At 41.9% G+C, this 60,948-nt stretch overlaps 2 protein-coding genes across 2 annotated transcripts; both read left to right on the top strand.

Annotated features, from left to right (window-relative positions):
• The first annotated feature begins 10,722 nt into the window (after nucleotides 1–10,722).
• On the top strand, nucleotides 10,723–18,026 carry LOC103699080 (glutamine synthetase leaf isozyme, chloroplastic-like). The gene is made up of 14 exons (XM_039132858.1): nucleotides 10,723–10,994; nucleotides 12,384–12,667; nucleotides 12,974–13,013; nucleotides 13,107–13,210; nucleotides 13,315–13,363; nucleotides 13,527–13,633; nucleotides 14,204–14,291; nucleotides 14,716–14,844; nucleotides 15,291–15,365; nucleotides 16,341–16,394; nucleotides 16,484–16,521; nucleotides 17,173–17,332; nucleotides 17,443–17,503; nucleotides 17,647–18,026. Exons 2-14 carry the CDS (start codon nucleotides 12,408–12,410, stop codon nucleotides 17,784–17,786), a joined length of 1,305 nt encoding a protein of 434 aa, XP_038988786.1. The 5' UTR covers nucleotides 10,723–10,994; nucleotides 12,384–12,407; the 3' UTR covers nucleotides 17,787–18,026.
• Nucleotides 18,027–18,162: 136 nt separating this feature from the next.
• On the top strand, nucleotides 18,163–20,762 carry LOC103723608 (membrane protein PM19L-like). Its single transcript, XM_008814569.4, has 4 exons — nucleotides 18,163–18,874; nucleotides 18,992–19,211; nucleotides 20,314–20,359; nucleotides 20,480–20,762. Exons 1-4 carry the CDS (start codon nucleotides 18,460–18,462, stop codon nucleotides 20,594–20,596), a joined length of 798 nt encoding a protein of 265 aa, XP_008812791.2. The 5' UTR covers nucleotides 18,163–18,459; the 3' UTR covers nucleotides 20,597–20,762.
• The last annotated feature ends 40,186 nt before the right edge of the window (nucleotides 20,763–60,948 follow it).

Raw genomic sequence — 60,948 nt, 5'->3', positions numbered from 1 at the left:
CTGCAAGTAGACCTAATATCATGTTTAGTGTTTGCATGTGTGCTAGATATCAGTCTAATCCTAAGGAATCACATCTAATTGCAGTTAAGAGAATCTTTAAATACCTAATAGGAACTAAGAATATAGGTTTATGGTATTCTAAAGAATCTAGCCTGAACTTAATAGGATATACAGATTCAGACTTTGCTGGATGTAAACTTGATAAAAAAGCACCAGCGGGTCATGTCAATTCCTAGGAGAAAACTTAATATCATGGTTTAGCAAGAAACAAAACTCGGTTGCATTATCTACTGCTGAAGCTGAATATGTTGCAGCCGGGAGTTGTTGTGCTCAAATCTTATGGATCAAACAACAATTAGAAGATTATGGCATTAAACAAGATAAAATACCCATTAATTGTGATAATACGAGTGCCATTAATCTAACTAAAAATCCAATTCAGCATTCAAGAACTAAACATATTGAGATAAGACATCACTTCATAAGAGATCATGTTCTGAATGGTGATGTGACACTACAATTTGTTTGCACTGATGATCAATTAGCTGACATTTTTACAAAACCCCTAAGTGAAGAGAGATTTAGTGTGCTTAGGAGGGGATTAGGAGTGATTGATCCATCCTAGTGGTATTTTCCACTAGTTCATTGATTTTGATGATTAGATCATGGTTAATTTAGAGTTTCTTTACAATGATCATCAAATCAGATCATAACTTAGTGATTTTCCCTCATTCGGCACGAACATAGCATGATTTTTAGGTGCGTGCCAGAGTTCGAGACGACTCGAGCAAGTTTCAGAGTCGGCTCGTAAGGGGGAGTCGACTCGCATACAGTCGGGAGTCGACTCGAGGTAAACAGGTGCATAAGGAGAGTCGACTCGCACATATTTTGGAGTCGACTCGAGGTCGAGTCGACTCGCGACTCAGTGGAGTCGACTCGCAGTCGGGATCCGACTTTTTAACTCTAACTCCATCGTTTACAAAACACTTCTATTCACCGCCGCCACTGTTCGCAAGCCCTAGAGCTGACTCCTAGATCGTCTCCAGCCGTCCCTAAGCTTTTTCCCGTCGACCTTTCACCGTCCATTAGCGTTTTACCCCATTCTAGGTCGACCATGCCTCGTAAAACCGTTGTCCCAAGCCGGAAGAGGCCCCAACCCGCAACCGGCACCGAGCGACGTTCCAAGGCTCGGAACGATCCCGCGAGGCCACAACCTCCGACTCGTTCCCCGCCGAGGGCGGTTCCCTCGAGGCCGTGCGCCGGGAAGGCGGTCTCCACCGGGAGATACGTCGATTTCGACTATCTCTCCCGGGAGGGCTTTACTATAGGAGAGAGACTGCGGGCCCAGGGCTTAGAGTATTTCCTCACCTTAGATCTCCCCACATACCCTGGACTAGTTAGGGAGTTCTACGGTACCGTCCATAGGGGCGATGGGGGTATAGAGGGCACGGTAGCCGGTGTCCCATTATTCATTTCGGAGGATATCATTGCTCAGGTCCTCCATCTTCCCCAAGTTGGGGTGGCACCCGCACACCCTGAGGATAGGACTGAGGCCCTTACGGCCATTCTAGGGCATCCACCCCAGTCCCCCTTGGATGAGGTATCCGCTAGCTCACTTCCAGTTGAGGTGCGGATCCTCCTGAGCATCCTGTCTAGGTCCCTCTTTCCGAAGACTGGCCGCTTCGATTTTGTTTCTGAGAGGGACCTCGCCCTTATGTTCTATATTCTCCAGGACACCCCAGTCAACTTCCCAAAACTTATTTATAGATATCTATGTGAGCCACTAGATAGACCTAGGCTCACCCTCCCCTACGGCATGATGTTCACCCTTTTGTTTAGGGAGGCCGAGATTCCCATTCCTGAGGGGGAACCCTCTCGCGCATTGCGATGGACAGATCGCATGCATCCGGGAACCCTACACAGGATGGGGTTTCGGAAGGTCGAGGAAACCTGGGTTAGGAAATCATCCACCTCCACACATACCACCAGACATTCCCCCAGTCCTAACCCAGACTCAGACTATCCTACCTTTTCCTCCACTTCTGCTCCCACCACCTCAGCCGGACCCTCCTCCTCAGCTCCACCTACTCAGCCCATGGAGGTCCGGATCGCTCCTGAGCAGCTCCGGGAGTTGCGGTAGGAGATAGTTAGAGATCTCCGGGACGACCTACTTAGGGAGCTCCGGGGTTCAGTGCCTGCTCCTTCTCCTGCACCTTCTTCAGCGTTGGTCCCTTCCCTGTCCGCCGTGGCTGAGATGACGGCCCTTGTGCGGGAAGAGATCGACAATATAAGGTTCCTGATCCAAGCCCAGTTCCACAGCATGAGCGAAGTCACGAGCACCACTCGGAAGATGCGCGATAACGTCCGACAGGATATGGGCACCACTACCCAGGGGGCCGAGCGCTTGGCGAATGCACTGATCGCCATGTTGAACACACTGCAGGAGACCCTGACCGAGCTCTCCACCACACACAGCAGGGCCACTTCGGCCATTATCTCCCAGCTTGGGAATGTCACAGATGGGGTCACTCTCCTCATGGAACAGAACAGATTGAGAGGAGGAGCCACATCCTCGAGAGGAGGAGCCACCTCCTCGAGGAAGCCTTAGATCATTTTGTGTTATTTTGACATGTACTTTTTTTTTGCTTTACTTATTGTATTCTAAAATGTATTTACATACACATCAATACAATGAGTAGACATATTCTCTTCAATTGTGTGCAATTTGATCTCTAATTGATTGTTTGTTCTGCTTACCTCCTTTTTGATACGATGACAAAAAGGGGGAGAAATACTTAATAGATATGTAAATAGATATGTAAATGGAATCAACATAAAAGAAATCAAAATGAGAATCAAAAATTAAAACATAATTTGTTCTTAGTGGATTTGGTACCTCGAGGCTCATTATCTCTCTGTTGGGGCTCCTAATGGAGTAATCTCCAGAATCTATTTAAGGGTTATTCGGAGATTAGTTGAATCCTACTCAAGAACAAATTGACAGATTTTCCCTCTAAAAAACCAAAAATTTCAGTTCAAAAACTACAATGCATTAAAAGAAAATTCAGAGAATCAAAACAAAGTAGAATGCATATGTTGAGGGGGAGAATCTGAATTTTTAAGAAAGCTAAATCATTAAATATATATAAGCCAAACAATTGATTGCATGATATGAAGGCTTATATAATTCCAAATGAAAGGGGGAGCTTTAACTCCAAAATTTATTATTTCACACCTTTCAAGCTTGGATAAATTAAATAACCAGACACTTGAATTCATTTATGGATTTTATTTCCTTGTTTATTGAGCAATTCACTTTACATATACTCAATATTTTGTCATCATCAAAAAGGAGGAGATTGTGGAGTGATTGATTAAAACCCTATTTGATTTTGATGAGCTCAAAACATTTGAGCATATCTTTTGTTTACTAATGAATTCAATTGAGTGTTTCAGTGAAAATCTTGTCTAAGTGTCTCTAGATTTGGTTCAAGACAGTTTGGATAAGTTAAGAAGTCAGTTTGAACCAAAGTCTGAGACTCGAGTCGACACCAGAATATTACGAGTCGACTCCAAGCGTATCAGAATCACTGGCACGGGCTCGAGTCGACTCCGGATCATTACGAGTCGACTCCGACTGAGAACAGACAGACGAACAGAAAGCATCAACTCAAAACCTGTCAGCGAGTCGACTCCTGAAGTGCGCGAGTCGACTCCGATGCTTACTGATAGTCAACTTTAAAGACCACGCAATAGCACGTATCTGGTAGGATAGTGATTACGGGTATCGATCCACAGGAATTGGGGTATAGTTATTTTTCTCAAAAATAAAAATATTTAAAATGATGAATCTGTGAAGACTATTAAACTAAACAATTCAATAAAAGAAAATGCAATTAAAGGGATATCAGTTTGGGAGAACCTAGGGCAAGGAATTCACCACTAACATCGGAACAAGGGTTATTTATATTTTATTTTATTCTTGGATAAACATGCAAATTGGCTACAAGCCTAATAAGCATTTAAATAAAAATTCACAAAAGTAATTTGGGCATAATCCATCTTCGGTTGGCATGAAATGTCTACCCTAATCTAAGGTGGCAGCACATCGCATCTTTCCTAAGCATGGACTATCTTATATTTACTTAGTGATCATGAAGAACAGTTGTACGAACATCATACTTAAAATCACAGAAATTAAATATGATTCAGAAGAAGATTTCCATTAAAAACAATAAGTTCATACAACCCCAAGAATATAAAATCAAATATAAAACCCTTATCCCTTTGTTAGGGCTGCATCCAGCCCTAGAGAGGAGCTCAAGCTTCCATGCAGTGGTGGACAGCGGCAGCAGCACAGCAGCAGGCTTCCATCTCTTCCTTCCACCGGCTTCCTCTCCCTCTTGAACTTCTATGGAAATTCATTCCCGAAATACCCAAAAGTTCTCTCTCTCCCCTTTTATTCTTGTGGGAACTCCACCCGAGAAGAGAGCTCGGTGGGAGAAGAAGGAAAAAGGGAGCAGCCCCCTCCCCTGGTGGGGAAGAGGAGGAATGCCCCCCCCCGGTGGGGAAGGAGGAATCTGAGGAGAGATCCCTCATGGGGTACGTCTCCTCCCCTTTTATGGTTGCAAGCTCCCCCTCTCTCCTCCTCTGTTAGCATCCGGGGATATGCTTGTAATCCGAGGTTGCAGGGGATTTAGATGATGTGGCTTCAATGCAGAGGCGACAGAGCTGAATATCTTGGACGCGGTTGGGACGTTGGAACGGTGGATACGGGAGGATGAACTTGATTTAGTTGGGAACAGGGGAGATGAAGATGTTGGGAACGAAAGATAGCTGGGACGTTGAGGATGCTGTTCACGGTTGGAAAATCGCGTGGACGAGCAGCTGGGAGGATGAAAACGGACGTGATTGAAGCGGACGGCTGGAATGCGGAGATGCTCGCGCGGAAGCTTGGTCGCCGATGCTGAAATCACGGGATGGTTGGGCTTTGGAGATCAACACGCGGACGGCTGGAGGCTCTGGGATGCGAACGGATGAGCTCGGACGGGAGCTGGGACGCGTGGCTTTGAGATCGCGGGTGATGAACCTGAGACGCTGGCGCTGAGATCACGTAAGCTGGGAGAAGGGCTCGCGGATGCAATATGGCTTCACAAGCGGAGAAGACGGAAGAGATCTGAGGGGGTTGAGGCACGGACGCTTGCGGGATCTTCGAACGCGGACGGCTGCAGGATGTTGGGAGGTTGGGAGGCGAACGGATCCTGAGTTTGGTTGGCGATGAAGACGGGATGGAACGGGATGAATGCGAACAGGGGATTTGAGCTCATCCGTGGATGAAACGGTTGAAGCTGGGATTTGAGTTCATCCCATAGATATGCAGACGCTGGGAGGAAAACGGAATGAAGATGCTTAGATATGGCTCGGTTCGATATTTGATTTCCTTCGGCTGGGAAGAATCCCTCGCTGGTGGACGTGGAAGAAGCCTGGTCGCAGAGAAACAGGGGATGTTGGGATGATTCGGATGAAGATAAAATGAGCTGGGAGATCGTCCTTGAATCGCGGACGGGAGAGAAGCTGGATATGGGAGAATCAACGTGGAGGAGATGAGCTGGACTTTGCTCTGTTCCGTGGATAATGGAAGGTTAGATTCGGGAGCTGGGAGTTTAGATCATGGATGAGTGCTGGTTTGGTTCTAAAGAGGAGAACGTGGCTGGGGGTTTGGATTCGGTTGAGAGGAAAATATGGGAAGGCGTTGGTCGAACGGCTGGAAGTGTGAACAGAGGAGTTTCTTCGTGGACGTGGGGATCTCGTGTGGTTGCTTCGGCTGGGAAGGAGTGAAGAGAAGACTCGGATTGGCACTCACGGCTGAGAGGATCTCGAAACAGGGGAATCGGTTTGGGAATAGAGAACAATGCAGTTGGGTCTTGGTTCCGAACGGGAGAAAGAAGAGGATCCAGCTTGGGAACTAGCGGTTGCTGGTAACAAACGCTGGGAGATGATCTAGAATGGGGAGTTCTAATCCGTGAATGCTAGAGATCAAGCTCCCTTGCTCTGTTTGTTTCCATGAAATCTAGGAATATGGATCGGAAGCTATGACACGGGAAGATGGAATGAATGGAGGAGGTAGGTTAAGCTTTGGGATTCGTGCGACGATAGATGGTGTGCTTTGAGATCTATGAGACAAATGATCGAAGGAATTTTATTAAAATAGGATCATGTGGGAAAAGAGTTGGGTGACTGAATCAGAGGGTCTTGATTTGCGGGGTGCATGTCTTTTAGGTCCAGGAATAATCCCTAATGAACTTGACTCAACCTGCATATATTAGACTCAATCAATAAATAATCAAATCAAACTTGAATTACCTTTAATAATTTATTAAAATGCAATGACGAAGGTAACACAATTTTTTAATAGAATTTACAAAATATGTGGATTAAAATAATGATAAGTGCTATGAATAAGATATTAATTTATGCATTATTTAGCACTTATCACTTACCGAGTCAACTCCGAAGTAGTATGAGTCGACTCCAAGGAGTTACAGATAGAAAAGTCAGAGAGCGATTTTCGACCCTGAGATTCGAGTCGACTCCTGTGGAACGCGAGTCGACTCCGATGGTTGGCAGGTCGACTCCAAAGAAAGCGAGAGTCGACTCTCAGTGGTACACAAAGGAAAAGTCAGAGAGCAGTTTTCGGACTCTGAGATCCGAGTCGACTCCCGCAATGCGCGAGTCGACTCCGAGACAGCGCGACCCCAAAAAGACAGAAGACCGAATTATTGTCTCTGAGAGCCGAGTCGACTCCCAGACAGCTCGAGTCGACTCCAAGGCAGCGCTACATCAAAAAGGCAGAAGGCTGTGTTTCGGAAACTGATCAGAGCCGAGTCGACTCCGGAACAGTTCGAGTCGACTCCAAGACTGGACGAGGCAAATGACAGAAGATCGGGAGTTCGGGCTCTGAGCGCCGAGTCGACTCCCAGGACTGTCGAGTCGACTCGAGTGGGCCAAGTTGAAAATTAGCTCCAAGGACTTCATGGGATGAGCCGACTCCGAGAATGCCAAGTCAGCTCCAGAAGTTGGCGAGTCGACTCCGGGTTAAGTCGAGTCGACTCCCAGTCGAGGAGGTCACTTTAATTCAAATTCGGAACAGTTGCCGAGCCGACTCCAGAAAAGCATGAGTCGACTCCCGCTACAGCCAAGTCGACTCCAGATCGCGCGAGTCGACTCCGACCCCCAACGGACATATTGTCAGGTTGTGCAGAGTGTGCAGAACGGGCAGAAAAAGGTGTCTAACGGCTAGTTTCCGTGGGGGATGGGTTAAATAGCCACAGAGGACTGTAGCAAGGCAGAGAACTACCATTCCATTCAAAAAGATCAAGCATTCATTCTCTGCAAGTGGTTTTTCAACGAAAAGAGGGAAGAGCGCCATTAACTCCTTCCAACCACATCTTCCCAACATTGAAAGAGATCTCCTCCTGCCTTCAAGTCGTCCAGAATTTCAAGAGGAGACCCGAAGTTCAAGAAGCCCTTTTCTCTTCTCCAACTTAAACGCGTTTGAGGGCTCTTAACTTTGCTTTTATTAATATTGCTGTATATTTGCTTTTGAGAAGCTCTGTTTTTCTGTTTGTCCTCATTATTAGCATATTGTCTTAGCTTGGTTCAATCGGGGGATTGAATCAAGGGTGTAGAGGTTGGTTGGTGAGCCTAGGTTAAAACCAACGTGTAAGGGTTCGATTGTGATCCCGGAAAAACAATCGGGGTGGTTCTAGTCAGTGAGCCAGGGAAAACCGACCGAGTTCGTTGTGAGCTCGTAAAACAACAAGTTTGGTTGTGAGCTTGTAAAACAACCGACTGTAATCCAGGGGGTTATAGTGAATTCCCAAGTGAGACTTGGGGAGTGGACGTAGGAGCAAGGGTTAGCTCCGAACCACTATAAAAACCTTGTGTTTGTGTTTGTTTGTCTCTTTCTCTTACTCTCATCTCACTCACAGCACATAGCAACTAACTAATCATCTTGCTAAAGTCTTAATTAGTCATCCACAAATATTTTAGTTGCAAATTATTTTAAAAACCCAATTCACCCCCCCTCTTGGGTTGTCTATCTGGGCAACAACTGTTATAATAATAATAATTTGATAGGCATAACATGCACTCAAATTCTATTGAAATGAAAAGGAACATTCCAAGAATCTATACTTTCTAGCCTATGACCCTCGTCACTCAAAACAGCTGACTCGTGTCTCCCCACACCTTGTTCTCCTTCCTAGTCGGGAGGCAAGGTAGCCCTAAGCCTATATAGGTAAGGAGCATGCATCCGGGTGGCTTCTTCCCTTCCCCGGAATCACAAGTGCCTGCATTGACGTGTCTGCCTGCCTGCTGTCTTTGTTTCAAACAGAATCGACGTACTTCCTTATTTATTTATTTTCATTTTTGTTTTTTTATTTATTTATGGTCACACCGAGGATGGAATCTTTGCAATACCAAACTGAGGAGACTATTGTGTTTGGAAAAGCTTGATTGCCTAGTCCTCGTGTAGCCCTCCGGATTGCTCCTCGTAAAAAAAGGGGAAATGGCGCGTGCCCAAAAAGGGAGACCGGAGACCGCGTCTGAAGCCTTTGCCAACTTTCCGTCTCAGGCAAGAGCTACGGAACTAAAGCACCAACGGCTCCTCTTCCGGCATTGGCTACTGGGTCTGAACTCCTAAATAGATCCTTCTTGGCTTGCCCACTCTATTGCTATTGTCGCCTTCCAGCCCGCCTTTGGGTGGCTTCCTGCCTTCTATTCCAATAGCCCCTCCCGTTTCAGTCTAGTGACACTGTAACTACTACCCCCGTAATGATAATTCATTCTGATATTTGAGGTCAGGCTCCTATTTTGGCAAACAAAAGGGTTTGTGTTGGTTCTGATCTGAATTGTCTGCGGAAAGAAATTGTCCCTCCAAGATACTGGGACAAATGTTCAGAAAAAGCCTATGCAGTGAATGGAGCACCTTTACAGATCCCTCATATGGTCTGGAATGTCCATGTTTGCCGGAATCGTGTTTGCCAGAATTTTGACTAAGTATTACTAAGGGATCTAGAGCACAACTGTCTCCTCGGAACCACATTCCTCTCTGCTTTGGAGAAGTTCCGACCTTCTAATACTTTTTTTTTTATTTTGATTCCCTCGTGTTTTTGTGTGTTTGTGTGAGAGCTCCTTCGTGTATTGATTTGTAATGTGCCTACCATTTTCGCCAACCCTTATTGTGCCTTGCCTGGCTTGAACTCCCGAACCATGACATTTCTGGGTTGTCACGGAAGAAATTTCAAACTCTAATTCGCAAAGAATTCTATCCCATTGGGTTTGAGGAGGACTAGTAGATTCGATGGCAGTGCGCCAGGGAAAGGGCCAAGCTGTACAAGAATACCCCCATTAAAGTACCAAACAAAGGGTTCTACAAGCAAGCTATTATTCTGGGGATCTCCATTGAGGAGCATCAAACCCTAATGAAAGATCTCTCCCCATTAGCAACAGGGAATCATTTTCAAGCCACAAGAAGGGATCTCCTACTGAACGATAGGAAAGTGAGTTCTTCCAGTTGGCATTCATTAGTCCGGTTCAACCTCTAAATTTAGAGTTTCTAAGTAAGTTGGCATTTGAAATTCCAGATTTACTTGAAGGCTTTGCAAACATTAAAAATGATTAAAATGTTGGTATGATTTGTAACTATTTGCCCTTTGTAGCATTGTCACAACAATGAGGGTATTAAAATATTAGATCTACTAAACTATTGTCTAAAATAATTAAGTATTTTTTTCCCTTTTGTTCATTGTATTTTTTTTTTTTTTTGAGAATACTTTTGATTATAAATTTCATGGTATTAAACATTCATCCATGAAGCATCCATGCAAACAGGTTGGTTAATCTCAAGTTACTTTTATGGGATTGATAAAGAAGTTGAAATGTCACTCTAGGCCAAAAAATGAATATCCAGAAATAGGTTTTAACTTGATCAGATGTAGTCGAGCTTGCTCATATCGTACAGAAATTAATTCAAATATTGGGTCAACATATTAAACTTAGGTGTCTATAAAAAGAACGAGTTTGATTTTGAATTTTTGACTCATTTAATAAATGATAGAATTTGAATTGACAGATGTTTGACCTAATTTGTATCCGATCTAACCCAATTGCCACCCTACCTGTAGCACTAGCTTATGCATTGTATAAACCACAAAGTCATAGAACACAGTTAAACATTTTTGCATATTTTCCATGGTCCCGAAAGTTCATCATTTGTCATCCCTGCATCATTTGTCATCATAAGTTCTCGTGGTCCCAAAAGTTCATCATTTGTCAAAAATGATGCCCCAAATATCCAACACCATTCATCAGTGAACATCAAGTGTTATCCTTCCAAACTTAATATCTGGAATACTATTTTTCGTGTTCCATGTGACACAAGTTTCTCCACAACTTTGATCCAAAATCATGTTGTGATTGAGTCAAAAATAATGGTTGTCTGCAACCGCCACCATGCATCATTATGTTATTAGGCCAATGTATGCATTGTAGCTCAAAATGCATTATTTTAAGTTAAGAAGTATAATACATATATAACATAATCTATCCTGCCAAGTATATTTAGAAATATCCAACTAATCTATGCTGTCAGCATGTTATTCTATTTGAAATAACTTTTGGTCAACCACATTTTATATTTGAAAAGGAGATGCAAAGGAGGGAGGGAGTGAGAACCTTATGGCTCTTATCTTAGTCCAACGTCTCTGCGAGTCCCCAAGGGCAATTGTGCTCCACCCAAGGCCAACCCTATCTGCTAAGAAAAAGCCACCACCTTTTCTTTTTAAGGCTTGCACACGTCATTTGGCTCTTTATAAACTGTTAGCCTCAAAGCCAGAACTTGGCCTCTTTCATAACAGAAAGACTTTCTCTTCCTCTCATCTTCTTTCCTTTTAAGAGCCCCTTGCCACTTCTCCATACTTCCCTGTCCTCTGGTAAGCATTTCGCCTCTCTCATTTTCATGTAACGTAGAATGAGTTGCTTAGAGTTTGGTCATGATGGGTTCATGGCCTCATTGTTGCCATGCTTCCTGTGATGCTTTTATTTCTAGTCTTGGTATTCATTTTTCAGCCATTTGATGCATATTTGGTGAATGTTAAATGGATGATCTCTCTTGTTCTCTATCTGAAAATAAGAACCAACTCCACCTTGCTACAAACTTTAAGGGGTAGGTTGGGTCCCATTTCAATAGGGCTACGCTGGGATTGTTAGCTACAAACTAGTGTGCTTGGTAAAAGTTCGGTTATCTAAAACACTGTAGCACATGAATCCAAAAAAACAAAACAAAACAAAAAAACCCAAAGCTTCAGTGATTCTAGATTGGGTGGACATTACTTATTTAGTTGTTTGTGTTTTAATTGGGCTTCTGATTTGGTAGACATTAAAAGTGGGTGTTGTATATATGGGTTACATTTAGTCGTGGAATTAATGGAGAAGATATGGCTTGTTAAGAAGATTAATAATTCTTTGAGTGTTTTTCTCCTTCTAAAAAAAAGAAAAAAACAGAGAAAAGGAGGGAGAATCTCACCCTCTTTTGTGTGCTTGTTAAGTTGCAGTAATCCCTGTAGAAAGAGCAATCTCCTCTTTATTTTCATCTCTTTTTCCTCTTTTTTTTAAATTTTAGTTAGAGTTAAGATATGGGGGGGGGACTTGCTACCTTTAAGAAGAATCTACAAGAATAGCATGAACTCATTGTTTAGCAGGTCAGATGAAGGAAAGTGTATCAATCAGAATGCTTGGAAGGAACCTGAAAGAGCAAAATTTCAGGATACCAAATGTTACCTTGTACATAGATTGTGGGAAATCTATAGTTGAAGACTAGTACCTATTTGCTAGTGAATTTTTGATGCTTTCAGAAAAAAAGGATTTTAGTGTATATCCGATGCTCTGAAGCATATAAAGGAATTTATATGTCTCCAGTTATTTTTAGCTCCATTCTAAAAGAGTAGAAGATGCTGAGCATTAATGTTTCATCGGTGACCTGGGCATAGCTTTAAAACCTTAAGCATCAAACCTCATCCAATGAATACAGGTTCAATTTCTGTGTTCAATTTCTCTTCCTCTTCCTCTCTCAATTTTGTGCATTGTTCTATTCGTCGTTTGGATCCTGTGTTTTGCGCAACATACAGGTTCGAGAATATTTCATGATGAGTATGGCAAATCTGAAAAAAGTAGGCCCTGTCATGAACCTAGTTAGGAAAAACAAAACTGGTATATGTATGCAAGGAATTTCATACTCATTCTTACACTTTGAGATAATAAAAAATGCCAAGCTTTCATACTCAGGTCTTATCTTTTACTTAAATCTATCTTTTACAACATAGAGTTGGAGGAGGTAGTAGGAGAAGATGGCCCATATGCTGGTTCCTTCAATGCAATGTCGAATGGGAATTACAAGCAACTCTATTCAAGCTCGGCCCATCATGACCGCAAAGACGTGGAATTCTCTTCTGTCAAATGCTCGAAGGCCTAAGACTAAGAAGAGCACCTCTACCTTCAAAGTGCTTGCTCTGAAGTCTGACAATAATGGTGCTGTGTCAAGGTTGGAGAACCTGCTTAACTTGGACATCACCCCATTTACTGACAAAATTATCGCTGAGTACATCTGGTATGTAACAACAGCATCATTTTTCCTTTTCTCCTTTCAGTAGATTCAATAATAATCAGAAAAGAAAGTTATGACCAGATTAAAAATGATGTTAATGCAGTAGGAGAAGACATCATTTAGAAAAAAAGAATTTAGTGAACAAATTGATGTTCTTCTTTTCCATATGTGTATCATGCTGTAACCCAATGCAAATAAAGCAAGAGACATGATACCTTAGAGTAAAGATAAACTATTGGCCTTGTATTTATTTTTGTTTGAAATATAAATATAGTTTTTTTATTTCATTTATTTCTATGTTTAAAATAGGATTGGAGGAACAGGCATTGACATCCGAAGCAAAGCACGGGTATGCTCGTTGAGTGGTATCCAGAAAATATAAGGAATGTGCTAGATCTCTCTTTGTTGCTAATGACTAATATTCATCATATATAAATTTCAGACTGTTCCCAGGCCTGTGGAACACCCATCAGAGTTACCAAAGTGGAATTATGATGGATCAAGCACTGGACAAGCTCCTGGAGAAGATAGTGAAGTCATTTTATAGTGAGACATACTACTCTACAGATGTGTTATAGCTCTTTATTAAGTTCTTCAAGATGACCCTCTCTACTCTTCCCCCTGTCCTAAGCTACTATTTGTGCTTGCAGTCCCCAAGCTTTTTTTAGAGATCCATTTCGAGGAGGGAACAACATCTTGGTTAGTTACTGAAAGTTATATATGATATCTATTCATAATGGAGGTCAAAATAAAAGGCGTTCATAATTTCAAGCAAGAAAATCTCTTTTTTTTTGGTAAAGAAACTCTTTCAAACATCAAGTTTCTACAGTAGCTTATGAATTATGTCATAATTCTTGTGAAGGTAATATGTGATTGTTATACACCGAGTGGAGAACCCATTCCTACCAACAAACGTTACAGAGCTGCTCAAATCTTCAGTGAGAAAAAGGTCATTAATGAAACCCCTTGGTAAGTTTCATACATAGAAAATGTATACATATGGATATGTATGAGGTTTCACATATATACATTTCGACCATGGTCCGTCAAACCAGTACTGGTAGGCGTACTGGTGGCCTACCAGACCGGTTCGGTACCGGTTCGGACTGTTTCGTACCGGTGCCGAACCGGTCTGCATAGTACTGCACACCACACGTGCTACCCGCGCGCGCCTGCGCTGTTTCCAGCGGGCGTGAGCGCACTGCCTAGTGCGCACGTACCGGTTAGCACTGATACGCCTTTATACCGCACGGTTCCGGTACGCACCGTACGTCTCTGTACAGCTCGGTTCCGACCCCAGACCGATTCCATTTTCCACTGCCGTATCGGATTGGTCAAGGACCGGACCGGTCCATTACGGGCTGAACCGGCTGGCACGGGTTGGTTCAACATACCATGATTTTCAACAATTATATGTTTTACATTTCATGTGCTTGTGCACCTTCTCAATTTCTTTCTTTCTTTTTCAAAAGAAAGTTCAAGGCCTATAAAACTGAATTAATTTAATGTGATTTTCTCTACTTACTAAAATCCTTCCAGGTATGGGATAGAGCAAGAGTATACCTTACTCCAACCAAATGTGAAGTGGCCCCTGGGCTGGCCTGTAGGAGGATATCCAGGTCCCCAGGTAATACTGTTTTTCTTCTTCTTCAGAGACATTTGCTAGTTATCACAGATCAAAATCTGAGAGGTTCAAACAAAAGGGTGATGACCAAAGAGAACTAGATTAGAAGCTGTGAAAAGAAATATAGAAATGGTTGCCTCAATAGAGGATAAAAGAAGTGGTAGGATATGTCTTGTTGGTTATATTATAGTTATTGCTACAGTTTTCTAATCTAATTTGTGGCCTTCCTTAAGAATTATGATTGGTTCTGTATATGTTGCATATGTTGCACAATATATATCTCATAATGTGCATTTCATAGCACAGTAGATATTGGGCTATTTACTTTGAGAAATAGCACATGGAAGCTCTAATGTCACAACCTCACCACAAAGAATCAGAAATAAGTTTCATGATTCATAATCATATCATCTTTCAATTATTTCAGGGCCCCTACTACTGTGCAGCTGGGGCAGACAAGTCATTCGGGCGTGACATATCGGATGCTCATTATAAGGCTTGCTTATATGCCGGAATCAACATTAGTGGCACTAATGGGGAGGTTATGCCAGGCCAGGTACTGTATGCTCTTCTTTTCTTGCATTCATGGATGCATTCTCCTGTACTTTTTTCTTCTTCTTTTCACACTGTTTATTTCCACTCTGTTTTTTCTCTCTTTTTTTTTTCTTTCTTGTAACAGCTTTTATAGGTTTTAACTATTTTCTTTATAAAAAATGTGCCCATAAACTCTGTCTAAACATTACTTGACACATGATTTGTGCATATGTGATATAATTTTCTATTTGCGTAAATGAATTTAGTATGCAGATTCAAACATATCACATATGGTTGATTGCACTTGAATAGATATAGATTGTTAGAGAGGATAAGGATCTGAAGTTTAATGCTAGTCTGCGTTCTCTCTCTCTCTCTCTCTCTCTCTTTCTCTCTCTCTCTCTCTCATAGACATTTTCAATATGCAAACAATCTTGCCATCCTGACCACTTTAAATCATTTATCCAGTGGGAGTATCAAGTTGGACCAAGTGTGGGGATTGAAGCAAGTGACCATGTTTGGTGTTCAAGATACATTCTAGAGGTAATTTCTATTCTGCATTTGTTTTACAAAGGCAAGTGAGGAAAAGAATAAGCATGAATCATTTCTGATGGTTAACTCTTCAATAACTAATCCATTCACAGTCAACAAAGGGAGGAAAAGAGCAGTAGTGAAGCAGAGTTAGATGTTTGTTCCTTCTAAACACTAAAAAATTCATAGAATTGAATGTATTTCTCATTGTTTTATCCCTATGAAATCTCATGTCCAGCAACCAGAAAAAATAATTAAAATAATGGTAGTTATTTGCGAATATATTCATGATAAAACTTGGAAGCCTCAAAGTCACCCCTTCGATCCTATCATCAACTTGTGGTCCTTCTCAACCAGAAGTAGGAAGCTAATGGCAGATGGTTATCTGTCTCAAAATTCACTCAAGATCAAACTTCCTCATATCAGTTACATTCTTTCGTACCTCAAAGAAAGAATATTTCAAACTTAAGCAAGCTTCTTAGTATATTTAAATGTGTCTACTCATGTATAGAATAACTTCAAAAAAAAAAAATCTAGAGCATATCTGACATATTGTTAGTAATCAAGACCCAATGGAGCAACTAACCAGAGTCTTTCACAAGAAAGATAAGCTTTTCCAAAATGGTGGTTTTCAGCCATCCTTTTTCTTAAAAAAATGGTTTTTCTGGTAATTCCTCTTACCAGATAAACTTGTTCACTCACATCCTTGCAGGCCTAGCAACCAAACTTGGGAAATATGTAAATGTTGGCATCAGGGGAGGGATTAAAGAATGTTGGTTGTATTGACAGGCGCAGAATCCCTCTCTTGGTTAATGCTCTTATTATTTAGCTCCACTATCATCTAGAAAGACATACCATTGTTAATAATTTCGTTTTCTAGAAGTCGGGGACATAATTTTGTTCAAATATTCTAATATATGAATGAGAGCATAAAGTGCTATATACAATTTATTATATGTCGATAATTGTATTTTGTTCATCTTTCAGAGAATCACTGAACAAGCAGGCGTTGTACTCTCCCTTAATCCAAAACCAATAGAGGTATTTGCACTGGCTTGTGGTTAAGGCATTTATAGAACTATGAAATTAAATAATAATAATAATAATAATTTGTGACTTTATCTGGCTAGGGTGACTGGAATGGTGCAGGATGCCATACCAATTTCAGGTACCATTGTTAGGATGTCAGTTATTTTCATTCATGCGATATGTTTGAAGTCATGGAATGCAACCCTGATATTAATGTGTTTCAAATAAAGGGAGTTGAGCTCAATTATGCTTTGGAAAATGGGCATGTTTTATCTAATTTACAATAAATATAATCATGCTTGTTTGTATATGTGTGCTATTGATAAGAGCAAAAGGAAAAAGATAATACAATAATATGTGTTATCTAAATAACACTAACAAAGTTCAAATGAAATAAAAGAGAAATACTAGTTGATAAAGTACTATACTATTCTCTTATTTAATAATTTTGAATGTGAAAAGCTTAGAAGGCTTTGGATTTCCTAAACTTCAAAATTTCTAAATAATGTCTCAAACAATAAAAATCTTTCTTCGCTTCAATTTATTAATGATACAGTCCTAATCAAGAAAATGCTTACCGGTGTGTATTAGCAGTACAGCAGAGTCCAATTATGTTTTAGTCTTCACAGAAAAAAGGATTTTTACATATTTTATGATCAATTTATGAGAGAATATATAATGACAGACAGACAAAGCTGCATATGTTAGTCCTTGTCAGATTTATATGAGTTGTTAAAATTGTTTGCATGAAATTTACAAACAACATCAAATTTATGCACTGTCTGTGTAGTACAAAGAGCATGCGAGAAGAGGGTGGTTATGAAGTAATAAAGAAGGCAATTCTCAACCTCTCTCTCCGGCACAAGGAACACATTAGTGCATATGGAGAAGGAAATGAGCGGAGGTTGACAGGGAAGCATGAGACAGCCAACATAAACACCTTCTCTTGGGTAAGCATTGGAGACTCGCTTCTCGCATTACTACTCTATCATATACTTCTTCTAAATTACCTATGTTTCAGTGAATTTACTATATTTACGCATGTCCCTCTTACTAACAGGGTGTGGCCAATCGTGGCTGCTCTATTCGTGTCGGACGTGAAACTGAGAGACGAGGCAAAGGTGTGCTTCTGTCTGAAATATTTGCACAATTACTAAAAAAGCAGCTGCTGTTGTTGCAAAATCTAGCTGTTGCTGCGACGTAGAAATCGCGAATGCAATTGCATTAGTGACATCTTAGACCACCTTTTCTGTATTTTGTTTAGGCTACTTGGAAGATCGCCGCCCAGCTTCAAACATGGATCCATATGTGGTGACTTCTATGCTAGCAGAAACAACAATTCTGTGGGAACCAACTCTTGAATCTGAGGCTCTAGCTGCCAAGAAGTTGCAGTTGCAGGTTTGAAGCTCAAAAGTGATTTGGAGGGGGGCACGAAGAGAAAATTATCTGTCCCTCCACACTTGATACCAACTCTATTGGTGTTCTCCAACATCTTTCTAGTCTCATTTTTCTTTTCCTTCTCTTCTCTTGGTTTGTTCAGTATTTTTTTTAATAATTTGACCTGCTCTTTTCCTTTTGAATTTAAAGACAGAATATTCCATGAATGGTAGGAATAAATGGTCAGCAAGTTCCATTTAAGTGCCAGTTGGAGAATTTCTTCTGGTGTTCCTTTTGTTCCTGTGGTGGTTACAAGAATCCAGATATTACTGAGATCTAGGATTAGATTGCTATTTTATTCAATATATTGTGCCACAATGGACCAAGGCGCCAAGCCTTGTTGGTTTTGGTGCAGCCAGTAATAATTTTGATGGTACCTAACTTTCAATGGCTCACTATAGTAGAATATCTCATTGCCACAGATTACTTAGATCATAACATGGCTAAATACAGTAACATCAGATGACATCCTTTCAGTAAGATCTGGGACCTGCAAGTTGGTGAGAACGTTTCGGTCCAAAGACAATAAGATCTGAAAAAATTTTGATTCATGGAGGAATATAGAATGTGAAATCTGGCATTCAAGTGGTATCTAGTTTCTGCATTGAATGCATGGATATATATATCGAAATATCTCATCATGATTCTTCTAAACAAACTTTGCTGTCTGTGGATGAGCTTGCAGGCATGGGATCCTAATAAGAAATACTTTCCTTCATTTACGAGAAAGGAAGGAGATACCTCCTATAAAGAGCAAGGGATGCTATCCTTTCCTTTGCACCAAAGGCAGACCAATTCATTAAGCTGCAGCCATATCTTATGCCTCTCTCTTTATGGCTTGCCTATATATATGCATTTAGGCTTTGCCAAGCTAGTCATTTGTTGTTGGTTCTCTATAAAATTCAGGTTACCCTTAGCACTTTCTATCATGGCCTCCCGAGTGCCAAGGCCTCTTGCATCCTTCCTCCTCTTCCTCAACCTCATAATGTACATCATAGTCGCGATGATTGCTGGTTGGGCCATTAACTATGGTATCGATGAGACTCCTCATGCAGGTAATTTGGGTAGCCTGAAGGATATGCTAGCTTGAATCTAATTGAAGGAATGTCGGTCCTGCGCAATTTAATGGCCATGCTATTAACAGTGTTCAATGTTTCATGTGCATTTGGCAGTGTTAAGCTTGTCGATACCGACTCGACTTTTTCCAATATACTATCCAATTGGTAACCTAGCCACCGGATTCTTCGTCATCTTCTCGCTTATCACCGGAGTTGTAGGCATTGCCACTTCAGTCACTGGCTTACAGGATGTCCTCATGTGGACTTCGGCCAGCTTATTGTCAGCTTCAGCTTCTTCTTTCATTACATGGGCCCTCACACTTCTGGCCATGGGGTAATAACTTTTTCCTTTCATTTCTAACACTTAAGAATAGCTAAGCATACAAAGTCAAAAGTTCTGTATCAATGTTGTCAAATGAGAGAGCCATTCTTGAGCAACTCATGTTTGGTTTGACTCCTGGTTCAATTGGGGCTTGCTGAATTAATTAAGTGACCCAAGCCGAGACTGAACATAGCTCAAGATAGTTTTAAACCAAGCTTGAGAACTGCTTGTCTTTCATGTTTCTATTTGGGAAAACTCATTAACAAAATTCATCTATAGAAAGTGATATTCTTGAGTGTTTGTTTCGGATTTTCTTGTACCATTTAAAGAGCCCATAATTTGAATTTGTTTTTCAATATCAATATTGATTTAAGAGATGAATTTCGTTAACCGAAATGCATTCCAATTCTGGCCATCAAGTTGATTCTTACTGATTGAGGTTAGCTTCCAATGTAAACAAAGAGTTCTCAGCAGGGACGCATCCTCTTGCTTCCTTAACAAGTGGTTCTTAACAGCTCAAGTTTGAACCCAAAGTCAATCAAGCCACGCCAGAGACTGGAAGTTTGGCTTGCATCAGAATCAAACTTCAAGACTGGGCATGGATTGGCATTACATTCAAAGAATTATTGAATTAAATCTTCATAATTTAAACCACCAAAGCTAGAATATCCACCAAAAGAACCAATTGAGATGACATGTGCAATCAGGTGCTTAGTCCTACATTGGCTATTGGATAGATTTGGGTACTTAATTATATAGGGCCAAGGAACCCTAATAACTCCTTTTGGCCAGCCTTTTTGGATGCAGTCCTGGATTATAACAAATGGTATCAGAACAAACTCAATTCATAGTCCATATGGACTCGGGGATATTGCAGCACCGGCCCATTAGGGCCAACTACAAACCAATCATAGTATTTGTGCTTCTTGGACTCTTAGCCTAGTTAGGATGCATATGACTGTGTTAATTCTACATCGGCTATGCACTGGGTAGATCTTGAATACTTACAAAGGATTAAAAAATATACATAATACCTTCCAGCTAGCTTTTTTAGATGAGATTCTAGGTCATTACACTAATCATTATGTCATTCACCAAAACTTCTTTCCTTCAGGCTGGCCTGCAAAGAGATTAGCATAAGCCGGAGCCCCCCAAAGTTGGTAAGATCCTGTGAACTCGACTAAAAGAAGCATCGATTTAATTAGCCCCATGATCAACTTAGCTTCCGGACAAGAAGCCATTATTTCCAATATTTAAAATCTACATTACCATTTGTGCAGAGAACGCTGGAGACACTGACCATCATCTTGAGCGGCACTCAACTGCTGTGCACAGGGGCCATCAATGCTGGTGCAACAAGCACCATGAGGCCAGACCACCTCACCGGACGAGTCTGAGACCATGGAAATCACTCCTGCTATGTTATCTAATTCTCCGTATGCCCTATGTTTAAATTTTTTGCAACTATCATCTTCCATCAGTTTTATGTTCCTCATTTTTCTGTAATTATTGGACGTAAAACACTTATGGAATTTACAAAGACAGGTCTCCTACATAAACCATGGAACTCCATAGAACACAAATTAAAGTTCAATCGATAGCATGCAGATAAAATAAGTTGAGAAAAAACTATTGATTCTCTCGGGTCCATCAGTTATCAGAAATTCAATGCATCAACACTGTTTCTCAGGCTACAAGTTCCGACTTGAGGAATCTCAAACTCGCCTTCTCATAAAACTGGAACCTTTACTAGGCTTCAAGGATTATAAATAGGCTATTCCACATGATACAAATTCATAATATAGATGTACAAAGAATGAGCAATATCGAAACAAATTTGTAATTATCCTTCGACATCTTATCAAATTTTGTCACGAGAAAATGGATCGAGGGAACTGATTAGCCTCAATCAGCTTATGCAAATGGCACATAAAATTGCTTTCACATTTCTCTCTCCAAACATCATAATTGATGAAGGCACTTGGATATTACTGATACAACAGTAAAAAGGACAGTGGGGAGAAGTAAACAACTGTAACAATGCAAAACCTTGCCCAAAATGGCTAGTCAGATGGTATTATTTGGATTCCTTGATCCTATATAAGTACTCAAGATCTACCAAGCGAATAACCGATGTGAGACTAAACATGTGCCCGCACGGGTCCTCACAACAACAGTGTGTTTGCACAGACAAAAGCTAACAAGAGTTGAATATAATCAGAAGGTCGGAAAGTCGGACAGTTGGTAGGCCGACAAAATCCAGAAAATCCAAAAGAAATGATTTTTGATGCTGTCAGACAGACTTTCTGAACTCTCATTCAGATTTGAGCTTGGGCAATTCCAGCATCGAGAATGGAACCTTGCATCCTGAAACTACCATCACATTGGCTACTGTTGGGGGAAAAATCATCCCACAAATACAATTAAGGCACCCAGATCCGAGCACAGAAGCTGCCGAGCTCATCCAGGCCGAGCTTATCCAAGCCGCCGAGCACAGAAGGCTGCCGAGCTCATCCAGGCTGCCGAGCTCAAAAGACTGAGGCCAGAAAGCTGAGCACAGAAGCTGCCGAGCTCATCCAGGCCGCCGAGCACAGAAGGCTGCCGAGCTCATCCAGGCCGCCGAGCTCAGAAGGCTAAGCTCAAAAGGCCGAGCACAGAAGGCCGAGCTCAGAAGGCCGAGCTCAGAAGGCCGAGCTCAGAAGGCTGCCGAGCTCATCCAGGCTGCCGAGCTCAGAAGGCCGAGCACAGAATGCTGCCGAGCTCAGAAGGCCGAGCACAGAAGGCCGAGACCAGAAGGCCGAGCTCAAAAGGCTGTCGAGCTCAGAAGGCCGAGCACAGAAGGCCGAGACCAGAAGGCCGAGCACAGAAGGCCGAGACCAGAAGACCGAGCACAGCAGGCCGAGACCAGAAGGCCGAGCTCAGAAGGCCGAGCATAGCAGGCCGAGCACAGAAGGCCGAGCACAGAAAGCCGAGCACAGCAGGCCGAGCACAGCAGGCCGAGCACAGCAGGCCGAGACCAGAAGGTTGAGCTGACCTCAGAAGGCCGACCTCGTCGTCTATATGCTGCGGCCATGCCCTGCAGCAGCCTCACTGCACCATGCTTTACTTGCCGGCCACGCCACGACATATTAATCAGGAACCATACTCTGCTACGACTGTCAACGCCTCACCATTCCCAAGAATGTACTGCACTGCGCGCCACAAGCAAGCTCTGGCTACGCGCCATCTCCTCCCATTATGGGAACGGGCCATCCACGGCAACTCATTACTTCACACGCCCACGTCCAATCGTGACGGTAACCCATTAATTCGCCCAGTCACATCATAGGTAACCCTGCCACTCTCCCTATAAAAAGGGAGGCTTCTTCCTCCCAAAGGAATTTTTTCGGACTTCTACATACAGTCCCTCTCCTTCTCCAAAATTAAGCCCCCCTCTGACTTAAGCATCGGAGGGCCGGCGCCGGAAAAGCCCGGCCGCCGGCTTCTTGCAGGTTCCCCCGGAAGGAGCCGCACGCCGACGATCCACCGCCCACCGTTCTCGCTCACAGGCCCCCCCGGAGGACGCCGCCAGCCGACGAACCGCCGTCTGCCGATTCTCCCACCGGAGCTCCTCCTCCTCCTCGGTTCGCGGCCGCCCCCGGGTCCAATTTCCAGCAACACTCCACGGCAACTCATTACTTCACACGCCCACGTCCAATCGTGACGGTAACCCATTAATTTGCCCAATCACATCACAGGTAACCCTGCCACTCTCCCTATAAAAAAGAAGGCTTCTTCCTCCCAAAGGGCCAATTTCGGACTTCTACATACAATCCCTCTCCTTCTCCAAAATTAAGCCCCCCTCTGACTTAAGCATCGGAGGGCTGGCGCCGGAAAAGCCCGGCCACCGGCTTCTTGCAGGTCCCCCGGAGGACGCCGCTCGCCGACGGATCGCCGTCCGCCAGTGTTCGCTGGAGCTCCTCCTCCTCGGTTCGCGACCGCCCCCGGGTCCAATTTCCAGCAACAGTTGGCGCTAGAGGAAGGGCCCGAGTTGCGGCCATGAAACTAAGGAGCAGAGGAGTCTTTAACGCCTCTTAGCATCATGCTCCAAGTCCCAAACGCTCAGTCCAGAATTCACCACCAAGATCTCCGGTAGATCAAGTTTGTGGAGTGATTGATTATAACCCTATTTGATTTTGATGAGCTCAAAGCATTTGAGTATATCTTATACTAATAAATTCAATCTAGTGTTTCAGCCAAATATTTGTGAATTTATGTTTGTCTCTAGCTTTGGTTCAATACATTTTGGCTAAGTATGGAACTCAGTTTGAACCAAAGTCTGAAGCTCGAGTCGACTCTGGAAGATTACGAGTCAACTCCAAGTGTTTCAGAAGCTCTGGCACATGCTCGAGTCAACTCCGGTACACTACGAGTCGACTCCGACTGAGAACTGACAGAAAGACAGAAAGTTGATTTTCAGACCCTGTCAGCGAGTCGACTCCAGAAGGGTTCGAGTCGACTCCGATGGTTGCCGAGTCGACTCCCGACGTTTTCGAGTCGACTCCAAAGGGTAAAAAAAAGAAAGACAGAACAATGTATTTCAGACCCTGCAACCGAGTCGACTCCAGAAGGTTACGAGTCGACTCCGAAGTTTGTCGAGTCGACTCCAACAAAGTGCGAGTCGACTCCGAGGCAGTTCAACTCAAAACACAGAGAAACAGTTTTCGGATCCTGAGAGCCGAGTCGACTCCAACAAAGTGCGAGTCGACTCCGAGGCAGTTCAACTCAAAACACAGAGAAACAGTTTTTGGATCCTGAGAGCCGAGCCGACTCCAAGTGCTCCCGAGTCGACTCCCAAGTCAGCCGAATCGACCCCAACAAAATCCGAGTCGACTCCGAGGCAGTTCAACTCCAAACACAGAAGATCAGTTTTCGAGCTCTGAGAGCCGAGTCGACTCGAGAAAGAAATGCAGAAAAACAGATCTCTGGAACTCTGAGAACGAGTCGTCTCCAGAGGGCCGAGTCATCTCCGGACATTGGCGAGTCGACTCCAAGTTTGGCCGAGTCGACTCCAAAACGGGACAGCACTTTATTTCAAATTTTGAACAGTGGGCGAGTCGTCTCCCGTAAAGCATGAGTCGACTCTAGCAACAGCCGAGTCGACTCCAGATCGAGCGAGTCGATTCCGATCCCAACGGACACTATGTCAGAAATTGCAGACTGTACAGAACGGCTCTAAAAGTGTGTCTAACGGCTATTTTTCGATGGGGATTGCTTAAATAGCCAGAGTAAACAGTAATAGACATCAAGAGAGAGACTCCATTCAAAGCAAAAGGGATTTCCACCTACCAAAGCCTCTCAAGAGTTAATACAAGAGAAAGAAGGAAGAAGTGCATTGAAGTCCATCCTCCAAACGTCTTCCTCGCATTCAAGGCTCTCCTCTGACATCAGATCATCAGTGCATTCAAAGAGGAGACTCAGAGTTCGAGAAGCCCCTTCTTCCTCTTCCAAAATCTGTTTGAGGGCTTCTAACTCTACATTATTTATATTGTTCATATTTGCTTTTTAAGAAGCTTTTCCTGTACTCTTTACAAACTGTTTTCTTGTTACTTGATTCAATCAGGGGATTGAATCAAGGTTGTTGAGGTTTGTTGGTGAGCCGAAGTTAAAACCAACGGTGTAAGGGTTCGATTGTGATCCCGGAAAAACAATCGGATGGTTCTAGTCGGTGAGCCTGTGAAAACCGACCGAGTTCGTTGTGATCTCGTGAAAACAACAAGTTGGGTTGTGAACTTGTAAAACAACCGGCTGTAATCCTAGGGATTATAGTGAACTCCCAAGTGAAGCTTGGGGAGTGGACGTAGGAGCAAGGGTTAGCTTCGAACCACTATAAAACCTCTTGTGTTTGTAATTGGTTCATTGTCTCTTCCATCCTCTCCACTCACTACAACTAGTAATCTAATTAATCAGCCTGCAATAATATTAATTAGTTACTCATTAAGTTTTTAATTTGCAATTATTACTTAAAACCCAATTCACCCCCCCCCCTCTTGGGTTGTCTTCTTGGGCAACAAAGTTCCACAAGTCCAACTCGAGCACTTCGATGCGCTAGTGCAGCAAGTCCAAGCGCTAGCCATTGCAGCCCAAAGCCTGCTGTTGCCCAAGGTGACAAGCCAAGAGGGGGGGGTGAATTGGTTTCTTTTTAAATTTAAACTATCTTACTCAAGTCAAATGGATGGTTAGTAAGCTAAAGCAAATCACAACACAAACAACACAAAGTATAGTGGTTCGGTGCTCTCCTTAGCACCTACGTCCACTCCCCAAGCGACCCCTTGGGAATTCACTATAATCTCGCAGATTACAGTTGGATTGTTTTCCGGGCTCACAATCCAAAAACCTTTGTTGGTTTTACGGGCTCACCAACGAACCTTTACACTTTGGTTTTCCGGGTTCACCAAAAACCTTTGTTGGTTTTACGGGCTCACCAACGAACCTTTACAATTGGTTTTTCGGGTTCACCAATCAACCTACTCCATTGGTTTTCCGGGCTCACCAACCAACCTTTACAAGTTGTTTAACAAATAAAGAAGGAAGATTTAAACTCCTAAATGAGCAAATGAAACAATATAAACTACAAAGAAGAGTATAGAAAATATTTATCGCTTTGAAGTGGCTTCTCTCTTCTTTGTCAAGAATGCTTCACTCTACAAGGGAGGATGGAGCTCTTGATGACTCTTTGAATCTGTTCAACCCCTTTCTTTGATTCTTGAATGAAGCACTTGGATGAAGAAGATTAGGGCACTTTTGTTTTCTTGTGTACTCTTTGATATTGCTTTCAAAAGGTTGTTCTATCTGATGAATAGTGCCACTTTAAATAGTCTCCTATATCCATTGAACAAGCCCCAATGGTTAGAATTCAAAAACTAGCCGTTACTGACTTTAGGAAGGACAAAAAGTACATCTGCAGAACTAGCCGTTATGCTTCAGCCCGTGTTTGGGTCGGCTCAACCTGTCCTTGGGTCGACCCAACTTTCACTTGGGTCGACTCAAACATTCCTTGGGTCGACTCTCTCAGAAAACACAGAAACTTGAAATTCAGCCTTCCTTCCCTTGGGTCGACCCAACCATTCTTTGGGTCGACTCAGAGTTCACTTGGGTCGACTCAACTTCTTCTTGGGTCGACCCTCTCAGTAATTCCAGAGAACCATTTTCTGTCTTCTTTTCTGTCTTGCCTTTGGGTCGACCCTCTCAGGGTTTGGGTCGACTCAAGCTTGGGTCGACTCAACTACTTCTTGAGTCGACCCTCTCAGTGAATCCAGAGAACCATTGTTCTGTCTTGTTTTGAGGATCTTGATGTTTGGGTCGACTCATGCTTTCCTTGGGTCGACCCAACTCACTGTTCATCTGTGCCATTTTTGCAGAAGTGTGCCAAATAATTTTTTGATGTGCCGGGGTCGACCCAATCATCCTTTGGGTCGACTCAATCCACACTTTGCTGCATCTCAAGGTTAGATTCATTCAAATAAACAATGAAATGTATCTATATCAATTTATACAAATATCCTGAGAGTAATAGTCTTATAAATGAAGTATCAATTTAACTTATAACATACTCTAGATAATTGCTTGTTAATCATCAAAATAACACTATCATCCTCAATCTCCCCCTTTTTGATGATTACAAAATAAAGAGTATGAGCCCATTGATACTTGTCTTTAAAATCAGTTTTTTTGAAAGGGCTTAACTTGCTGAATTTCAGCTTTTCATATATAAGAGTGAAATCTCCCCCTATTTCATTTAAATGTTGCCAATTTGACTTTTTGAATTGCTCCCCCTTTCATTTATAATTCATTAACGATGAAACTTCAAAAATTTGAGATAAAATATGAGTTTCAGGTTATGTATCGGGGTGCGAGAGGTGCGTGCCAAATTCTGAAATTATATGTGCCAAATTCTGAAATTTGATAGAAATTTTTGATTTGATGATTTTCATTGTTACAAATTGCTCCCCCTTAGATGTATAAGCTTTCTTATATGATTTTCAATTTGTTTGCCCAATTATTTCTCTTTTCTTGCATAAGTTCTTATTTCTCTTTCTTTACATAACTTCTTATTTCTTTTTCTTTACTTCTCCTTTCTTTAACTTTCTTTACTTTTGCTCTTATTATTCTTTCTTTACTTACTCTAAAGATATCTTTAGTTCTCCCCTTTTTGTTACTTTATTTACTCTAAACAATATCTTTACTTCTCCTAAAATAAATACTCTTTCTTTACTTTTCTCCCTTTTTGTTATCATCAAAAAGATACATGGGAAAGATGCAATAAATACCAAACTTCAAACTTCATTGATCAAAATGGAAACATTTTCATACATTCATGCCAAAAACAAAAACAGATACAATGTTTCTGAATCAAAGTTTAAAAATACATGATAAAAGCAAAATACATATGAGAACTAGATATCTAGCCTAGGCTCTAAACATAGATGCTAAGATCAGCCTAAGGAGACTCTAACGGCCGGGATCTAGTCCTCATCCTCCTAGTGTACGTGGCGAGGGGAGGTCGAGCCTGGTGAGACTGTGTCTGGCGTGGAGCACGACGAGCTGGATGACTCTGTGCCGAAATCTCTGACTCAGCAGCCTGTGGCACAGATGGTTCATGGGTCTCTCTCTTTCTCCGGAGTGCTCCTATCTGCTGCCTCAGATCACTGATCTCAGCAGACATGACGTCCAATCGGGCGTCCAATCGGCTCGTCAGCCCGTCAGTGATAGTCCTCGCCTGAGCTGACATGAGCTCAGTCATCCTGCTCCAGAACTCATCCGTATCTCTCGGAGGAACGGATGATGATGGTCCAGCCTCTGAAGGTGCAGTAGGATGATCCATATGCTCCTCATCCTCATCCTCTGGTGCATCTCCCTCTGGTGCCTCACCCTGAATGCCTGCTCCAGTGTGAATCCACTGCCCGTTCACTTTCTCATATCCCATGCGTATTAGTGTCCGTGCAGTGTATGTGTCAGTATGATGCAGACTCTTGGATGCCTCCTCCTCGAGAGCTAAACCGTGCTGTCGAAAAATCAAGGTGAGTATCATACCATAAGGTAGTGATACCCTGGAGTTGCACATCACCTTCCTCATCTGTCTCAGTATCATGGCCGGAAGATTTAGGGGAATCCCCTGAATCATACACTCCATCACTGCTAGATCTCGCTCTGTGATGAGATCGAATCTCCCGGTCTTTGGAAATAAGATTCTATTTATTATACTGAGCAGTAATCTCATTTCAGCAGTAAGAGAACTAGCTATTACCTTCGTGGAAAAGTCGAAGTTCTCATTTTCCATGATCAACTGTAGAGCTCTCATTTTGTTTTCAGGCTTTTCCGGAGTGGCTCCCACGCAGGGTAGATGAAGTAGCTCACTCAAGCTCTCCTCGGAAACTCGAACTCGAACCCCTCGAACTTCCGAAACAAGCCCTCCCATACCAGTTTTGAGGAAGGCATAGAACTCCTGAACCAATCCGGGGTAAATCATCACGTCTAGGGAGCAAAGATACTCCCAACCTTGCCTTTGGATCCATTCTCTCAACCGAAACCCTTCTTGATCAAAGAACTCGGAATGGATCCTTCTTCCCGTTGTAACCGGTCTCCCTGCAAATCTTGCAAGTATCACTGAGGGAGAAGGAGGAGGAGGGGCCTCCGCACGTGCCTCACGTCGTGGAGACACGGTAGATGGCTCCGTAGGTTGCCTTTCCTCCCGTTGGATCCGTGTGACTCTTCCGGATCTCTTGGCTACAGCTCTTTTGGGTCCCATTTCTCTAAGATCTCAAGGTAATCTACTGTTTGGAGGAGTTTGGAGAGTGGGGATTAGAATATTCAGAAGAGGACAAGGGCAAACAGTGCCCTAACAATGCTCTCGGGTCCCCTTTTAACAGTGGGGTCCCGACGTTGGGTCGACTCAAGATTTTTCTTGGGTCGACTCAACGTTGGGTCGACCCTATTCTGGGTTGGGTCGACCCAAGTGCAGAATTTTTTTTCTTTTCTCTTCCTTTTTGCTTCTAAGAATTTTCCTTGCTTCCAATCCTTATAAACTCTTTATGGGACAATGATACATGAGTAAGAAATCTCTAGATAACAAATTTGACTCATGTTTCATGGGATTTTAGAAATTGGAAGAATGTATCATGAGACTACTAGCTCCCTTTTATATTTCTTCAATAAAAAGGATCACATATGCCTAATTCCCTCCTTAGCATGCAGAATTTATCTTCACTCAATGGTTTCGTAAATATGTCGGCTAATTATTTTTCAGTGCATATATGCTCAATACATATATTTCCATTTTGCACATGATCCCTAATAAAATGGTACCTTATTTCTATGTGTTTGGTTTTAGAGTGCTGAACTGAATTTTTAGTAAGATTGATGGCACTAGTATTATCACACTTAATAGGAATATTATCTAGTTTAACTCCATAGTCCTCTAGTTGTTGCTTAAGCCATAATACTTGAGCACAACAACTACCAGCAGCTATATATTCAGCTTCAGCTGTGGACAGTGCCACTGAATTCTGCTTTTTGCTAAACCATGATACTAAGTTATTTCCTAAGAATTGACATGTGCCACTTGTGCTCTTCCTATCTAATTTGCATCCGGCAAAATCAGCATCTGAATACGCAAGTAAATCTAGACAGGAGTCCCTTGAGTATCATAGCCCTATATTGGTAGTTCCTCTTAAATATCTAAGGATTCTCTTAACAGCACTTAAATGTGACTCCTTAGGATCCGATTGGTATCTAGCACATATTCCTACACTAAATACGATGTCGGGTCTACTAGCAGTAAGATAGAGCAAGGATCCAATTAGTCCTCTATAGAGCTTGATATCAATACTTTTCCCTTTTTCATCCTTGTCTAGCTTGCTAGTGGGATTCATTGGAGTGCCTACTCCCTTATGATTTTCATTCCCAAACTTCTTTAGTATTTCCTTTGTATACTTAGTTTGATGAATGAAAATGCCTTCTTTAGTTTGTTTGATTTGTAATCCTAGAAAGAAGCTTAGTTCTCCCATCAAACTCATTTCAAATTCTCCATGCATTAAATCAGCAAATTCTTTGCAAAGAGTATCATTTGTGGCACCAAAGATTATGTCATCTACATATATTTGTACCACTAATAGATTTTTGTCCTTTCTTTTGAGAAATAGAGTTTTATCTACATTTCCTCTACTAAAGTCATTATTAAGCAGAAATTTGCTTAGTCGATCATACCAAGCCCTAGGTGCTTGCTTTAATCCATATAATGCCTTATGTAGTTTAAAGACATGATTTGGCAATTCATGATTCTCAAAACCTGGAGGTTGTTCTACATATACTTCCTCCTCAATAAAACCATTTAAGAATGCACTCTTCACATCCATTTGATATAATTTGAAATCCATGAAACATGCAAATGCTAGAAGTAATCTAATAGCCTCTAATCTAGCTACCGGAGCAAATGTCTCATCAAAATCTATTCCTTCTTCTTGATTGTATCCCTTAGCTACAAGTCTAGCCTTATTTCTATAACTAATCCATTTTCATCTAATTTATTTCTAAATATTCATTTTGTTCCAATTACTGAATTATGCTTTGGTCTTTCAGTTAATGTCCATACATTACTTCTTTTGAATTGATTTAATTCTTCTTGCATAGCATTTATCCAGTTAGTATCTTTTTCAGCTTCTTCATAAGTCTTAGGTTCTAATTGTGAAACGAAAGCAAGATAATCATTCAAATTCCTAAGAGATGATCGAGTTCTTACCCCTTGAGATAGATCACCAATGATTAAGTCTTTAGGATGTCCATATGCATACCTCCATTCCTTTGGCAAGTTTTGGGATTGTGGTGGCACGCTATCATCTCCCTTATCTTGATTTGGCACGTCATCAATATTCAACTTTTCAAAGTCGATAATTTCTGTATCATCATCAATAATATTTTCTTTCCTAGCAGACTCACTATCAGACTCATCAAATATAATATTGACTGACTCTTCCACTACTAAGGTTCTTTTATTGAATACTCTGTATGCCCTGCTAGATGTGGAGTATCCTAAGAAGAAACCTTTATCTGACTTGGCATCAAATTTACTCAGATCCTCCTTGCCATTGTTTAAGATGAAACATCTACATCCAAAAACTTTAAGATATTTAGCAGTTGGTTTCTTATTCTTCCAGAGTTCATAAGGAGTTTTCTTGGTTATAGGTCGTATTAAAACTCGATTTAGAATATGGCAAGCAGTGTTTATAGCTTCAGCCCAAAAGTACTTTGGAAGATTTGACTCACACAAAATTGTGCGTGCTATTTCTGCCAATGTCCTATTTTTCCTTTCAACAACCCCATTTTGTTGAGGCGTTCTAGGTGCTGAAAATTGATGTGATATTCCATTTTTAGTGCAAAATTCTTCAAAGTATTGATTTTCAAATTTCGTACCATGATCACTTCGAATTGCTACTAAGGTGAGTTTCTTTTCATTTACGATATTATTATATAGTTTCAAAAATTCTGAAAATGCTTCATTCTTATGTGCCAAAAATGAAACCCATGTATACCTTGAAAAATCATCAACAATAACTAGTCCATATTTCTTCCCTCCTAGACTTGTAGTTCTAGTAGGTCCAAATAAATCCATGTGTATGAGTTCAAATGGTCTAGTTGTTGATACTACATTCTTCGATTTGAAAAATGATTTAGTTTGTTTTTCCAATGAACATGGTCCACATATTTTGTCCTTTTCAAAGATCAATTTTGGCACATCTTTTATTAATTCCTTCTTAACTAGTTTTGATATTAATTCCATACTAGCATGTCCTAATCTTCGATGCCAAAGCCAACTCGTTTCATTTTTCTTTTCTTCATTAGTAATTAAGCATAAACCATTTTTCTTGCCTAACTCATGAAGATCTACTAAGTAAATATTTCTTTGCCTTTGTCCTACAAGTACAATGCTATTATCTTTAGGATTAGTGATTATGCATACAGATGCTTCAAATGTAACTTTAAACTCTTTATCACAAAATTGACTTATACTAAGAAGGTTATGTTTCAAACCCTTAACTAATAAGACATTTTCTATAAAAATAGATGGAGCAATGAAAATTTTATCCTTTCCAATGATATGCCCTTTACCATTGTCTCCATAGGTTACTACTCCACCTTTCTTTGATTCTAAGGTGACAAATTGATCTACGTCACCGGTCATGTGTCTTGAACAGCCGCTATCTAGATACCATCGTTTTTCCACTTTATCAGCTGTAAGACACACCTGCAATCAAGATCAAGAAGAAACTTTAGGTACCCAAACTAAGTTGGGTCCTTTAGGGTTAGTACTCCATGTTCCTTTTGGAACCCAAACTTTCTTGAATTTAATCTTTTGATTATAACTTGATTTGTTTTGACTGGACTTTCTAAAATTACATTCATATGCTCTATGTCCTAACTTATTGCAGCAATAACAAGTAATATTTTCACTTTTAGCTTTTACAAAAATGTTCTTTAAGAATTTTTGTTTTCTATTTGTTCTATATCCTAAACCAGCCTTATCATATACAGCTTTTTGGCTATCAAGAATCATATTTAATTTGGTAGAACTAAGTGTAAATTTATCTACCAAGGATTTATATTTTTCAGCATCTTCTTTTAGCTTGATATTTTCAGCAATTAGATCCTTGGTTTCATTTGTAAGTTTCCTACTCAAAGTTTCACAGGTATGAGACAGTTTTAACTTGTCCTTAATAAGAGATTGATTTTCTTCTTTTAGAACTTTATTTCTATTAATTAGTTTCTTATGTTCTTCCATGAGTTCTAAGAATGCATCATGTAATTCATCAACAGTAAAATCACAGTCAAGTTCAGAATCTACCTCATCGTCATTGGCCATATGACACATTTGGGCCGTCTCTTGATGATCTTCCTCCTCCGAACTTGATTCCTCACTTTCACTCCATTGAGCCATGAAATTCTTCTTTTTCAACTTTCTTGCCATCCACTTCAAATCTGGGCAATCTATCTTATAATGCCCGGGTTTGTTACACTCATAGCAAATGGGAGTTTCTTTTTCCTTTTCTTTGTCCTTACCCTTTTCTTTGCTTGAGTTACCTTTAAGGAAGGGTTTCTTTTTATGGAACCTATTCTTACCTCTCATAAATTTTCTGAATTTTCTCCCAAGCACAGCCATCCCTTCTTCATCGATTTCTTCATCATCATCTGAATCTTCTGATTCAGTTAGTTGTTTAGGGGTGGTAGTCTTTAGGGCAATGGGCTTTCTTCTCTTGACCTCATCTTCTGAATTTTGCCTCATTGTCAACTCATGGGTCATGAGTGATCCTAGAAGCTCCTCTAACTGCAGTGTGTTGAGGTCCTTTGCTTCTTGAATAGCGGTTACCTTGGCCTCCCAATTCCTTGGTAGAGACCTGAGAATTTTTTGCACCAAATCAGAGTTAGAGTAAGACTTTCCTAAACTCTTAAGCCCATTTATAATATCAGTAAAACGAGTAAACATATCAGTTATGGACTCAGTAGATTCCATTTTAAACAATTCATACTTGTGTACTAATATATTTATCTTTGACTCCTTAACTTGATTGGTCCCTTCATGTGTGACCTCAAGTCTGTCCCAAATTTCTTTGGCAGTAGTGCAAGTAGATATTCTATTAAATTCATTTACATCTAATGAGCAGTAAAGTATATTTATAGCTTTTGCATTTAACTGTGCTAATCTTCTATCACTTTCATTCCAATCCATTTCTGGTTTGGGTATGATAGTGCCCTCTATGTTAAGTGTGGGTGTGTGAGGTCCTCTAGTGATGATTTGCCATAGTTCATAGTCTGAAGCTTGAATGAATATCCTCATTCTAGCTTTCCAATATGTGTAGTTTGTGCCATTAAATAGAGGTGGTCTATTTGTGGATTGCCCCTCACTCATAGAACATCCCACTTGGGTTGTCATGATCTTTAACTCTTGATTGTGAGATCAATGAGTACTATTAGAGCACCTTGCTCTGATACCACTTGTTGCCCAAGGAAACAAGCCAAGAGGGGGGGCGGTGAATTGGTTTCTTTTTAAATTTAAACTATCTTACTCAAGTCAAATGGATGGTTAGTAAGCTAAAGCAAATCACAACACAAACAACACAAAGTATAGTGGTTCGGTGCTCTCCTTAGCACCTACGTCCACTCTCCAAGCGACCCCTTGGGAATTCACTATAATCTCGCAGATTACAGTTGGATTGTTTTCCGGGCTCATAATCCAAAAACCTTTATTGGTTTTACGGGCTCACCAACGAACCTTTACACTTTGGTTTTCCGGGTTCACCAAAAACCTTTGTTGGTTTTACGGGCTCACCAACGAACCTTTACAATTGGTTTTCCGGGTTCACCAATCAACTTACTCCGTTGGTTTTCCGGGCTCACCAACCAACCTTTACAAGTTGTTTAACAAATAAAGAAGGAAGATTTAAACTCCTAAATGAGCAAATGAAACAATATAAACTACAAAGAAGAGTATAGAAAATATTTATCGCTTTGAAGTGGCTTCTCTCTTCTTTGTCAAGAATGCTTCACTCTACAAGGGAGGATGGAGCTCTTGATGACTCTTTGAATCTGCTCAACCCCTTTCTTTGATTCTTGAATGAAGCACTTGGATGAAGAAGATTAGGGCACTTTTGTTTTCTTGTGTACTCTTTGATATTGCTTTCAAAAGGTTGTTCTATCTGATGAATAGTGCCACTTTAAATAGTCTCCTACATCCATTGAACAAGCCCCAATGGTTAGAATTCAAAAACTAGCCGTTACTGACTTTGGAAAGGACAAAAAGTACATCTGCAGAACTAGCCGTTATGCTTCAGCCCGTGTTTGGGTCGGCTCAACCTGTCCTTGGGTCGACCCAACTTTCACTTGGGTCGACTCAAACATTCCTTGGGTCGACTCTCTCAGAAAACACAGAAACTTAAAATTCAGCCTTCCTTCCCTTGGGTCGACCCAACCATTCTTTGGGTCGACTCAGAGTTCACTTGGGTCGACTCAACTTCTTCTTGGGTCGACCCTCTCAGTAATTCCAGAGAACCATTTTCTGTCTTCTTTTCTGTCTTGCCTTTGGGTCGACCCTCTTAGGGTTTGGGTCGACTCAAGCTTGGGTCGACTCAACTACTTCTTGAGTTGACCCTCTCAGTGAATCCAGAGAACCATTGTTCTGTCTTGTTTTGAGGATCTTGATGTTTGGGTCGACTCATGCTTTCCTTGGGTCGACCCAACTCACTGTTCATCTGTGCCATTTTTGCAGAAGTGTGCCAAATGATTTCTTGATGTGCCGGGGTCGACCCAATCATCCTTTGGGTCGACTCAATCCACACTTTGCTGCATCTCAAGGTTAGATTCATTCAAATAAACAATGAAATGTATCTATATCAATTTATACAAATATCCTGAGAGTAATAGTCTTATAAATGAAGTATCAATTTAACTTATAACATACTCTAGATAATTGCTTGTTAATCATCAAAATAACACTATCATCCTCACCTGCAACAAGTGGAGGCCCCTCCTGTGCCGCCTCCACGGGATCATGTTAAGCAGAGGAAGAAACTTTCTCCCAAGCCATCTCGAATCAGGCATGGCTCCCGCTGCAACGACGTATGTGGGGGCAACCAGTGAGAAGTAGTAGTCCAAGTCTCACGTCAACGAGTTGGGGGGAAAGAGAAATAAAAGCTGAGGTCTGGAGAAGGAGAGTTATGGAGCTTTAAAATGGGATTGTAAGCCTCTATGATAAAGGGTACAGCCCCATTAAATCCCATTATCCTTTCAAGTCTTCTGTCTTCTGGCAGCAAGCAAGAAACCATCATGTACTTCCTCCTCACGGGCGTAAGTCCTTAGGACGGCGCCCGCGACGTTGCTCCCCTTCAGAACGTCGCCATCACGGAAGCCCCCGCTGAGCTCATGCAGGCCGCCGAGGTCAGAATGGCAAGCTCAAAAGGCTGCCGAGCTCAGAAGGCCGCCGAGCTCAGAAGCCCGAGCGCAGAACACCTCCCAGAAAATCGAGCCAAAGAAGGCCGGTGCTGAACCAAGTCCTGAGGGACTTCGAAGCTCGAGAGCCATCAAAATATCTCCAAAAGGTACAGGACACCACTTTGGCTTCAAATAATTTCAATATTTTATCTATTTTCAGGTCGGAGAATCCAAAAAACGACCTACGGGTATCTCTATCTCCAACGTCGCCCCGCTCCAAATAAGGGCGCATGATCGCCAACGAATGAAGTCCATCTCCTGTATGTCTCCAAGATCGGATGCCCGACCAAGCTCGGATCTCCTAGTTAAAGGATTAACGTCATTGTAATAACCCCAAAATATTTTTTTTATATATAAAAAAGGATAGAATAGTCATTTAAAATTGATATGAGGGGTAAAATTGGAAGGAATCAAAAGTTAATGGCATAACGGTAGATATGTTGAAGTGTTAGGGGCAAAATGAGAATTTAATAATATTAAACAAAGGGTGAATAGTATTTTGATGTGATTTAATTAGGGAGTTTGCTGTGGCTTTTGGATGGAAACCGAGAGAGAGTCACAGAGCGAGTCTCAGACGGACAGAGAGGAAGAAAAAGAAGGAGAGGAAAGGAAAGGAAGAAAGGAAGAGGAAAGGAAAGGAAGAAAGGAAGAGGAAGGAGATCCCGGTTGCGCTGCCAGCTGAAGGGAAAAGTGTAGATCTCCTTCCCCTCTACGCAAGGACCTCGATTTCCAAAAAGAAAAAGGTAAATATCCGTCCCTATCTAGTCTTTTGATGACATTAGGCTATACAAAGGGTGGATATAGTCTAGAGGGGTCGGATAAGGGTTGTAGAGGCGGTTAAAAGAGGAAGAATCGGATTTTGACAAATTTTTCCGGCATTACGGAAAAACTGTGTCGAAGTCCCAACTTCGGCGAATTATTTAGGGAGTCAAACGACCTCCGATAGCAATGTATGTTATCTCTTTAGAATCCTCTATGAGTGTAGAATGTTAGGTAAAAATTTCATCAAATTTGGAGTCCTGAAAGTGGATCAAACCCGAGATGAAGTAACCGGCTGTCCGTCCGGATTACTGTTCATCCGGGTGGAAAATGGGGGATTTCATGCTATAATAGGGTATTAAGCCTAGATCAAGCTAAAAGGGACCTTGTACTCGTGCAAGGGAGTCCCTAATACACATAAATGATGAGTTAATTAATAGAAAAAGAAAAAAAGAAAGAAAAGAAAAGATTTAGGGAACGGGGGAGTTGAATCAATTAAAGTTTCCTATATTATAATTGGCACGTAGATTATAGCCCTTGATACAAAACTAAATGTATTGTAAATGCATGTCACAGTTGGGCAAGAAGCTAGGGAACAAGAGGAAGAAGTTCCCCACTGCCAGCTGTAGATTTTTGAAGGCATATCAGGGCTATGCCAGATTGAACCAAAATATTTATTTTGGACTCTTTCACTTGATTCGTGCCCTCATGGGTCACTTCAAGTCTGTCCCAAATCTCTTTTGCCGAATTGCAAGTAGAGACCCTATTGAATTCATTACGGTCTAAGGCACAATAAAACACATTCATAGCTTTAGAGTTTAATTGTGCCTTCCTCATGTCATGTTCATCCCAGTCCATTTCTAGTTTAGGTACCTTAACACCATCTACGTATATGGATGGGATGTATGGCCCATTTACTACAATGGACCACATCTCATAGTCTTGGGCTTGGATGAATATTCTCATCCTAGCCTTCCAGTATGAGTAGTCAGATCCATTGAAGAAAGGGGGTCTTTGGGTGGACTGACCCTCAATGTGAGAAGATCCAAATGGGGTTGTCATTTTGATCTTTTAACTCTTGAGTGGAAGAGTTTTTGGCTCTGATACCACTTGTTGCCCAGATAGACAACCCAAGAGGGGGGGGGTGAATTGGGTTTTTAATATAATTTGGCTAATTAAAACTTTGTGGATGATTAATTAAAAACTATAGCAAGTTATTTAATTAACGCCTAGTGCTGTGAGTAATGTGCGGGGAAGAAGATGAGAGACAATGCACTACAAACACAAAGTTTTATAGTGGTTCGGAGCTAACCCTTGCTCCTACGTCCACTCCCAAGTCTCACTTGGGAATTTCACTATAACCCCTTGGATTACAGCCGGTTGTTTTGCAAGCTCACAACCAAACTTGTTGTTTTACGAGCTCACAACGAACTCGGTCGGTTTTCCCAGGCTCACCGACTAGAACCAACCCCGATTGTTTTCCCGGGCTCACAATCAAACCCTTACACACGTTGGTTTTAACTTGGCTCACCAACCAACCTTAAACCCCTTGATTCAATCCCCCGATTGAATCAAGTAAATACAAGAGATAGAAGAAAACAGAAAATAGCTTCTCAAAAAGCAGATTTAAGACAATATAATCGTAAAGGAGTTAGAAGCCCTCAAACGCTTTTAAGCTGGTGAAGAGGTATGGCTTCTGGAACTCCGGTCTCCTCTTGAAAGAGTGGTCGACTTGAATGCAGGAGGAGGAAGCTTTGATTGTTGGGAAGAAGTTGTTGGAGCAGTAAATGCAGATCTACCCTTTTTCGTTTAAGAGCACTTGGAGAGCTGGAAAACTTGAATGCTTGGAGTGAAATGTCTGTTACTTCCTTTGCTACAGTCCTCTGTGGCTATTTAAGCCAATCCCCACGGAAACTAGCCGTTACTCTGCTTTTTCTGGCCGTTCTGCACACTCTGCGCAGCCTGACAATATGACCGTTGGTGGGTTGGAGTCGACTCGCGCGATCAGGAGTCGACTCGGCTGTAGCAGGAGTCGACTCACGCTTTTCCGGAGTCGACTCGGCAACTGTTCCAAATTGAATTAAAGTTGTCGTCTTGACTGGGAGTCGACTCGTCTTGACCTGGAGTCGACTCGCCAACTTCTGGAGTTGACCTGGCAATTTTTGGAGTCGGCTCATCCACTGAAGTCCGTGGATCCAAATTTGAATTTTGTCCACTCGAGTCGACTCGACTGTCCTGGGAGTCGACTCGAATCTCAGAGCCCGAACTCTCGATTCTCTGTCGTTTGGCTCATCCAGTCTTGGAGTCGACTCGAGCTGTCTGTGAGTCGACTCGAATCTCAGAGGCAGTAACATGGTCTTCTGTCTGTTGATGGTCGCTCAGTCTCGGAGTCGACTCGTGTACTGCGGGAGTCGACTCGAATCTCAGAGTCCGAAAATCGTTCTCTGACTTTTTCCTTGTGTTCCTCTGAGAGTCGACTCTTACCTTCTTTGGAGTCGACCTGCCAACCATCGGAGTCGACTCGCGTTCCACTGGAGTCGACTCGAATCTCAGACCCGAAAACTGCTCTCTGACTTTTCTGCCTGTGACTGCTTGGAGTCGACTTTTACTTCCCTGGAGTCGACTCGGTGAACATTGGAGTCGACTCGCGCACTTCAGGAGTCGACTCGTTGACAGGTTCTGAGATGAAGCTTTCTGTTCTTCTTTCCGTTCTCAGTCGGAGTCGACTCGTACTAATCTGTGTTAGATGTATGCCCTAGAAGCCAATTTGGCTGACACATTGTTGATTCTAGGGACATAATTTTGTACTTGACTATTTATTATTGAATAAATAAAAGGCATCTTTTTCATTCATATTGTTTATGTGTCTATGAATCGTCCAAGAAATTAATAAGATGATGATACATATTCTCAAGAGTTGAGAATTTGAGCCATGTATCATTGGTGATTAATTTCTAAATGCTCCTGATCAATGGATCATCACGAGGACGGTGATCGATCCGATCAGTGCACAGATCACTCTCCTTCTGGATGGACGAGACTTGAGTCCACAGTGTAGGGACACTGAAGTGATAGTGCAGGTGCTTGTTAGAGAACAAGGGTACTGAGCGTGACCAATACAAGAAGTCACTTGGATGTCTATCCACTCGTCAGTGACTTGCTTGATGTTGCAGTAGTGTGACTGGTCCTTTGACCTGCGGTGCTTCGGCTACTCACAGTGAGGTTATTGTAGTTTGACTGCACACATACATGGTCTCTAGCCATATGGGTCCATGCAGTGTAGATTGGCTGCAGTAAGTTCACTGTAGGAGTAGGGTATGCACCTATATGGAATCTATCGACCTTGATAGATAAGGAGAGATCCTATGTGATTTATAAGACTGAGTTCGTAAGACCTCGGCCGGGGCAGTATGCACAGTGGAGAAAGAGTTTTTCACTATCGAACTCGAGTCGAATAAATCTTGACATATGACAGACGATGGGGTTTGACGAGTTGTCCATGACCTCCGTCCTGTAGGGATCCACGATAGTAGGACTGTATCACATGTTAACTGCACCTAGAGGTTCATCATTCCATTCTGCTGGGTAGCCACTACATGCTGCTAGGTGTCACTGGTGGATGGTGGGACTCATAGGGATTATCTTGATGATCGATAAACCCTAATGAGTTGAGTTGGAATCGTTCCAACCCATTGAAAGGAGTTTTCAATGATATAGTGATAGAGATCACAATATATCTCACTACCAGTCAGAATAGAACCTATGGGGTCACACACACTAGAAGTATTGACCGATCCGATGGTTGAAATCGTGATTAGGAATCACAAGAAATCAATTTGATTGATAAAAAGTTGAAGAAGGAAAAAGGAATTAATTAATTGGACTTGAAACAAGAATCCTACTTCGGGTAGGATTCCTAGAGTCCTAATTGGATTAGGACTGGGAATCCTAGTTGGAGTAGGACTGGAATTCCTATTTGGAATAGGATTCCTACAATCCTAATGAGATTAGGAATTTTGAATTAAAATTGGATTCCTACTTGGAGTAGGATTCCTAGAAATCCTAATTGGATTAGGACTTCGGATTCAAATAGAGTCCTAATTGGATTAGGACTAAAATTAAAATACATCCTAATTGGATTAGGATTCCTTAAGTCTAAATTAATTATTAATCTAATGAATCAACATGACTCCTAATTGGATTAGGATTGAAGAGTTCAATTGAGTCATGATTCATTCAAGTCCTAATTGGATTAGGACAGCATAGATTGAACCCAATTTGGTTAAGCCTAATTGGATTAGGACTTAACCACATTAGGGCATCCAAATCCTTACCTAATGAGGATTAGGGCAACCATGAAGGAGGGGCACACGCCCCTCCTCCTTTCATATTGCTTGGTGCGGCAACAAGAGGGGCCGGCGCCCCTCTTGGAATTATTTCAAGGGAGCTCCTAAAAGTTAGGAGCTCCACTTGTTATTTAAAGAGGGCTTCATGGGGGCTGACCTAATAGAAGAGAAGGCTTCTTCCTTGCTGCCGTACGCCCCCCTCTTGCTCCTCCTTTGGTTCAGCCGCCATTAGCAAAGGGAAAAGAAGAGGAGGCCTCTCCCTCCTCTTGGTCTTCTTCCTTGGCTTCAACGCGTGTGAAGAGAAGAAGGCTGCGAAGGGATTTGATCTTCTTCCTCTTCTTCATCCTTCTTCTTCCTCCTCTCAAGTGCAATCAAGGGTTGATTGAAAGAGAGGACATCAGCCATCAAAGCTATCTCTGCAAGGGAGCTAGTACCCCGGTGAGATAGAGAGCTTGGATCGGATCCTGCTTCGTGTGGATACCCGTAGAGGCCGGACGTTTGAACGGCTTCAAGCGAACCCTCTTCCAAAACCACGAATTCAGATTTGCGGTGATCATCTACCCGCGCAAGGTGAAGATTTGATCTTCCTATTAGTTTTAAAAGTTTTAATTCTTACCTAATTACGAAAGGTCTCGAAACAAGCGTTCATGCGATGAACGTCGAACCCGTGCATGCCGATTCCGCTGCCATCTGAAAAATTTTTGAAATATCAGCGGCATGGGCGGGTTCCCAACAGTGGTATCAGAGCCTAGGCTTCGTAGATTAAGGTAAGAATTAAATATTTAAAGGCTTATTAGATCTGAAAATTGATTGATCATGCATGCTGAAAAATTCTGCATGCAGATTTTTCAGGGGTGCTGAATTTTTACATGCTGATTTTTATGTGATAAAAAAGATGATTCTAATTGCATTGTTAATGGGATTACAAAGTTTAGAATCATGATTAGCATGATCAGCGACCTATGTCATGATATAATCAGTTTAAGTTTCAGATCTGAAAATTATAATTGTAGCATACGGTGATGATCATAGGATTCAACCCCTTTTGGTATCAAATGTAATGACCTGCGATGTGATCTGCGATGTCATGTAATTTTTCAGATGCTTGCATGCATCTTATTTGATGTTTTGAGAGGCCTGCGTGCCTCCTAAAAGGAGATGTAAATTATTTTTATTTTTATTTTACATCTGGTTGTATTTCTGTGATGTGATGTACATCAACGATCAAGTTGAAGCAAAGGCATGAGATGAAAGGTGATCTAAGCGGTTGATGGCGATGGGATCAAGAGTTGATCAAGGATCGAATCAAGGAAGCTTGGAATCAATTCAAGAGTTGAAGACCACTTGATCGATTGATGTGCATGTGCTTGTAATACGACCTAATTAGAATCCATGATCATCACCTAGTTAAAGTTTAGCTTTAATTATTGCCAGCGATTATAACTGCCTGCAATGCGCCGTTTGCATGTGATGTGAATGAGAGTCGGGTAGATAGGTCTACATGTGATGTAGCAAACCCAATTGAGACCTAAATTAAAACCTTCTCAATCAAGTCGAGAGTGAACCGACATGAGCAAGTCATATTAGATTAATTGATCTAATTGGTGTCTAGGAAAGCATGAAAGGTGGTTACTTAATTAGGACCTTACTCTCTGAGTAAGGGGAGCCTCCCACCTGCTTACCTGGCCAATTGTTCGATTACCTCTTATGAAAGGCTCAAGTTGCAAACACTAAGACTGATTAACCAATATTAAGTCAATAGGTCTTCCACTGTAGTAGAGCTGCTAAGGCCTTTCTGATGTTGACTTGTCTCGGCTGGATACAGTGGTCAAGTTGCATTGGGGGGCTGGACCTCTCTATAGACATGAGATGTTGTAGGGTAAAGGTGGGGTTGGGCACCAATAACTGTTAGGTGAGGACCCAATGACGACTTTATTCCTACGGTTATATGGTGGGTCTGACTTAACTAAGAAATGGGACCAATAACTGTTAGGTGAGGTCTTCATGGCTTAGAGACCAAGTTGCACTGCAACATGCTTGAGAAGCATTGTACAAGAAGTTGTACACTCATCCATCTATGTGTCACCAATAACTGTTAGGTGAGGTGGCATGTAAATTGGTGGGACCGCAGTACCCACTAGAAAACCCTAGTCGTGTGGGATTTCCGTTTTCCTACCAGGGGAGTGGTGAGGAATTCGAGAAAATAGTGGGGAGTCACAATTTGTTCTAAAAGACCTTAGGACAGATTAGGATCAAGTACAAAAGTCTAACTAGAATCTTTACTCTCTGCAGATACAATGTCGACTTCAAACCCTTTGACCCGTATTCTTGAGACCAACCGACTGACTGGAACCAATTACAAGGACTGGCTTTAGAAATCTCAAAATAGTTTTGGACTGTGAGAAGATAGGCTATATACTCGATTCAGATATCCCCACATTACCAGCACGTCCCACTGATGTTCAGCGTGAGATGCATAAAAAGTGGTTGGACGATGACATTAGAGTAAAATGCTATATGATGGCATCTATGTCTAATGAACTCCAATGCCAGCATGAAAATATAAAGACTGCTAGGGGACATTACTGGCACACCTACAAGAGTTGTATGGTGAGCAGAGTCGCACAGCTCGTTTTGAAGTGTCCAAGAGGCTTTTCAAAGCGAAGATGCGGCGAAAGGGCAGTCTGTCCATGATCACGGTCTGACATGATCAAGGACCTAGAGGAGCTTGAGAAGCTCGGTATGGACATGCACAAGGAATTGCAAGTGGACTTTGATCCTACAGTCACTTCCTGATTCATTTTGTCAGTTTATAGTAAAACTACCACATGAATAAGATTGAATGCACTAAGACTGAACTAATCAACATGTTGGTAACTGCTGAGGGAGCCTTGAAAGGTTCAAGGGGCAATGTCCTCGCTGCTGAGTTTGACTTCTGGTTCCAAGAGAAAGTCTACTTGGAAGAAAAAGAAGGCCTGCAAAGAAGCAGAAGAAAGAACAAGAAGCCAAAGAAGGAAGTTCAAAAGAAAAAGGCTAACGACAAAGGAAAATGTTCCACTGCAATGTCGAAGGCCACTGGATAGAGAAACTGTCCTTCTACCTCGAGAGCTCTAAAGAACCAGAAAGGTGACACACCTTCAGAAGGTTATAGACTTGCTCATAATTGAAACTAATCTAACGGTTTCTTCTACTTCTAGTTGGGTTATAGATTCTGGTTCTAGTGCTCATGTTGTGCACTACCATGCAGGTCTAAAAGGAAAGTAGAAGGCTGGCGGAAGGTGGCGGTAACCCTTCGGGTTGGCAACGGGGCAAAAGTTGCTGCTGTGGCTGTGGGCACCTACCATCTGCGACTACCGTCTGGATTTAGTTTAATACTTAGAGACTGCTATTATGTACCTGTTGCCTAGCAGAAATTTGATTTCTGTTTCATGTCTAGCACAGGAAGGTCATGTTTTTACATTTGACAAAGACTGCTGTTCTATTTATTTAAGAAATAAAATAGTAGCACGTGGTTTTATGATTGACAGTCTCTATCATTTACATATGGATGTATCTGTGAATGTTACCGAGCAAGATGTGAGTGCCAAAGGATCCAAAAGATCCAGAGATGAGCATAAACCAAAAGATATTTGTGGCACCTCAGACTTGGCCATATTGGAGAAGATAGAATGAACAAAATGGGATAAAGATGGGCTCTTAGGCTCATTGACTTCCGAGTCATATCCAGTTTGCGAGTCCTGTCTTCAAGGGAAAGATGGCTAGACTACCCTTTGTAGGACATGGGGAGAGGACCACTGAAATACTTACCCTAGTAACATACAGATGTATGTGGCCCATTCGATGTGCTAGCCAGGGGACGTTATTCTTACTTCATTACCTTTACCGATGATTATTCACGGTATGGGTATGTGTATCTTATGAGACACAAGTCTGAATCCTTTGAAAAGTTCAAAGAGTTCAAGAATGAAGTAGAAAAACAAACTGGAAAACCTCTTAAGGCTCTTCGATCAGATCGGGGAGGAGAATACCTTAGTGGGGAATTCCGGGACTATCTCAAAGAAAACGGCATAGTCTCACAATGGACACCTCCGGGTACACCTCAACTCAACGGGGTGTCAGAGAGGAGGAATCGGACCCTATTGGATATGGTCAGGTCCATGATGAGCTTCACTGATTTACCTATGTTCCTTTGGGGAGATGCCTTACTCACAGCGATTTATTTATTGAATAGAGTTCCCTCTAAATCCGTTCCCTACCCAATCCGTATGAGATATGGCATGGTAAGAAACCAAAGTCTGGGTCATCTCAAGATTTGGGGATGTCCGGCCCACGTCAAGCGACTACAGGCGGACAAGTTTAGAGGCTAGGACCATAAGTGCTCGTTTTATAGGATATCCTAAAGAGTCATTAGGATACAATTTTTACGTCTCAGAGGATCCAATGTGTTTGTGAGCCGTCATGCATCTTCTTGGAAAATCAGTTTATCTTGATAGAGGCAGTGGGAGGAAAATTGAGCTTGAAGAGAAAGTCTCTGAAAAGCAACGAGTCATGGATCCTATAGAACCTATTCATAAGGAGCCAGTACACGATGTCCCTCAACCACCTCGTAGATCTAGTAGGGTCTCCCATCCTCCCGATAGATACTTAGGTATACTAGAAGAGGATACAGAGGAAATGTTCCTAGTTGGGGGGATAGGGATCACATACAGGATCCCAAAACCTACAACGAGGCGATATCTGATATCGATTCCGAGAAATGGGCTGGAAGCTATGAAGTCCAGAGATAGACTCCATGCATTCCAACCAAAGTCTGGACCTTAGTAAGATCCACCAGAAGGTATTGTACTATTGGATGCAAATGGATCTACAAAAGGAAGATAGGTTCGGATGGAGAGGTAGAGACCTATAAGGCAAGGCTTGTGGCGAAAGGGTATAGTCAGCGCGAAGGCATTGACTATCAGGAGACCTTTTCACCTGTAGCCATGCTAAAATCCATCCGAACATTGCTTGCCATTGCAGCATTTCATGATTATGAATCTGGCAGATGGATGTGAAAACTGCTTTCCTGAATGGATATCTTGATGAAGATATCTATATGGAACAGCCTTTGGGTTTCACTTCCAGTGATGGAGATCACAAGGTCTGCAAGCTGCAAAGGTCCATCTATGGACTAAAAGCAAGCCTCTCGGAGTTGGAACCTCGTTTCGATGATGCAATCAAAACGTTTGATTTCATCAAAAACGAGGAGGAACATGTGTTTATAAAAGGGTTAGTGGGAGTGCTGTCGTTTTTCTCGTACTGTACGTAGATGACATTTCCCTGATTGGGAATGATATTCCCCATGCTAACCTCGTCAAGGTCTGGTTGTCAAAGAATTCTCCATGAAAGACCCTTGGGGAGCATCCTATATTTTTGGGAATAAGGTCTATAGAGATAGATCTAAAAGGATGCTTGGCTGTCACAGAAAATGTACATAGAGGAGGTGCTGAAGAGGTTAGCATGGAAAACTCAAGAGGGGTCTCTTACCCCTAAGGCATGGAATTCATCTCTCCAAGAAATGTGCCCCAACCACCTGAGGAGATTCAACGCATGAGCAAGATTCCTTATGCATCGGCACATAGGAAGCCTCATGTATGCCGCATGCTATGTACACGACTGATATATGCTCTTGCTGTGAGTGTCACAAGCAGATATCAGTCGAATCCAGGTGAAGAACACTGGACAGCTGTGAAGAATACTTCTTAAGTACTTGAGAAGAACTAAGATTATTCTTGGTTTTTGGAGGATCATCAGAGTTAAAGGTAGAAGGGTACACAGATTCAGACTTCATGACTGATGTCGAGACAGGAAGTCAACATCTGGATACGTGTCTGTGCAATGGTGGTACGGTGAATTGGGAAGAGTTCTAAACAACGCGATCATTGCTGCATTCTACTATGGAAGCCGAATACATCGCCGCCTCTGAAGCTGCTAAGGAAGGCTTCTGGTTCAAGAAATTCATTGCAGAGCTGGATGTGATGACATCAGATGCCTAACACCTACTGCGATAACAATGGCGCCATAGCCCTTGCTAAGGAGCCAAGGTCTCATCAGAAGTCTAAGCATATAGAGCGGCGCTTTCACTCATACGCGACTATGTGGAGAAGAAATATGTAGAGGTGCAGAGAGTAGACTCCGCGGATAACGTGGCAGACCCTTTCACTAAGCAGCTGAGTCAGCAAAAGACTGAAGCCCACCTTGAGAAGATGGGCCTAAGATATATGACCAATTGGCTTTAGTGCAAGTGGGAGATTGTTAGATGTATGCCCTAGAAGCCAATTTGGCTGACACATTGTTGATTCTAGGGACATAATTTTTGTACTTGACTATTTATTATTGAATAAATAAAAGGCATCTTTTTCATTCATATTGTTTATGTGTCTATGAATCGTCCAAGAAATTATAAGATGATGATACATATTCTCAAGAGTTGAGAATTTGAGCCATGTATCATTGGTGATTAATTTCTAAATGCTCCTGAATCAATGGATCATCACGAGGACGGTGATCGATCCGATCAGTGCACAGATCACTCTCCTTCGGATGGACGAGACTTGAGTCCACAGTGTAGGGACACTGAAGTGATAGTGCAGGTGCTTGTTAGAGAACAAGGGTACTGAGCGTGACAATAAAGAAGTCACTTGGATGTCTATCCACTCGTCAGTGACTTGCTTGATGTTGCAGTAGTGTGACTGGTCCTTTGACCTGCGGTGCTTCGGCTACTCACAGTGAGGTTATTGTAGTTTGACTGCACACATACATGGTCTCTAGCCATATGGGTCCATGCAGTGTAGATTGGCTGCAGTAAGTTCACTGTAGGAGTAGGGTATGCACCTATATGGAATCTATCGACCTTGATAGATAAGGAGAGATCCTATGTGATTTATAAGACTGAGTTCGTAAGACCTCGGCCGGGGGGCAGTATGCACAGTGGAGAAAGAGTTTTTCACTATCGAACTCGAGTCGAATAAATCTTGACATATGACAGACGATGGGGTTTGACGAGTTGTCCATGACCTCCGTCCTGTAGGGATCCACGATAGTAGGACTGTATCACATGTTAACTGCACCTAGAGGTTCATCATTCCATTCTGCTGGGTAGCCACTACATGCTGCTAGGTGTCACTGGTGGATGGTGGGACTCATAGGGATTATCTTGATGATCGATAAACCCTAATGAGTTGAGTTGGAATCGTTCCAACCCATTGAAAGGAGTTTTCAATGATATAGTGATAGAGATCACAATATATCTCACTACCAGTCAGAATAGAACCTATGGGGTCACACACACTAGAAGTATTGACCGATCCGATGGTTGAAATCGTGATTAGGAATCACAAGAAATCAATTTGATTGATAAAAAGTTGAAGAAGGAAAAAGGAATTAATTAATTGGACTTGAAACAAGAATCCTACTTCGGGTAGGATTCCTAGAGTCCTAATTGGATTAGGACTGGGAATCCTAGTTGGAGTAGGACTGGAATTCCTATTTGGAATAGGATTCCTACAATCCTAATGAGATTAGGAATTTTGAATTAAAATTGGATTCCTACTTGGAGTAGGATTCCTAGAAATCCTAATTGGATTAGGACTTCGGATTCAAATAGAGTCCTAATTGGATTAGGACTAAAATTAAAATACATCCTAATTGGATTAGGATTCCTTAAGTCTAAATTAATTATTAATCTAATGAATCAACATGACTCCTAATTGGATTAGGATTGAAGAGTTCAATTGAGTCATGATTCATTCAAGTCCTAATTGGATTAGGACAGCATAGATTGAACCCAATTTGGTTAAGCCTAATTGGATTAGGACTTAACCACATTAGGGCATCCAAATCCTTACCTAATGAGGATTAGGGCAACCATGAAGGAGGGGCACACGCCCCTCCTCCTTTCATATTGCTTGGTGCGGCAACAAGAGGGGCCGGCGCCCCTCTTGGAATTATTTCAAGGGAGCTCCTAAAAGTTAGGAGCTCCACTTGTTATTTAAAGAGGGCTTCATGGGGGCTGACCTAATAGAAGAGAAGGCTTCTTCCTTGCTGCCGTACGCCCCCCTCTTGCTCCTCCTTTGGTTCAGCCGCCATTAGCAAAGGGAAAAGAAGAGGAGGCCTCTCCCTCCTCTTGGTCTTCTTCCTTGGCTTCAACGCGTGTGAAGAGAAGAAGGCTGCGAAGGGATTTGATCTTCTTCCTCTTCTTCATCCTTCTTCTTCCTCCTCTCAAGTGCAATCAAGGGTTGATTGAAAGAGAGGACATCAGCCATCAAAGCTATCTCTGCAAGGGAGCTAGTACCCCGGTGAGATAGAGAGCTTGGATCGGATCCTGCTTCGTGTGGATACCCGTAGAGGCCGGACGTTTGAACGGCTTCAAGCGAACCCTCTTCCAAAACCACGAATTCAGATTTGCGGTGATCATCTACCCGCGCAAGGTGAAGATTTGATCTTCCTATTAGTTTTAAAAGTTTTAATTCTTACCTAATTACGAAAGGTCTCGAAACAAGCGTTCATGCGATGAACGTCGAACCCGTGCATGCCGATTCCGCTGCCATCTGAAAAATTTTTGAAATATCAGCGGCATGGGCGGGTTCCCAACAATCTGGAGTCGACTCGAGCTCGTGCCAGTGAACTTGATACGCTTGGAGTCGACTCGTGATACTCGGGAGTCGACTCGAGTCTCAGACATTGGTTCATGCAGACTTCTTAACTTATCCAAAATACTATGAACCAAGTCTAGAAACACTTGGACAGGATTTTCACTGAAACACTCAATTGAATTCATTAGTAATCACAAGATATACTCAATTGCTTTGAGCTCATCAAAATCAAATGGGGTTTTAATCAATCACTCCACAATCTCCCCCTTTTTGATGATGACAAAACTTTGAGTATATGTAAAATGAATTGCTCATAAAACAATGAAGTAAAATCCATAAATGAATTCAAATGTCTGATAATTTAATTTATCCAAGTTTGAAAGGAGTGAAACATTAAATTTCGGAGTTAAAGCTCCCCCTTTCATTTGGAATTATATAAGCCTACATATTATGCAATCAATTGTTTGGCTTATATGTCATTAATGATTTAGCTTGATTAAAATTCAGATTCTCCCCCTCAACATATGCATTCAACTATGTTTTGATTCTCTGAATTTCCTTTTAATGCTTTGAAGTTTTTGAACTGAATTTTATCTTTTTAGAGGGAAAATCTGTCAATTTGTTCTGAGTAGGATTCAGCTAATCTCCGAATATCCCTTGAATAGATTCTGGAGATTACTCCATTAGGAGCCCCAAAAGAGAGATAATGAGCCTCGAGGTACCAAATCCACTTAGAACAAATTTTGTGTGTTTAACAGTTTTTTTTTATTTTCATTGATTCCTTTTACATATTTTATACATATTTCTCCCCTTTTACATATTACCATATTTTATACATATTCTCCCCCTTTTGTCATCATACCAAAAAGGAGGTACTCACACACAATCAATGGCACAATCAACAAATGGCACATCAAATGGCACATAATTGAAGATAAAATGTCTACTCATTGTATTGATATGAATGTGAATACATTTGAGAATACAATAAGTAAAGCAACACAAGACAAAACACAAAAACATCTATGGCCTCCTCGAGGATGAGGCTCCCCCTCTCGAGGATGCATCTCCTCCTCTGGAGGATGTGGCTCCTCCTCTCGAGGATGTGGCTCCTCCTCTCAATCGGCTCTGCTCCATGAGGAGGGTGACTGCATCTGTCACATGGCCAAGCTGTGCGATGATAGACGTGGTGGCTCTGCTATGTGTAGTGGAGAGCTCTGTCACCGACGCCTGAAGCCCAGTCACCGATGTCTGAAGTGCGTCTAGCTTGTCGATGAGTACATTCGACAAGCGCTCGGCCCCCTCGGTGGTGGTGTGCATGTCACGACCTATCTCCTCTCGCATCTGTCGAGTGGAGCTCGTGACCTCACTCATGCTGTGGAACTGGGCCTGGACCAAACTCCGGATATTGTAGATCTCTTCCCGTACATGAGCCGTCATGTCAGTCACGGCTGTCAAGGAAGGGACCAACTGAGAAGATACGGGTGCAGGAGTGGGAGCAGGCACCGCACCTCGGAGCTCCCGAAGCAGCTCGTCCCTCAGATCTCGGACGATCTCCTGCCGCAGCTCCCGGAGCTGCTCTGGATCAATCCGAACCTCCATAGATGGTGTAGCTGAGGAGGAAGGTCCGGCAAGGTGGTAGGAGCAGGAGGAGTGGATGGGAGGTCTGGATGGTCTGGAAGGTCTGGGTAGTCTGAATCTGGCTCAGGACTGGGTGATGGTCTGGTGGTCTGAGCAGTGAGAGTAGACTTCCTAACCCAGATCCCTTCTCTCTTCCGAAATCCCATCCTGTGCATAGTCCCCCGTACACAAGCGATCAGTCCATCGCAAGGCACGAGAGGGTCCCTCTCAGGAATGGGAATCTCGTACTGCCTAAAAAGGAAGAGTGAATAACATCCCGTATGGGAGTGAGAGCCTAGGTCTATCTAGGGGCTCACACATATACCTATAAATTAGCTTTGGGAAGTTGATCGGGGTGTCCTGAAGGATATAAGACATAATAGCTAAGTCCCTCTCATTCACAAAATCAAATCTCCCTGTCTTAGGGAAGATGGACCTGGACAGAATGCTCAAAAGGATTCTTACTTCAATAGAAAGTGAGCTAGCAGATACCTCATATAGGGGGGACTGAGGTGGATGCCCTAAGAGACCGTAAGGGCCGCAACTCTATCCTCAGGGTGTGCGGGAGCCACCCCTACTAATGGAAGATGAAGGATATGGGCAATGAGGTCCTCTGTGACACGCAACGGGACACCTACTACCGTACCCTCGATACCTCCATCTTCCGATGGACGGTACTGTAAAACTCTTGAACTAGGCCAGGATAGTGGGAAGGTCCAAGTGAGGAAGTACTCTAGGCCCTGGGCTCTAAGCCTATCGCCTATGGTGAACCCTTCCCGGGAGAGATAGTCGAAATCGACAACCTCCCGGAGGTGACGGCCTTCCCGGCCAACGGCCACGAGAACCGCCCTAGGCGGGGAACGATCCGGAGGTGGTTGCCTCGCGGGATCGTGCCGCGCCTTGGACCGGCCTCGGGACGGGACCTCTTCCTAACGACGGTCTTACGAGGCATCTTGACCTAAACGGAAGAAAAATACCTAGAGGACGGTGAAGAACGACAGAGGAAGCTCGGGACGGACCGGAAATGACCTAGGAACGGACGGAAACTCAATGTCCGGCGAAAATCGACGGAAAAGGCTTGGAGACGATCGGGGATGACCTAGGAGTCGGCTCTAGGGCTTTTGAACAGTGGCGGCTTGAGAAAAGTGTTTGCGAAACGACAAACCTAGGGTTAAAAAGTCGGATCCCGACTGCGAGTCGACTCCCCTGAGTCGCGAGTCGACTCGACCTCGAGTCGACTCCAGAATATGCGCGAGTCGACTCTCTTAGCGCTGTAGACTTCGAGTCGACTCCCGATAGTGTGCGAGTCGACTCCCCCTCAGCTGCCACTTTGCGAGTCGACTCCCGCAAATGCGCGAGTCGACTCCCCCTTAGGAGCCGGCTCTGAAACTTACTCGAGTCGTCTCTAACCTTGGCACGCACCTAAAAACCATGCATAATCGTGCCAAATGAGGGAAAATCACCTAATTAAGGACTGATTTGATGATCACTGCATAAAAACTCTATTTTAACCTCATTCTAATCATCAAAATCAATTAATCTAGTAAAACCCACTAGGATGGATCAATCACTCCTAATCCCCTCCTAAGCACACTAAACCTCTCTTCACTTAGGGGTTTTGTAAAAATATCTGCTAATTGATTATCAGTACAACAAATTGGAGTGACACATCACCATTCAATACATGATCTCTTATGAAGTGATGTCTTATCTCAATGTGTTTAGTTCTTGAATGTTGAATTGGATTTTTAGTTAGATTTATGGCACTTGTGTTATCACAATTAATGGGAATTTTATCTTGTTTAATGCCATAATCTTCTAATTGTTGTTTAATCCATAAGATTTGAGCACAACAACTCCCGGCTGCAACATATTCAGCTTCTGCAGTGGATAATGCAACCGAGTTTTGTTTCTTGCTAAACCATGAGATTAGGTTTTCTCCTAGAAATTGACAGACCCGCTGGTACTTTTTCTATCAAGCTTACATCCAGCGAAGTCTGAATCTGTGTACCCTATTAAGTTTAGGCTAGATTCTTTAGAGTACCATAGCCCTATGTTCTTAGTTCCTATTAAGTATTTAAAATTCTCTTAACTGCAGCTAGGTGTGATTCTTTAGGATTAGCCTGATATCTAGCACACATGCACACACTAAACATAATATCAGGTCTACTTGCAGTAAGATACAGTAAAGACCTATCATACCTCTATAAAGTTTTTGATCTACAGATTTACCTGATTCATCTTGGTCTAACTTGCATGATGAGCTCATGGGGGTGCTGATTGACTTGTTTCCCTCCATATCAAACTTCTTGAGCATCTCCTTGATATATTTTGCTTGATTGATGAAGATGCCTCCTTCAGATTGTTTGATTTGAAGCCCGAGGAAGTAGTTCAGCTCTCCCATCATGCTCATCTCAAACTCACTCTGCATCAAATCAGCAAATTCTCGCAGAGGCGATTGTTAGTAGCACCGAAAATGATATCATCAACATAAATCTGTACTAATAACATATCCTTATTTTCTTTTTCAGAAATAATGTTGTATCTACATTTCCCTAGAGAATTCATGTTCTAATAGGAATTTACTAAGTCTCTCATACCATGCTCTAGGTGCTTGTTTTATCCATAAAGTGCTTTGTTCAGTTTATACACATGATTAGGGTATTGATGATTTTCAAAACCAGGAGGTTGTTCTACATACACCTCCTCATTAATATACCCATTTAAAAAGCACTTTTTACATCCATTTGATATAGTTTGAAGTCCTTAGAGCATGCATATGCTAATAGAAGTCTAATAGCCTCAAGTCTAGCTACGGGAGCAAAGGTTTCATCAAAATCTATGCCTTCTTCTTGATTATAACCCTTTGCTACTAGTCTAGCCTTATTCCTTATAACAATTCCATTTTCATCTAGCTTATTTTTATATATCCATTTGTACCTATAATTGGATATTCAGAAGGTCTCTCTACTAGATCCCACACTTTGTTTCTAGTAAATTGGTTTAGTTCTTCTTGCATTGCATTTATCCAATTTACATCATTTTCGGCTTCTTCTATATGTTTGGGCTCAAAGTGTGAAACAAAAGCTAGATGGTTATTCAAATTCTAAGGATGCTCTAGTCCTAACCGGTTGAGATGGATCATCTAGAATTAGTTCCTTAGGATGCCCGTGAGCATACCTCCAAGCTTTAGTTAGCCCATGATCCACAATAGGCTCTTGGCTTGATGATTCTCCTTCAATCAACTTTTGATTATCATCTTGTAATCCCATCTCATCTATCTTTTCTTCAAGTATTTCAATATCATCATCAAAATTCTTCTTACTAGAGGAGATGTCACTAGAGTCATCAAAACAACATGTATAGATTCTTCTATAACTAGGTTCTTTTATTAAAGACTCTATAGGCTTTACTAGTTGTAGAATAACCTAAGAATATTCCTTCATCAGATTTAGGATCAAATTTCCTAGATTATCTTTCCATTATTATGTACAAAACACCTACATCCAAAAACATGAAATAATTAACTTTGGTTTTCTGTTTTTCCACAGTTCATAAGGTGTTTTCTTTATAATGGGTCTTAATAAAACTCTATTTAATATATGGCAAGAAGTATTAATGGCTTCTCCCCAAAAGTACTTAGGGAGGTTACTTTCACATAACATAGTTCTAGCCATTTCCTCTAGTGTTCTTTTTCCTTTCCACAACTCCATTTTGTTGTGGTGTCCTAGGTGCAGAAAAATTATGGGTTATCCCCTTTTTACTACAAAATTCATCAAATAATTGATTTTCGAATTCGGTACCATGGTCACTTCTAATGGCTATGACTGAAGACTCTCTAGCATTTGTTACTTCCTTATGGAACTTTTAAACATAGAAAATGCTTGATCCTTATGTGCTAGAACATGACCCATGTGTACCTAGAGTAATCATCTACTATGACTAGACCATATTTATTTCCACCTAGGCTTGTTGTTCTAGTTGGACCAAATAGGTCCATGTGTAATAATTCTAGAGGCCTAGAGGTAGAGACACATTTTATGGATTTAAAAGAGTTCCTAGATTGTTTGCCAAATTGACATGCTTCACATATTTTGTTCTTTTCAAATTTTAATTTTGGCAAACCTATCACGGAGTCTCTTTTAACTATTTAGTTATTGTGTCCATGCTTGCATGACCTAACTTACGGTGCCATAACCAACTAGCATCATTATCTTTAGTTTCATTTACAACTAACATTGGTTATGTTTTGCAAGATCTTCTAGGTCTACAACATATACATTTCCACGTCTAATCCCTTTAAAAACTAAACTATTATCATTAGGATTTGTTATAATGCATAGTGATGGTTTAAACATAACATCATATCCTTTATCACATAATTGACTAATGCTTAACAAGTTATGCTTAAGACCATCAACATATCTAACATTATCTATAAAAGTAGAAGGGGTGATTTGAACTTTACCAATACCAATGATGTGACCTTGGTTGTTGTCTCCAAAGTCACAGCACCTCCCTTCTTAGCTTCAAGGGTGAAAAATTGTCTTTATCACCCGTCATGTGCCTTGAGCAGCCACTATCCAAATACCAGCATTTTTGTTGACCTTGGCTGCAAGACACTCCTACACAAGCAAATCATGTCATCTTAGGTACCCAAGTTTTCTTGGGTCCTTCATGGTTAGTCAAGTTGGTTCCTTTTGGAACCCATACCCTTTTAATTTTTCTTTTAGTTTTACTTTTCCTAAAATTACATACCATTTGCTTTATGCCTACTGTACCACAACAAAAGCAGGTTATTTTCTTAGTTTTATTTCCCAGCTTTAACAAAGAAGTTACTAAGAAGTTTTTGTTTATTTCTTGGTTTATATCCTAAACCCGCTTTATTAAATACTGCTCGTTGACTATTAGTATCATGTTTAATTTTTCAGAACTATAGGTAAATTTTCAACTAAGGGTTTGTATTTGTTAAGTTCTTTAGTTAGTGTTTGATTTTCTGCTTTTAGATCATTAAGTTCTTTTGTAGATCCTTATTAAGTTTGTTTATATTTTTTAAGTTCTGAAATTCCTTAGTTAGTTTTTCATTTCTTTAGTTAAGGTGTTAGTCTTTTGAGTTAAAAGTTGGTTGCTTGTCTTAAGTTCTATATTTTCTTTGGTGATTAATCCTTATCCTTAACTAATTTATCGTATTTATGTAGGTATGATTGATTAGTTATTTTAGTTCTTTATTCTTAAGATTTATAGCCTTATATTCTATCATTAATTCATTAAATGCATCATAAAGTTCATCAAATGAAAAATCAAGTGCGTATCGGAAGTTACCTCGTTTTCGTTGGCCATGAAGCAGAAATTGGCCTTCTCTTCTTGTTCTTCATCCGATGATGAAGATGATGCGTCGGAGTCCGATAGGGTGTGACAAGGCTTCTTCTTCTTCTTGTACTTGCTGCCCTTCTTTAGTAAGGGACACTCAGCTCGATGTGTCCCGGCTTTTGCACTCATAGCACCCAATCCCCTCATTTTCCCTTTCCTTACCTTTGTCCTTGCGGTAGGAATTTGAGGGGCCTCTCCTTTGATGATAGGACTTCTTGTGGTTGATGAATTTCTTGAACTTGCGCACAAGAAGAGCCTCACCACCATCTTCCTCATCTTCTTCTTCTTCACTGCTGCTACTGCAAGACAAGTCCTTGTTAGATGAAGTAGATTTTAAAGCTATTACCTTTTTCTTATGGGAGGACTCTTCCTCGTTGTGTTGTTTCATGGTAGCTCGTGCGTCATAAGGGATCCAAGAGCTTCAAGTGGAAGCTTGTTCAAGTCTTAGCTTCTTGGATTGCCGTCACTTTAGCTTCCCACGACCTTGGTAGACACCGAAGGATTTTCCTGACAAGCTCACTGTTAGTATAGTTCTTGCCAAGGCTTTTTAGGCCATTGACAATATCAGTAAACCTAGTGAACATGCATGTGATTGTTTCTTAGAATCCATTTTAAATAGTTCATATTTATGAACCAAATATTTATTTTGGATTCTTTCACTTGATTCGTGCCCTCATGGGTCACTTCAAGTCTGTCCCAAATCTCTTTTGCAGAATTGCAAGTAGAGACCCTATTGAATTCATTACGGTCTAAGGCACAATAAAACACATTCATAGCTTTAGAGTTTAATTGTGCCTTCCTCATGTCATGTTCATCCCAATCCTTTTCTAGTTTGGGTACCTTAACACCATCTACATATATGGATGGGATGTATGGCCATTTACTACAATGGTCCACATCTCATAGTCTTGGGCTTGGATGAATATTCTCATCCTAGCCTTCCAGTATGAGTAGTCAGATCCATTGAAGAAAGGGGGTCTTTGGGTGGACTGACCCTCAATGTGAGAAGATCCAAATGGGGTTGTCATTTTGATCTTTTAACTCTTGAGTGGAAGAGTTTTTGGCTCTGATACCACTTGTTGCCCAGATAGACAACCCAAGAGGGGGGGTGAATTGGGTTTTAAATATAATTTGATAATTAAAACTTTGTGGATGATTAATTAAAAACTAGCAAGTTATTTAATTAAGCTAAGTGCTGTGAGTAATGTGCGGGGAAGAAGAGAGAGACAATCTACAAACACAAGTTTTATAGTGGTTCGGAGCTAACCCTTGCTCCTACGTCCACTCCCCAAGTCTCACTTGGGAATTCACTATAACCCCCTTGGATTACAGCCGGTTGTTTTGCAAGCTCACAACCAAACTTGTTGTTTTACGAGCTCACAACGAACTCGGTCGGTTTTCCCAGGCTCACCGACTAGAACCAACCCCGATTGTTTTCCCGGGCTCACAATCAAACCCTTACACACGTTGGTTTTAACTTGGCTCACCAACCAACCTTAAACCCCTTGATTCAATCCCCGATTGAATCAAGTAAATACAAGAGTAGAAGAAAACAGAAAATAGCTTCTCAAAAAGCAGATTTAAAACAATATAATCGTAAAGGAGTTAGAAGCCCTCAAACGCTTTTAAGCTGGTGAAGAGGAATGGCTTCTTGAACTCCGGTCTCCTCTTGAAAGAGTGGTCGACTTGAATGCAGGAGGAGGAAGCTTTAATTGTTGGGAAGAAGTTGTTGGAGCAGTAAATGCAGATCTTCCCTTTTTCGTTAAGAGCACTTGAGAGCTTGAAAACTTGAATGCTTGGAGTGGAAATCTTCTCTCCTTGCTACAGTCCTCTGTGGCTATTTAAGCCAACCCCCACGGAAACTAGCCGTTACTCTGCTTTTTCTGCCGTTCTGCACACTCTGCGCAGCCTGACAATATGACCGTTGGTGGGTTGGAGTCGACTCGCGCGATCAGGAGTCGACTCGGCTGTAGCAGGAGTCGACTCAGCTTTTCCGGAGTCGACTCGGCAACTGTTCCAAATTTGAATTAAAGTTGCCGTCTTGACTGGGAGTCGACTCGTCTTGACCTGGAGTCGACTCGCCAACTTCTGGAGCTGACCTGGCAATTTTGGAGTCGGCTCATCCACTGAAGTCCGTGGATCCAATTTTGAATTTTGTCCACTCGAGTCGACTCGACTGTCCTGGGAGTCGACTCGAATCTCAGAGCCCGAACTCCCGATTCTCTGTCTTTTGGCTCATCCAGTCTTGGAGTCGACTCGAACTTCCTTGGAGTCGACTCGGCTCTCAGCGAAATGGTCTTCTGCCTTTTGACGTGAAGCTGTCTCGGAGTCGACTCGACTGCGGAGTCGACTCGAATCTCAGAGTCCGAAAATCGTTCTCTGACTTTTTCCTTGTGTCCTCTGAGAGCTTGTCTTTGGAGTCGACCTGACCATCGAGTCGACTCGCGTTCACTGGAGTCGACTCGAATCTCAGACCCGAAAACTGCTCTCTGACTTTTCTGCCTGTGACTGCTTGGAGTCGACTCTTACTCCCTGGAGTCGACTCGGTGAACATTGGAGTCGACTCGCGCACTTCAGGAGTCGACTCGTTGACAGGTTCTGAGATGAAGCTTTCTGTTCTTCTTTCTGTTCTCAGTCGGAGTCGACTCGTACTAATCTGGAGTCGACTCGAGCTCGTGCCAGTGAACTTGATACGCTTGGAGTCGACTCGTGATACTCGGGAGTCGACTCGAGTCTCAGACATTGGTTCATGCAGACTTCTTAACTTATCCAAAATACTATGAACCAAGTCTAGAAACACTTGGACAGGATTTTCACTGAAACACTCAATTGAATTCATTAGTAATCACAAGATATACTCAATTGCTTTGAGCTCATCAAAATCAAATGGGGTTTTAATCAATCACTCACAAGCATATTGATTGATATTGTAGTAGATTCCTCTATAATCTTGATTCTTTATGCTTGATTATTCTGTACATGCATTTGAGGGAACATTGAGAGGAATTACGAGGGGTTGATGAGTAGTTAAATTGGATCTGAATTGTGAAATGATTTCTTTTGTAAATTGATTTCATTTCCTCTATTTCAAAGACTTGTAAGTGGTAGCCTTGATTATACTCTTTTATGAGTAGTTAAATTGGATCTGAATTGTGAAATGATTTCTTTGTAAATTGATTTCATTTCCTCTATTTCAAAGACTTGTAAGTGGTAGCCTTGATTATACTCCTTTATGAGTAATTAAATTGGATCTGAATTGTGAAATGACTTCTTTTGTAAATTGATTTCATTTCTTCTATTTCAAAGATTTGTAGAGCCCATTTCAGTGGTATATTGAGTTGCATTGCACACCCTTGACCCCTCACTCCCAACCCTGATGTTAGTTTATGATTGGGTCGGAGTCGAGTGAGTGGTAGTCTTAATTATGCTCCTTTTTAGTAGAGTATTGGGAGGGTGCATTATGCATTCATGTATGGCTTGGCAGTATCTGCAGGACACCTATAGTCGATGGGGTTTGAACATCGGCCTTTGTGCACATAGTAGCCTTCTGGGTGGGCGGAGCCCAGTCCCTTCCTAGGGGGACACGGCCCTAGGCGTAGGATTGGCCAGTCCTACGACTTATATTCTGCTTGCCGCCGGGCATAGTAAGACCCCGCGAGTGCAGTATGGCTTTCCGCGATGTAGAATTCCCGCGAGGTGCCGTTTAGTATGTAGATGTGAGATGGATTTCTGTTCTGGATACTGGCCTGCATTTATATGATCAATGTGGTGTCTTATCCTGCATATGCATGTGACAGTGGGGAGTTGTTGCTGGTTCGCCTGGGGCGTAAAACCCACCTTCCGACAGCTGTCTAGCATTTACATTATTAGTATGGTGTCTTATCCTGCATATGCATGTGACAGTAGGGAGTTGTTGCTGGTTCGCCTGGGGCGTAAAACCCACTCCCGACAGCTGTCTAGTGGTGATTTACATATTGGTGTGGTGTCATATTCGATGTATGCATA

The sequence above is a fragment of the Phoenix dactylifera genome, chromosome 13, assembly GCF_009389715.1.
Source record: "Phoenix dactylifera cultivar Barhee BC4 chromosome 13, palm_55x_up_171113_PBpolish2nd_filt_p, whole genome shotgun sequence".
Taxonomy (NCBI): domain Eukaryota; kingdom Viridiplantae; phylum Streptophyta; class Magnoliopsida; order Arecales; family Arecaceae; genus Phoenix; species Phoenix dactylifera.
The sequence above is the reverse complement of the archived record's forward strand: the minus strand, read 5'-3'. Positions and strand labels throughout refer to the sequence as shown.

Bases quoted from the DNA above. Each gene is read 5' to 3' on its own strand.
- LOC103699080 (XM_039132858.1), top strand. From the start codon at position 12,408: ATGGCCCATATGCTGGTTCCTTCAATGCAATGTCGAATGGGAATTACA. The intron at 14,845-15,290 runs GTACTGTATGCT...TCATTTATCCAG, and splicing joins GGGAGGTTATGCCAGGCCAG to TGGGAGTATCAAGTTGGACC. The intron at 16,522-17,172 runs GTACCATTGTTA...CTGTCTGTGTAG, and splicing joins GGATGCCATACCAATTTCAG to TACAAAGAGCATGCGAGAAG.
- LOC103723608 (XM_008814569.4), top strand. From the start codon at position 18,460: ATGATTCTTCTAAACAAACTTTGCTGTCTGTGGATGAGCTTGCAGGCA. The intron at 18,875-18,991 runs GTAATTTGGGTA...TGCATTTGGCAG, and splicing joins CGATGAGACTCCTCATGCAG to TGTTAAGCTTGTCGATACCG. The intron at 19,212-20,313 runs GTAATAACTTTT...TCTTTCCTTCAG, and splicing joins CTCACACTTCTGGCCATGGG to GCTGGCCTGCAAAGAGATTA.